The 72,089-nt window shown below is 36.2% G+C and overlaps 3 protein-coding genes, 1 non-coding gene and 1 pseudogene across 4 annotated transcripts; 2 read left to right on the top strand and 3 right to left on the bottom strand.

Moving 5' to 3' along the window:
* Positions 1-847: 847 nt before the first annotated feature.
* On the top strand, positions 848-1,432 carry LOC131633147 (secreted RxLR effector protein 161-like). Its single transcript, XM_058903868.1, has one exon. It carries the CDS (start codon positions 848-850, stop codon positions 1,430-1,432), a length of 585 nt encoding a protein of 194 aa, XP_058759851.1.
* An 8,226-nt stretch (positions 1,433-9,658) lies between these two features.
* On the top strand, positions 9,659-9,765 carry LOC131633161 (small nucleolar RNA R71). Its single transcript, XR_009293244.1, has one exon. It is a non-coding gene; the product is annotated as a small nucleolar RNA R71 (small nucleolar RNA).
* A 4,906-nt stretch (positions 9,766-14,671) lies between these two features.
* Positions 14,672-24,914, bottom strand: LOC131633148 (uncharacterized; annotated as a pseudogene).
* Positions 24,915-36,480: 11,566 nt separating this feature from the next.
* Positions 36,481-38,729, bottom strand: LOC131633150 (probable WRKY transcription factor 31). Its single transcript, XM_058903869.1, has 5 exons — positions 38,493-38,729; positions 38,245-38,349; positions 37,415-37,986; positions 36,887-36,920; positions 36,481-36,762 (listed from the first exon to the last, which is right to left on the bottom strand). The coding sequence occupies exons 1-5, from the start codon at positions 38,727-38,729 to the stop codon at positions 36,481-36,483; spliced, it is 1,230 nt and encodes a 409-aa protein (XP_058759852.1).
* A 26,599-nt stretch (positions 38,730-65,328) lies between these two features.
* LOC131633151 (probable WRKY transcription factor 31) lies at positions 65,329-67,543 on the bottom strand. Its single transcript, XM_058903871.1, has 5 exons — positions 67,343-67,543; positions 67,097-67,201; positions 66,319-66,891; positions 66,106-66,219; positions 65,329-65,610 (listed from the first exon to the last, which is right to left on the bottom strand). The coding sequence occupies exons 1-5, from the start codon at positions 67,541-67,543 to the stop codon at positions 65,329-65,331; spliced, it is 1,275 nt and encodes a 424-aa protein (XP_058759854.1).
* Between the last annotated feature and the right edge of the window lie 4,546 nt (positions 67,544-72,089).

Raw genomic sequence — 72,089 nt, forward strand, 5'->3', positions numbered from 1 at the left:
CCAAAAGGAAGTCGAACCATTAGTGTGAAGTGGGTGTTTAAGAAAAAGATGAATGCTCAAGGAAAAGTCGAAAGGTACAAGGCGCGACTTGTGGAAAAAGGATACAGGCAGAAGGAAGGAAGAGATTATGACGAAGTATTCGCACCAGTTGCAAGAATGGAGACAATTCGACTGCTGATTTCTCAAGCTGCTCAGCTCAAATGGCCAATATTTCAAATGGATGTCAAATCAGCATTTTTGAATGGTGTGCTCGAAGAAGAAGTCTATGTCGAACAACCACCAGGATACATGAAAGACGGAAGTGAAGGAAAAGTGCTAAGACTCAAGAAAGCACTTTATGGATTAAAGCAGGCATCTCGTGCATGGAATACACGTATTGATACATACTTCAAAAAGAATGGTTTCCAACAATGTCCTTATGAACATGCCCTATATGTAAAGAAGTATAAAGGAGATATACTGCTCGTTGCACTCTATGTCGACGACTTGATTTTCCTGGGCAACAGTGATCAAATGATTGAAGAATTTAAAGGTCGAATGACACGAGAATTTGAAATGACGGACTTAGGTCGAATGAGCTTCTTTCTTGGTCTGGAAGTTCGACAAGAAGAAACTGGAATTTTTGTCTCACAAGAAAAATATGCAAAGGACATTCTGAAGAGGTTCAAAATGGAAGGTTGCAATCCAATCTCGACATCAATGGAGCCAGGAGCCAAGCTTTCAAAATTTGATGGGGGGGGGGGAACGTGTCGAAGCAAACAAATTTCGAAGCTTGGTCGGAAGTCTTCGATATCTCACATGTACTAGACCAGATCTTTCTCTAAGTGTCGGAATCTTGAGTCGATTTATGGAAGAACCAGTTCACTCACACTGGAAAGCTTTGAAGAGAATTCTTCGTTATATCCAAGGAACTGTGTCACTTGGAATGTTTTACTCAAAAGCAGAAGATTACAAGCTAATAGGTTACTCCGACAGCGATTGGTGTGGAGATATAGACGATCGAAAAAGTACATCAGGATATGTATTCTTTATGGGAAACACTGCTTTCACATGGCTCTCAAGGAAGCAACCAATTGTAACACTGTCGACATGCGAAGCAGAATACGTGGCTGCATCATGGTGTGTATGCCATGCTATATGGCTTAGAAGATTGTTATGTGAGTTAGAGCAGAAGCAGGAAAATGCAACCATAGTGCAAGTCGACAACAAATCAGCAATCGAACTGGCGAAAAATCTAGTGAATCATGAAAGAAGTAAACACATCGACGTACGTTTTCATTTCATTCGAGAACATGTGAAAAATGGAAGCTTCGAACTGAAGCATGTGGCAAGCAAGGATCAAGCTGCAGATATTTTCACAAAACCATTGTCGAAGGAGATATTCGACAGAGGCAAGATAATGCTGGGATTAATTGATCGAAGGAGCATTTAATTTATGGGGGAGTTTTGTTGGATAAATTTAAATGCAGTCTTGGAAAGCCAAAAGATAGATTCTCTAGGGCATACAAACTTTCATAGGAAATAGTTAATCATTAACTGTTATGTCTATTTATGTTTCCCTGGTCTCTATATAAAGACCCTCTCTTTGTAACCTAATTTTTACTTTTGCAACAAATCCTTTGCAAGTCAATATATATCAGAAGAGAGTAGTTTGATCTGTTACCTTCAGTTTTACATGCTGAATTATATGTTGTATTAAAGTCACTTTTTGGTTCAAACAGAAGTTTCAAATGCATTCTATACGGATTATGATAAGTAACATTTCTTGTGGGCTTTTTTAGTTATAACATCTAACTGTTATGTGACCTTTGTTATGTGACCTTTGAATGTGAATGTTAAAAAAGAAATCTCAATTGAAATGGAGAGACTGAGTGAGGAATAAAGGCTTTGTTGTTACAAGAGAAAAAAATGACTTTCTTTTTAAAATTTTTCTAAGTGAATAATTGTGCTACTTTATTAATAAACAACCTCCGGCTCAAGCTAAAAGCTAAAATGTTCATTGCTAATCGACAAAGTATGTAAGGAAACGAGTTGGATCAAAAAACGAACTGTGCAATTGTAAGTTATTGTTGTTAAGTGTTAGTGTTGTGAATTATTGCTGATCGTGGTGGTTTAAAAATTACGATAGATCAAAAACATGTGTGCTTTGGTAATAGAACCTCACTTATGCTAGTTACATGGGAAAAAAATTAGTTGATGCATATTGGTTTTATAGAACTTGAAAACGTGTGCCCGTGATCTTGCTGGTTTTGCAGAACCTAAAAACATGTTGTGTTTCTTCTTATCTTGAGGGTTGCGACAATGTTTGCTGCAACTTCCTCTTCAGGAGGAAGATGGAAGAAGGTGGGGCGTAAGAGAGATAGGAGCAACAATCGGATGAGATGGGATTTTGAAGGGAATAACAAAAGAGACTGTAACAATGTCAGGGGAGTGTCTTCAACCTTCTTCTTTGCTGAGTTTGAAAATAAGTGGAGTGCTAGAGATCTTCATATGGAGTTCAAGGGAATTTGAGAAATTGACGAGGCTGTGATACCTCCGAAGAAGGACAAGAGAGCAAGACGCTATTTTTTCGTCTGTTTTTTTAATGTTAAAGATGAGAGGCTCCTAGCAACGAAACTGGATAATTTGTTCCTTGAAGGAATAAAGCTATACGCCAACATTCTGAGGTTTAAGAGGAGTGATATTCAGGGAAGTGTAGAAAATGTGTTGTTCAAAAAGGATGGTGGTAATAGATGTGGAGGAAAGATTAATTGGAGGAACTCCATAGTGGGTGGAGGTAGATCTTTCGCCGATGTGACTAGGAATCAGCTTAAGGCAAAACATGTTACTGAAGGTTTTAGTGAAGCCAACACTAGTGCAGAAATTACTTTTTACATCGGGCGAAAAGTACTTTTTACATCGGTCCTGGGCCCGATGTAAAGCCAGGCGATGTAATAAGTCTGAGATATTTTACATCTGGCCAAGGCCTGATGTGAAAATTATTATACCACATCGGTATAGTTCATAGGTCTGATGTGAAAAATAATGCAATTTTTTTAATAAAAAAAAATATACGCCACATTTTACATCGGTTTTTCAGCTTGGCCCGATGTAATAGATAGTGTTTACATCAGTTTGTACATCAATTTTCGGCTTAATTCGATGTAATAGAGCGTTTTTCACGTCGGTTTTCTCAAAGCCCGATGTAAAAAGTTTTTTTTTTTTAGCATATAATGGTTGTTTTTCCTATTTTTCCATTTTAACCTGTAATTCTTTTTGTACCTAATTTTCCATATAAGATTCAAATACCACATAGACCAAAGAGGTCGCTAGTATCATGTGGAAATACCTAATGGCGGGATTGTGGATTTCTGAAGAGAGTCGTAGATCATTATGGTTTCTACCAGATATGGTACTCCAAAAGTAGTCAACTATGTTATCAGGGAAGTACTCATCATCAACTTCCATTAAAGCATCTACGCTTTTAGGAAATCCTAGTAACTCGGCCAGCTGACGGGTCGTGAAACGGTAAGTGAATCCAAACAACCTGAATGAAACTCTTCCTCTGTTGAATCCTAATCCATGTCTAGGCTCATATCGGAGGGAACTCAGAAACTCTAAAGTCAGGCTACGGAAAGTGGGTGTACGGGTGGTAAGGATATCCTCCCATCCATTCTGATGAAGCATAAAGTGCACACTTTCCCGAATACCTAGAACGGTCAGAGTCGCATCATGCGAAAAAGTGGTGAGACCCATCTCACGCTGTGCCAGAATCTCATATCGTCTCTTCTGATCCTCACTCCCAAAAGTAACTACCATATCATCAGTAAAGTCCATCTCTAAGGTTAGAAAAGACGTTAGTACCCTGTAAGTTTTTAAAATCAGAATAAATTTTAAGTTAGTATCATTTAAAACAAATGGAGTTAGTATTTTGAAAAATAAAATCTAGAAAGAAAAGAAAATAATATTTTAATAAAACATTAAAATTAAAATAATTTAAAAGAAAGTTAAAGTTAAAAGGTGGGTTGTCTCCCACGAAAGCACTTTGTTTAACGTCACAAGCTCGACGAATCGACGGTTAGTTCTTTGACTCGACGATTGACTCTATGAGCTTAAGACTATCAGTGTAGTCTTTGTTTTCAACAATGTGATAATGTTTTAATCGCTTCCCGTTTAAAATGAAGCTATCGCTTGATTTCCCTTTAATTTCGACAGCACCACTCGGAAATACTTTGGTAACTTCGAATGGGCTAGACCATTTTGAACGAAGTTTTCCTGGAAAGAGCTTAAGTCGAGAATTGAACAATAGCACCACATATCCTTCATTAAATTCCTTCCTAGAGATGCGCTTATCGTGCCACTTCTTTGTTCTTTCTTTATAAATCCTAGCATTCTCGTAAGCATCTAATCTAATTTCCTCCAACTCGTTGATATCTAACAGCCTCTTTCGCCTGCGGCAGTGTAGCTTAAGTTTAAGGTTTTTATGGCCCAGTAGGCTTTGTGCTCTAGTTCTACCAGTAAATGGCATGATTTACCGTACACTAATTTGAAAGGCGTGGTTCCTATAGGTGTCTTGTAGGCGGTTCTGTTTGCCCACAATGCTTCGTGTAACTTAGTTGACCAATCCTTCCTAGATGTGGCAACAGTCCTTTCAAGTATTTGCTTAATTTGTCTATTCGAGACTTCAACTTGACCACTCGTTTGTGGGTGGTAAGGTTTTGTTACACGGTGTCGAACTCAATATTTTACTAAGAGTTTTTCAAAAATTCTGGATATGAAGTGGAATCCTCCATCGCTAATAACTAATCTTGGTACACCAAATCTCGAGAAAATTATATTTTTGAACAGCTTAATTACTACTTGTGCATCATTTGTAGGTGAGGCTACAACTTCTATCCATTTAGACACGTAATCGACTGCGACAAGTATATAGTTATTTCCAAAGGAAGACGAAAAAGGTCCCATAAAGTCGATTCCCCACACATCAAATATTTCTATTTCTAAAATACCCTTTTGAGGCATCTCATCTCGCCTAGATATGTTTCTAGTGCGCTAACAACGGTCACAATTTTTAACAGCGATGTGGACATCCTTCCACAGGTTGAGCCAAAAGAGACCGGCTTGTAAAATCTTTGCGCATGTCTTTGATGTGGTTTATGCCCACCATAGGGGGCATCATGGCAATGATGTATTATACTCTCTATTTCTTCTTCCGAAACACATCGGCGGAATATCCCATTGGCGCCTCTCTTAAACAGCAAAGGTTCATCCCAATAATATTGTTTTAGATTGTGGAAGAACTTCTTCTTTTGTTAATAAGTCATGTCACGAGGTAGCACTCTCGCCGCTAGGTAATTGACAAAATCAGCATACCATGGCAGTGTGGTTCCGGTGCTTAGCGTCTTAACGGCTTCGGTTTACGCTTTAGGTTGTTCCAATGTGTCGCTTTCGGATTCTAATTATGCTATTAAGCGTTCATAAGGGAAATCATCGTTGATTGGTGTTTCTTCAGGTTTAATACCTTCCATAGTCTAGGTTTTGCATCTTGTTTAGATAGTAGATACCTGATAATTGCATGGTCGGTATAAACTATTATCTTTGCTCCTATCAGATAGGAATGAAACTTATCTAACGCGAAGACCACGGCCAAGAGTTCCTTTTTGGTTGTGGCATAATTCATTTGCACAGGGTCTAAGGTCCTACTTGCATAGTATATTGCGTGGAGTTTCTTATCTTTTCTCTGGCCTAAGACTGCTCCTACGGCATAGTCGCTTGCATCACACATAATTTCAAACGGTACCCTCCAATTGGGTGGTTGCATTATGGGTGCAGATATAAGGGTTGTCTTTAGTACTTCAAAGGCTTCTAGACATTCATCGTTGAAATTAAACTCTACGTCTTTCATTAAGAGGCTAGTCAGAGGTTTAGAGATCTTAGAAAAGTCCTTTATAAATCTTCTGTAGAAACATGTGTGTCCTAAGAAGCTCCGTATTTCTGTAACTGTTTCTGGGGGATGGAGGTTCTCTATTACTTCGATATTTGCTTTATCGACTTCAATCCCTCTTTCGGAGACGACATGTCCAAGTACAATCCCTTGTTTAACCATCAAGTGACACTTTTCCCAGTTTAGGACGAGGTTAACTTGTACACATCTGTCCAATACTTTTTCTAGGTTTGAAAGGCATCCTTCGAAATCCTCCCCACACACAGAGAAGTCGTCCATAAAGACTTCCATGATGTTGTCTATGTAGTCAGCGAAAATTGACATCATGCATCTCTGAAATGTTGCTAGGGCGTTACATAATCCGAACGACATTCGTCTATAAGAGAATGTTCCATAAGGACACATGAAGGTTGTTTTCTCTAGGTCGTCAGGGTGAATTGGGATATGAAAGAACCCTGAGTATCCATCCAGGTAGCAGTAATAAGAGTGTTTTGCTAAGCGTTCAAGCATTTGGTCAATTAACACTACTAAAAAACTCGCTTTTAGTGACCGATTTAGTGACCGAAAAATTTTGGTCACTGTAGTGACCAAATTTGCCACCAAAATTTTATATTCATGAGCAAATTTTAAGAGGTCACTAAATCGGTCACTAAAATAAATCAGCCACCGATTTAGAGACCAATATTTTGTGACCGAAATTTTGGTCACTATAGTGACCGAATTAGTCACCAAAATTTAATATTCATGAGCCAATTTTAAGTGGTCACTAAATCGGTCACAAAAAATAATTTTATATACAGTTTAATTTTTATATATAAATTAGAGACCGAAATTTCGGTCACTAATATTTTTTATTTTCTTTTTGTATTTTTAATCCTCTTTATTATTTTACTATTTCCTTTCCAATTTTTTAAAGATTTTAATTCTCTTTCAAATTTAAATTTTTACTAAAATTTTCATATTTTTATTGTTTTAACATATAATATATTTATAAAAAAACTATATGTATATATGTTTAAATATAAAATATAACAATAGTTGTTAATTGGTGTAGTGGCAAGTTGTTATGAAAATACACGAAGGTCACAAGTTCGATTCCTAGGTATCACAATTTGTAATTTTATTTTATGAAAAAGAACACTAAAATCGGTCTCTAAAATAGGTCACTGAATTCAGTCACAAATTCGGTCTCTAAATTTCGGTCACTAAATTCGTCGCAAAAGCTTAGCGACTAGCACTTTTTCAACCGAAAAGTAATGGTCGCTAAATCGGTCTCTAAATGTTTTAGTCACCGATTTTTAAGCTTTTTCGGTCTCTAATTCGGTCACTAAAAGCGAATTTTCTAGTAGTGAAAGGGAAGAGGGAAATGGTCTTTCCTTGTGGCTTTGTTCAATTTACGATTGTCAATACACATCCTTGCTCCAGTCACCACTCTTTCAGCGATAGATTCGCGTGACTTATTTACGGTAACTATTATGCCTACTTTCTTTGGTACACAATGGACCGGACATACCCACTGACTATCAGAAACTGGATAAATAATTCCTGCATTTAGAAGTTTGGTGACTTCATCTTTAACTACTGTGCTCAGGATAGGGTTAATCCTCCTTTGATGTTCCCTAGAGGTTTTGAAATCTTCTTCCAACATGATGCGATGCATGCATATGGAAAGGCTTATTCCTTTTAGATCGACAATGTTGTATCCTAACGCATATGGGTATTTTCTTAACACTTATAGTAGTTTTTTCGGTCTCTGTGGCTCCTAACTCTATGTTGACTATTTCTGGTCTTTTGAGCTAATTGTCTACGTATTCATACCTAAGAGTATTAGGTAGTGGTTTAAGGTCCAAGGTTGGTTTCTTAGGGCAAGGCATAGGGTTGGGTGTTAAAGCTAAGCATTCTCTTAAGCTATCGTCTCGATATTCTGGGCGCCAATTGTCATCTTCAAGAATCAGGGGCATCAGAATCTTTATAACTTCAGAGTAATATTCTTCTGATAATCCTATCTCTCTTACACATTCATCAATAACGTCCACCAGATAGCATGTATCTTCTATAGTTGGGGCTTGAAGGAATTGTGTTAGAATAAATTCGACTTTCTCCTCACCTACTTCGAATGTCAGCTTGTCTTTCTTTACGTCTATAATAGCTCCAGTGGTAGCTATAAACGGTCTTCCTAAGATTATAGGGGTATTGACGTCTTCCTTTATGTCCATAATTATGAAATCCGTAGGGATGTAGAATTGTCCGATGCGGACGGATACGTTTTCAAGAACACCTACTGGATACTTAACAGAACGGTCTGCAAGTTGTACTGACATTTTGGTTAGTCATAGATCTCCCATGTTAAGTTTCTCGCAAATGGACAAAGGCATTAGGCTAATACTAGCTCCTAAGTCGCACAAAGCTTTGCCTATGACAAATTTTCCTATATTGCAAGGTATGGAGAAACTTCCTGGGTCTTTCAGCTTAGGTGGCATTTTTTTTTGAATTATCGCACTACATTCGGTAGTGAGTGTTACGGTCTCATTGTCTTCTATTTTTTTCTTATTCGATAGGATTTCTTTTAGGAACTTAGCATATGAGGACATTTGTGTAATAGCTTTTGTAAAAGGAATTGTAATGTTCACTTGTTTAAGAAGTTCTACAAATTTCTTAAACTGCCCTATGCTTTTAGATTTTTCGAATCTTTAAGGGTACGGGATAGGTGGTTTATAGAGTGGTGGAGGTACGTATGGCGCTTCTTTTTCCTCCGTCTCGCCTTCCTTGTCCTCTTTCTCTTTCGGGTTATTTGGTTTATCTTTGGGTCTACTTTCCTCCTCGGTTGTCTTACTAGGGCTTTGGAACATAGTAGGGTTTTTAAGTCGAGGGTCAGTTGGTTTGTCCATCTCTCTACCACTTCGCAGAATAATAGCATGAGCATGTCCTTTCGTGTTTGGTTGTGGCTGTCCAGGAAATGTCCCGGCAGGTGCGGCACTAGGTGCTTGTTGTTGTGCCACTTTAGAGATTTGTGTTTCAAGCATCTTGTTGTGAGTGGCCAACGCGTCTACTTTAGTGGCTAACTATTTAATTTGCTCATTGGTGTGCACGTTTTGGTTTAGGAAATCCTTATTAGTCTGAGTTTGAGTGGCTATGAAACTTTCCATCATTAATTCTAGGTTAGACTTCCTAGGGACGTTAGGAGCAGCTAAGGGTGCCTTTTGATATCCAGGTGGTATATTGGGTGCTTGGCCAGGCGCGTATAAGGCATTATTGTTCTTATACGAGAAATTAGGGTGATTTTTCCATCCTGAGTTATATGTGTTTGAGTAAGGGTTTCTTTGAGCATAGTTCACTGGTTCAGGGGAAACTCCTGCCAAAAGATGGCACTCGGGGGCAACATGTCCAGACGTCCAGCATATTTCGCAATTGGGGGAAACAGCAGCCACGGCGGCTACAGGTGCTACAGTGAGGTTTTCGATCTTCTGAGTTAGGGCATCGACTTTGGCGTTAACATAGTCGAGGCTACTTATCTCGTACATACCATTCTTCGTTGAAGATCTCTCTCCAGAAGTTCTCTCTGACTGAGCTCTCTCGCTTCCCCATTGATAATGATTCTAAGCCATACTCTCGATAAGTGCATAGGCATCAGCATACGCTTTATCCATCAGTGCGCCACCTGCGGCGGCGTCAATTGTAAGTCTCGTATTGTAGAGGAGACCATTATTGAAGGTATGGATAATTAACATTTCTTCTAATCCGTGGTGTGGACAGAGTCTCAGCATATCCTTGTATCTCTCCCATGCTTCGAATAAAGAATCGTTGTCTTTTTGTCTAAACCCATTGATCTGGGCTCTTAGCATGGCGGTCTTGCTAGGTGGAAAATATCATGCCAGGAAGACTTTCTTTAGTTCATTCCAGGTAGTGATAGAATTCGCGAGTAAAGACTGGAGCCAAGCTCTAGCTCTATCCCTCTGTGAAAAAGGAAAAAGGCACAGTCGGATCGCATCCGAACTGACATTATTCGCCTTCACAGTGTCTGCATATTGCAAGAACACTGACAAATGAAGATTAGGGTCTTCTGTCGGATTTCTAGAAAATTGATTTTGTTGCACTGCTGACAACAATATTGGCTTCAACTCGAAATTGTTCGCCTCAATAGCAGGAGCAGCAATGCTATTGTGTGGTTCAGCTTGCGAAGGAATGGCGTAAAACTTGAGAGGACGCGACTGTTCTCCCATGGTTGATTCTTCAACTGGTTCAGAAGTAGGATTAGGAACAAGAGTACGAGTTTGTCGTAATCGACGTGATACAGTGATAGAACGCTCCGGTTCGGGAATTGGCAGCACTAAGTCTTCACTTCGAGAGCGAGTACTTGGCATGCACAAAGGTAATTAAAGTAATTAAATTGCCTTAGTCTCTACAACGTAGCAGTTAATTACGATATCAACTAAATTAGTCCCCGGCAACGGCTCCAAAAACTTGATCGCGACAAAGTGGGTATGTATGTGATTATGACTGCAAGTGCACAGTCTATCGCGTAGTTTTAAAAGATATCGAACCCAAAGGACTAAGAATCGACCTAATGTAGTTAATCGTTACTACGTAAATCTAAGGCTATCGTTTGATTGATTGAGATTAGAGGGGGGAAAATAAAAAGAATAGAATTAAATTAAATCAAAGGATAATTATATCGGTATGTAATAGTCGGACGTCGGGGATCTAGTAAATTATCGACGCAGATCATAATTTTAAATTACTTTTCTGTAGAAATCATTAGTTTAAAAACCTTCCTCTCACACTCTCGTGTTTATTGATTATGATTTCACTATTAAACCTAAGTGGGCGCCCCGCTGTATCAATTAAAGTTTAAAATGATTTTTGAAAACAAATGAAGACTAATTAACCTTAAAGCGCTCTCGTTGTATTTAAGGTTAATGCTTAATTCCTACGGTCCAGTTAAAACCTCAAACTCTCGTTTTTATTGATCTAACTTCTATCGTTTTTAACTCTCGTTATAAAACAATTTAATTAAGCATTAGAAATTATAACCAGATAAGTAAATTTTCGTTAATAAATTACGTTGATAGCGTCACTAGATTCCCTCAGTTATATGACTTTACATACTGATAATGAATATTTAGCCGGACATTATTTTGATAGACGAATCAGAACAGATATAACAGGTATAAATTAATCCGGACATAATTTGATAAATTAACATGAACAGTAAACAATAATTAATGGAAATAAATAAACCTGAATTAAATTGCAGACTGAAAATTATAATCTTGCAACACTTGTTCTTGAATCTGGGACTTGAAATAAATGCTGAATTTAAATCTAATCCTAAAAACTAAAACTAAATCTGAAGCTTAAAAAGAAACTGAATTTGCAATAGTATTTCCGGTGTGGAAATCTATTGCAGGAAGTGGTTTGGAAGTAGTAGACTGAACTGGAAAATGAAATTGCAGAAAAAATAATGACGGCAATAGGGTAAAATTTCGTAACCCTTTCAATTGGTCTTGATGGGTATTTATAGAGCTGCTTCAAATTCTTGGATTTGAATTTGTTTCGTCTCAGTAGCAAGCTTTACGGAGGAGAAATTGGCGGAGAGAAACTGGGCTTTGACGAACGTATCTTCTGGGCGTGAGTGTATGACTCACGTCACACACTAAATAAATAGGGGGGTGCCGACCGGCAGGGAGGGGGCCGTGACGGACGGCGTGGCCCAGTGGGTTCCACTCGTCACATGCTCTCTTCTTGTTGCGTTGGGCTTTGGCTGCAGCATTGATGGTGGACCTCTTTCTTCTTATTTGCACCCCCATCAATGCAAGCGTCCTTTTAGCAATTTTCTCTTCATTTTGGCTCCTTTATTTGATCATTTCTTTTGCGAGCCCTGATTTAATAAATACCTGAAACAAACACAAAATACCGGCATAATACGAAACAGAGTAATAAAATCGAAATAAAATAAGACAATAATACATGTAAATTAAGCTAAATATACTATACGTTTTCGTGTTATCAAATAAGAAGTTAAATATTAAAATGAGAGAAGTCTATTAACTGGTAATGCTTTATATGATTATTTTTGCCTTGTGAAAACTTTGAGTTAGTCATATTTTCTTCAACATCTACACCATATTGGATTCTATTTAGATAAACCTGAATATGGAGTAAGTTCAACATTTATATGTACAAGAAAGGCTTTGGATCTCAATCTATATACAAATGGACAAAAAATAAATTATAATAGTTGTAAGTCCAACATTAAAATACATACAGAATGGATCATAACCAGACAAACCATAACGCATGTATAATTTGCAAATTTAATAATCCACATATCTTGAAGCTTCGCAACAGGTTGCTCTAACAGCTTATTCAACATAACCTATGTGCAATAGAATAAATTAATGAATCGAAAGTAAGGACATTATTGAAGCAAGACAATATATTGAAGAATTTTTTTTTTTAATAGGCAAAGAAATATATTGAACGAAGACGAAGCATAAGGGGTGCTCCTCCCGATACAAAAGACCACTCCCCACTACTCGAAACAAGTAAGCGGAGAAATGTGCCAAACATGGAAATTACAATTCTTTGCTATCTTACCGCTAGAAAATAACCACTTCCAAGAGCTAAACATAATTTCCGACATACAATCTAGGAAGTTAAATTTTTCATCCTTGAAAATTACCGCGTTGCGGATCAACCAAATATGCCAACGCGTAGCAAGCCAAATAGCTCCAATAATCTTCCTTTTAGCTATGGCATGCACATTATTAGAGATGAAAGGGAAAGTGATGAAATCAACCAACGAGAAATCCGTAATGCAACCTAACCATTCGAACACCTTCAACCAAATCGATTTCACCACAAGACAACCACCTAAAAGGTGAACTAAACGCTCCTCTTCCACCGAACAAAAGACACATTTAATCTCGAAAATGTCCAAAATTCCTTTCTTGAAAAGATGGTCTTTGGTTGCTAATCTATCATGGATGAGTCTCCAACCGAAGAAAAGAGATTTTGATGGAGCTTGAATCTTCCAAATAAATGCTGCAGCTTTTACTACACAAGCAAATATAGGAGGGCCAGACAACTTAGAAAAGAACCTGTGATAACATGAAGATACTGAAAAAACCTCCTTCACATTCAGCTTCCACCGAAACACATCCTCACTGCCAGCATACAGAGTGACACGATCCAAAAGAGCCAGGAACTGCTGCCGTCTTGGGCCTGAACTACTGCTGCTGCTATTGAAATTCTACAGCACACAGTCCAAACGCCACTACCAGCCACCTCCGGATGTCGTTTTGCCTGCCTCCTCTACTGTCATACCGTCCTCCGCTGCCTGCATGAACAGGTCAGGAAACAACCCCATCAAAGGCTTCTCGTCCGCCCAGCAACCGTACAAGAATGGTACGTTTCTGCCATTACCAATAACGCACGACACCGCACCTGAAAAATTGTGATTCAAAAGTAATTCATAATTGTCAGATTTTAAAAGATCTCGCCACCAAATTGAATCCGTATTCTCCACAACGGACTTGTCACCTATTAACACTTTCCTCCCCACGTTGCCGTATCTAGATTCAAGAATACGCCTCCAAACAACCTCTTCATCCGATAGAATTCTTCATTTCCACTTACTTAATAACGCCACGTTCATAACCTCCACATTCTTAACACCTAGCCCTCCTTCTTCACAGGATTTACAAACCGTGTCCCAACGAACCCAACAAATGGATCTTTTGAGGTCACACCCACCCCACAAGAATTTCCTTTGAATCGAGGTAATCTCATTTAGAACTTTCGATGGAGCCTTATAGAAAGAGAGAGAATAAATATGTATAGAATTCAACATGGAATTTATGAAACAAACTCTTCCCGCTAAATTTAAATGAGCTCCCTTCCAAACGGCCAATCTATGCTTCAAAGCACAGATCAAATCTCGCGACATGGAAATTTTCCTCCGACTATCTCCCACCTTGACACCAAGAAATTTAAACGGAAGTCTATCTACTTTACACGAAAGAAAAGAAGATGCCGCCTCGAGATACCAATTCCCCACGTTGATTCCATAGATGTTGCTCTTTTTAAAGTTGATCCTCAATCCCAACATAACCTCGAATCCCCTTAAAACCACTTTCATACTCCACAAATTAGAAGTATCACCTTCCCCAATTATTAATGTGTCATCCGCGAATTATAACATACTAATCTCCCCTTCTTGATTAATTTTGAAAGCGTGGAAATCTCCATTAAGGATAGCCTTCCTCATCAAAGCCGATGAAACTTCCGTAACCAAAACGAACAAAAAAGGAGATAAAGGGTCGCCTTGACGCAGCCCCTTCTCCACTTTAAACTCCTTTGTGGTGCTTCCGTTAATGAGAACGGACATGTCGCTATAGAAAATAGTACATTCCATCCACCTTAACCACTTTTCCCCGAAATCCATTTTTCTCAAAACATACTTCAAGAAAGACCAACTTACCCTGTCATAAGCTTTTTCGAAATCCACCTTAAAAACCACACAACTCCTTTTGTCTCTTTTAGCTAGGTCAAAAACCTCATTCACAACTAAAACTCCATCCGTTATATTTCTACCCGGAACAAAATCCGTTTGGTTACAAGAGACTAACTTCCCCACCACATTCCTCATCCTTTTTGCCAAAAGCTTTGCAATTATCTTATACAAACAACCCACCAAGCAAATAGGCCTAAACTTGGATAAGGATGGCGGGTTTTTAACTTTAGGAATTAAAGCTTAAAACGACGATGTGCATCCTTGGTGAGTCTCCACTTAGTACAGAAATCGCGAACGAATCTAGCCACGTCTTCCTTGAGAGTATCCCAACAAACTTGGAAAAATTCGAGAGAGTAGCCGTCCGGACCCGGACTTTTGTTGCCATCGCAATCCCAAACCGCCTCTTTTATTTCTTCATCCGTAGGCTCCCTTTCCAACCACTCTCTATCTTCACTCCTTAAAGATTTAAGGTTCAAACCCTCCGGAACCGGCCTAGCACAATCTTCTTCTTTGAAAAAGTTCTCAAAATGTCTTTTTCCTAAAGAAATTTTACCCAAAAATTAAGTGTTATTTTCATTACCCGAAAATGCAAAAGCCATAAAAATTGATACCACGTATCTCTGCATGTGTGTTCCTAAATATATAACTTGTTTTCTTTTTCAAAGATGTTATATTTTTTTTGAAAAATAAATAAAATCTCACAACATAATTTCTAGTGGCTTCTTAAATGGTGACCAAAATAATAACTTCTAAGGGATAGAAGCTTGAAATGCATCAATGCTTCTAATATGCTCAGGTCCATTTAAGCACCTTACAATCCAATGTTCAATGATCCTTAAACCATTCTTTAAGACTTGTATTTTCTTTTCTAAATCACAACTGAAATCAAATGCTAATGATGTTAGGAGCTTAAAATGTTTTTGCTGTACTTCTGCAAATGGTCGGAAATGAATGTTAAAAGACCTAGTTATGTAACACTCTAATTTTCCACGCATAATTTAAGGACTAAATTGTTAAATAAACACTTAAACACATGAGGTGTCACACTTACACAAACAAACACCTGCTCATTTGTAAGATTTTAAAACTGAAATAGTTAACACCTGACCTGTCATCGCATGTTCAGCTTCGCTTAGATAACATCGTAGTGAAAATTATCAATAAAAGTGCAATATAAACTCATATATGCCTCAAATCAATTACTTCAATAAACTGAATGACAGATAAGATAAAGCCTCTACAAAATAAAAAAGCATTTAATATCAAGAGTATAATATATTAATATCCAACTATGTAAATAACATCAACAAACGAAAATATAAACGAAATCGGCTCTGAGAGAAACCAGAACGAGAACAAGAATGGTTTCAAAACAAGAAGAAGAGTAATTTTGGCTTTAAGAGAAATTGATTTCGATTCTTGACTTCAAAACATGAATAGATGGATTTCACCCGAGAGAAATTGATTTCGATTTGTGACTTTGAAACATGAACAAGAAGGATTTCAACTTTAAGAGAAATCAATTCCAATTCAAAGAAAAATCAAATTTTAGTTTCTCTTAGTGGAAAACAAATTTTGAATTTAGAGAAACTAATTTTGATTAAGGAAATATATATATATATATATATATATATATATATATATATATATATATATAATTCACATGTTTTTTAAGAGAAAAGAGAGAAATAATAAACAGGTAAAATTTATATGTCACAAATCTGCAGCAAGCTTGCATATAATCAAGGAAAAAATAGAGTACGATGAAAAAAAATATATCTTGTTTTCTAATTGATGCCATAAAAATAAGTAGTTAAGTTTATTTCATTAAGACTAGCGTTCAGACGGGCACTCTCGTGCTTGTCTGGCCACTTTTTTAATGTGCACAGCAGAGAAAAAAAATATTTGTACATCTTTTAAGGAGGTATTTCTGTTGTACGACACATTTAAAAAAATTAATAGTTAGACACAACATAAATGGCTTCGTTTAAAATTGTGTTATGAGCCCTATCTTTTTCCTACATGACCTTAGGACACTAATTCAATAACACATATGGCTCTTCCTAAGTTTGAGTTATACGTCCTGCTAAAAATAATTCATATATAGATAGTATTAGTAGAAGTAAACAAATTTAAGATACCATTGAATGTATGATCTCTAAACATGCTAATAATATTATCACACTTTGAAAATGGGAAACAAACACATGCATTAAATTGTATTCAAAGACCGGTGCATACATTGCACAATTTATCGTGTGTAATCAATGACGCTCTTTATGAGGAAGGCTGAACATGAAATCTTTGTGGGAAGAATTATCTTTTTCCCTGCAATTGATTTCCACAGTAATGAGTAAAAATGTAAGACTTTCACATTATAATCTTTTAGAGAAAAAGATAGTGTAGTATTAATAGTAATTAGTGTAATATAATGTTTTTCATACTTTGAAAATAGTCGAATCAATTCTTCATACACCCCTTTATCAACGAAGTCTTGAGTTTTAAAAAACTACAAATACATCACGAAATATATGATCAACAAACAAATACATTTAAAACATGTTACTCGTAAAGTATAATTTGGTATAGTATAAAATATAAATAATGTAATACCTGAAGAATAGAGATAGATTGTTTTAGTGTAGATTTGGTAGAACAACAACTCTTTTCTATGCTTGAATTACATGGATTCATGCTAAAAAAATTAAACAATTAACTTAAATAATATACATGGTTTTATATCCAGAGATGAACCAATAAATAAACATTAAATCAATGCCTCCAAAAATATGTTAGGGCTAAAAAGTTGTAAATGAATAATATAAAAACCTCTCTATCCTTTGAGATAATATTTCTCTTTTCACCATTTTCCAAAGTTGTGTTTTATCTGTTATCATGATGGAGCTCCAACCGAGAGAGTAAATTTGCAAACGTTTTACCTGTTTTAATAAGGATGATAAAAGTATTAATGAAATGGTGATGAAAAATGCAACATACAGTTTTTTCACATTTACTCTGCATAAACATGTAAATACACCTTATTGTCGGGTTTGTCGATGGAAGAAATAGTTTGTTCGTCCTTCCATGTGTTCCATTTATATTTAAAGTGTCCCATCTAAAATTGATTGCACAATAATAGTGTGAGGAGCAATGACCCAATTGACATAATACAATGACATTAGAAAAATATTTCGGTATAACACACTTTTGTATTGTAGTGAGGTTCAACATTCTTCAGTCTCAACTCCTTACATAATTGGAAGATTTCACTGTATTTTAGCTTGCCTGTATAGTAAATCAAAGGATAATTTTAGAGTTAGTCATTAGCAAAAAATACAAAATATTCAATCGTATTTACTATAACAAATATACAAATTAATGTGTAATGAATTTTTATATTGTAGTTAGTGAATACTTGCGGATGCGATAAAAGAATTTGTTTAAAGACTACAATTTTTGTATATTCACCATCTTCTCCCTGTAATTTTCCCTCCCTGATCAAAACTCTTTTCGTAGCCTGTGAGACACCTCTGGATAAAGTCACATATAATTGTCCATGACTGAAAACATGTCGTGGAAGATATATTCCAACATTTGGAATGGTTAGTCCTTGTGCTTTATTTATTGTAATTGCAAAACTTAGTCGCACAGGAAACTGCTTTCTACTTAGTACAAAAGGCAACCCATCACTTGTAGATGTTTTTATTTTAATTCTTGGCAAGAAAGCTCGTTTTCCCATGTTGCTTCCTGTCAAGATTTCCACATTCAACATATTCATAAATAAACTACGGCATGATAACCGCGTCCCATTACACAGTCCATATCTAGGATCTAGATTTCGCAACAACATCAATGGTGCACCCTTTTTAATCCTTAGAATACGTGGTGGCAAACTACCATGTGCAATTGAGTTTAAAAATTCTTGCTGGTATAAACTATGAGTATCCCCTTCAACCTCGTCAAACGACAACAACTCACGTTCTTCTCCTGGAAACTGATCGATGATTATATCATTCAATTTTTGAACCTCGTCATTTGTTCGTGTCAAAATAGCTCTCCGTACCAAATAAGGGGCATCCCATCCATGCAATTCTAATTCAGGGAAAATATGTTCGATAAACACTTGTATAGAATGTTCACCCTCCCACGGGATTGCAATTTGTGAAGGTAATCTAACCATGTCATCTGGTTTGGTAGGTTAAACACCACCACCATTGCGAGTAAGAAATTCTGCAAACTCTTGGTCGTGGAGTGACCGCATATTTTGACGCAACCGCAAAATCTTGGTATGAGCCCATAAATGAGACTGAACAATACACGCCGAAATCATTTGTGCCTTAGTACCTTTCTTTACAACAGGAAGAACTTGACGAAAATCTCCCTCCATGATCATAACCTTTCCACCAAATGGAGCATTGTTGCTACAAATATCTTGCAATGATCGATTCAAGGCTTCTAAACAATTTTTGTTTATCATTGGGGCCTCATCTCAAATTATTGCAGCTGCCACTCTAATGAGGTTTGCAAGATCTTTTTGCTTTTCAATACCACAGATGGAACCCGGTTGTATCTCGATAGTGTCATACCCTAATTTTGATCCCCCTGAGATGTCACATCTCCAGAATTTTCATCAAATTCAAAACAGATACTCAGAGCAGTCACTTATTCATATGGTATTCAATCGAGGATGATTCAAGGACAAAAGAGCACAGACAAAGGATCAATCAATAAAAGGAATAGTCTCCAATACAATCATAGGACTCAAAAGCTTCATTCTATTCACCTATGATTGATTAGACACCAGTCATCAAGACTCAGGTTTGCTCAATTCACCAGACTAGGGTTTTTCCCCAGTAAGTCCTTCACCTTCAAGTAGCCACAACCTTGGGCTTTGTACAAGGCATATAAACCATATTCCCTGTGTCAAAAGATTTCTAACCTTTAGGATCTTTTCCCCATAGAGTCATCCATATTTAGTTTCTTTAAGAGTCCGCCACAACCTTGGGCTTTGTACAATGCAGAAAATAGTGTCTTTCCTAGTAAGAGTGAGCCACAACCTTGGGCTTCATACAAGGCAGCAAAAATAAATAATATATTCCCCAATAAAAAGTCAGCCTCAATTCTGGGCTTTGTACAGAACACAAATCTCTTCAGTTAATTTCCAGTAAAGTCATTTTCTAGAGTCATTAAAAATCAATCAAAAGCCTCAAGCTTGGGCCTCATACAAGCCAGCTAAAAAATCAAATCTTTCAAACAGTAGATAAACATAGTTAATCTCTATAGAGAGATATTTCTCCTATCTCACCACATTCAAACAAACAAACATTTCAATTTCAATTTCAAACATTCTCCCATTTAGGAGTTTGAAAGGCATGCTCTGAGGAAAACAAACCCAGACTTGTACACTTTCCCTAATTTGGATGAGAATCCTTCTTTCATTCAAGAGACACGTGACTGGCATACTTGCAAACACACAAGTAAGGTCCCTCTCTTTAATGAAATGAATTCACCTTTTCTGTCACTCTTTTAAAATGTTTGTGGTGGAATAGTAGAAATACCTCTCTGTAAAGATGATTTCATGTCTCTTTACTGTAAACAGAGATTTAATTCAAGCTTCAACCTTGAGCCTCAAGCAAGGCACCAAAAATCATTAATTTCCCTAATTAGTTCTCCGAACTACAAAAAGCTCTGACTTCCATTCGGGATATGTAGGCATGAGGTTCACAAGGAATCTCAGCGAGCTAATAAAAAACCAAAAATAGTCAATCTGTCTTTCTTTTAATTCAATTCAATTCCTTCTCCTAAAACAAAGGAGAAACTTTCCCAATCAATCAGCAACAAACACAAACACATAGACACAGAGAAGGTTCTCGTAGAGTACTACGAATATGTAAGGTGCTTAAAACCTTCCCTATGCATAATCGACCTCCCGGACTCCAGAATTTCTAGTCTAGGTGAATCCCCACACTTAGCAAAATCCTAGGGTTTATTTGAGATCTTTTTCCCCTTTCCTCCTCGTAGGATAATTAAAAAGTTCGTGTGATATCGTAGGAAGAATTGAAACAAAATTCATCCCGCCACGGACGCATTCTCCTTCCAAATTCCACGTGAAGGGTCTAGCGTGCAGTCCTCCCAAGTGTAACGGGGAGGTAAAAAAACGACACCACAGATAGGTATCTTAAATCGAGAGTGTGCAGTCTTACCACCGGGTAACAGTGTTGCAGCCATGCCAGATGATGCAGTTGCCAAGACAATTTCTCCTCTATTTCGTAAAGTTGCCATTAATGTTCAATAAAGGAATTTTTTACCTGTTCTGCCTGGGCCATCTACAAAAAATACCCCACTGTATTTTTGATCAATGACATTCATAATGGTTTTGAATGCAATCATCTGGTCATTATTTAATTTAGCAACAGATTCAATATCTTCATTTGGGATATCAACCACTAACTCCTCTTGTATGACACTTGGGTTTAAATTCTCCTTTATTGTATCACGAGATAATGATGGGAGATCATAATCTTCAATTTTTTGCCATGTTGGCCTAAGAGTTCATTCAAATCCTTCAAAAACATATTAGTCAAGACTAATTCCACACCATTGTTCATTGCTTGATAATCCTCTGTCATATGTGTAAAAAACTCATTCCAAAGACTTCTAACATCAGTAGGTTCACAAAATATTAGAATCGTCACGAACACCCTTCTCAAAGCATATGGCATTTGGAGACCCGCGGCCTCAACCAAACAATCACGAATACTATGATCAGTCTCCAAAAATCCTCGGTCCTCAACTGACTTTTTAAACGTATTAAATGGAATGCCATTATTTGTAAGAAGATATTCCCAACTAGTTGGACCTCTGACATGAGATAAAAATAATCGCAAGTAGAACTTATCCCCCTCCGAAGGTGATACTATATAGATTCTTCCAATAACTTTTCTCGTTGATCGCCTGCGATGCCATTCCTTGCCCATATTGTTCCAACAATAGTGCTCTGGTATCTCTCTATACAGATAATTCCTTGCCTCCGGATCTCTTTGATTTAGCGCAGAGAATTCTGTGATCATTGTTTTGGAGTTGTGTTCATTATTTAAGATGTCTGCAATTCTTTGGTGTTCATAAAAGCGCACTTGATGGCGGTCTGGCAAGTGAATCTGTAGTCTTTCAACAGAAGTATATAATCGGTAAAGAGTGAATCGGAAAGTTCTCCATATTGCCTCGGGAGCACAAATCCATCTCGCATCAACATATTGCTGGACTTCGTCCATGTATGATCCTTTGTGAACCTCCATAGACACACGATCGGGGCCCTTGCACACATAGTTGTATAGATACTTGATACTTTTAATACTATTGGAAACCTCTACATTTATATGACAGTCATATTTTAACAGTAACCAAGGGTTATAATGAACCACCCATCTATTATCAGTAGACCTATCTCTACCTATAGTTATAGGTTCGTCAAACTTTCTCCTATACTATGGATATGTGTCAGTGCCTTGACGCGTTTCATCGCAAAATTATTTGGGTACCTTTTTTTACATTGGCCATCTTTCATACATGGAGATCTTTGATTGAGTACGCCGCAAGGTCCGTCGATCATATGTTTTACAACTGCTTCATGCAACTGTGGTTCGCATTCTAATTTAGGTATTTCAGCTCTAACCACACTATCGTAATCTTTAGGGTCACGCAACTTGTCGTTACTTTCCAAGACCAACAACATATGCACATGCGACAATCCTCGTTTTTGAAATTCAGTGACATACATGTAACTTTTAACCTTTCCTAAGAGTCCTTTGTTAATGACATCATCCTTCAGTTGCTCGAATTTAGAACGAAATATTCTCGTTAGTAAATCTGGGCGATCTTGTGGTGTTTGAAAAGGTAGAAGTTCTGATGTTATCTCACACCAAGAAGGATTGCACGTCATGGTCAAAAAAATATCTGGTTTACCGCTATTAAGAACAATAGCCATGCCATCTTCGTAACATTGTGTCATGTCTCGACGACCTCCAATAAATGATGATGGTAATATTGTTCTTTTTCCAATATTTTCTACGATGGTTAATGTAATGCGTTAGATTTAGGATATATGATTGGTTGTGATTAAACAAACAAAGAGTTATTAATCTAAAACTAAATACTAATGCATACCTGCATTAGTTTCACCAACATGCAAAGCATCTTGTAAACCTTGGTACACTTCAGCATGTATATTTTCCTGGTGTTCTTGAATCCACCTTAACCTCCCGGATTCAATTTTGACATGATTTTCTACGACATATTGTTGTAATAGTCGACCCGCATTTAACAACATTGATTGATCACTTGGACGAATCTACGGTGGATAAAAAAACATGTCGATAGTAAACCAACTATTTTTCAAATTATATTTATGCAATTCTAATATATACTAAAAAATAACTTAAATGTACCTGAAGCATGTAGCTGTAATACGCTCGACATGACACTTTTCGTCCATTACAATTTATCGTGTTAACATCCCAACCATGTGTCCCAAATGGAAACAATATAGGATACTACAAGGGATCATAATATCCTTTTGTTTCTTGTACTTTCTTTAGATTTCCATCATGGCAAATGACATTAATATCCATTCCATATGCCATAGATTCAGTATCACCTCCAACAATAATTGCAGCGACTTGTTCTGCAGATGGAAGATTATATTGAGTGTGATTACTTGGACGCTCTTTGAGTATGAGGCTACAGTCACTGATATTTGGAAGTAATGACAGTTGTCTAAACCTAATTACAAACGGATTATACTGATGGAGCAATTGTTGTAGTTTTTGAACCACAGTCTGGTGTAGTCGTGGATTTTCCTGCATTCTATTATGTAGCTCGTTATCTGTGTCATAGATGTATAACTGTACGAAGCGCAGCCTGTCACCCTCATTTGGATAGAAACCGCCGATGTTATGGTAAAAAGCTCCTTGAGCACGAAATGTATATATACCACGACCAGACGCAAGAATATTTTCATCGACGTGAACACCAATCGAAGTGAAAGAGAGGACATGGTTGTAACTTCGAATTTGCTGCCTAAAATGTTTTCCTTCTGCTGAACCATCCGAAAATAGTTCTTGCAATTCTGTAGGAGCATCAACCCTTGGAAATGATACCTTCCCACCAGAGCAACATGTGTCACGTGATTCGTGGTGAAATAGTCGTGCGTTGCAACGTCTACGGGTAGTTGGATTAGGCAACCGAGATTTTGCCATCATCATGTTATTGTTGAAATTTCGAGCAATATTGTATCTTGCTCGAAAAGGATGTCGTGAGGCTACATGCAGCGGATAGATATTGATTACTGAATATTATCTAAAATCTAAAATACAAATAAGAACTCATCATATCGAATGGTGCATTTATAACTTTCTATAACTATATATTAAGTGTATACGTAGATTTTAGGGCTGGCCTATTTTCTTTTCATTGTTACCCATATAAAACATCAATACATGGTACATGTAGACAGTTTACATATGTTGCATGCATGTTTGTTGTGTGCTATGTAGAGTTAAACCCGTTTCGTTAACTTTCATATTGTAGTTTGTATTTCAGTTTACAAACACACAAACCAAAACAAAAAGAAGTAGAGTGCAACTTCATTTTGCAATTGGAACAGTAAAGGTGAAAAAAATTATTGAGAGGCACGTAAGAGCGAAAGATTATAATAAGTAATTAGAAAAGGAGGGATTCATGGGATCTATGAATTTAAGAAAAAATGGGTTATTTACATAAGATGGAGATGATTTCCTAAACTCTTTATGTGAGAGAGGTAAGTTGTTTATCTTGAAAATTATGGTATGTCACATTTTTTTTTATATTAATAGTTTTTGTGGTGTAATTTTTAGTCTAGATTAAATTTGATTATGATTAATATAGTTTTTATTTTGCTCAAAAAGCATGTTGTGATTCTACATGTAGGAGGTTAATATTAATTACTGAATATTATCTAAAATCTAAAATCTAAAATACAAATAAAAACTCAACGTATGGTGGATAAATTATAAGATTTAACAATGTATAATTTGCAATTTCATATATCTTTGGATATAAGCTACATTTTTTTTAGGGAGAAAGTTAATGAACATACCTTGAGGATGACGTGATGATGCGTTATTATCTCTACCTTCCATATCAACATATGATATTACTACATCCTCCAAAGATCCATTAACATGCATATCACCTGATACAACAATAATAATTATGCTCATATAAAAATACATATATATATATATATATATATATATATATATATATATATATATATATATATATATATATATATATGTGTGTGTGTGTGTGTGTGGGTGTGTGTTAAAATAGTTATCGTATACTTAAAACAATAACCCTTATACCTGTACCAGATTGGCTGTTGTTGATAGTTTGATTGGGTGATGCGAAAGTATGACCTGCGAGGTTAAATACATACATTAAACGTCAAACTAATATTATTATACAATGTATGATATAATTTCTATATTTATCACCACTAACCAAGTGCGACATCATTAACATGTTAGTTCAAAGAAGGAATCGGAGATTGTGAGTTTAATTGACGCTATGGAGCTGAGGGATAAGGAGGGTGTTAGTGGGATGAAGGTGAAAAATAGTTCTGGCCCATGAATCTTTTATCATGCAATATAAGGGGAGGAGGTTTGTCTTCTAAAAGGAAGAGAGTTAGTTTTATTATTCATTCTAATAACATAGATGTTTGTTTTCTTCAAGAAACAAAAATACCGGTTTTTTCTGATGCTTTTGCCCGAGACTTCTGGGGCTCTACTGATGTTGAGTGGACTGCGAGCAACTCGGTTGGTGATTTTGTGGAGGAGAGGTTCTTTATCCCTAAATTATAGTTTTGTGGGAAAAGGTTACGTAGGTATTAATATAAATTGGGAAGGAGCAGTCTATAATCTTATTAATGTGTATGCGGCGTGTAATAGAGCGGAGAGAAGTATTACTTGGAGTTCTCTTTTATCTAAGAAGTCTAGTAGAGGGGGAGAGGAATGGTGTGTCGTTGGAGATTTTAACGAAGTGTTGAGGAAGGAAGAACGTAGAGGGGAGGGGGTGCCGCGTTTCTCTAAAGGTATGGAGGAGTTTAGGAATTTTGTGGGCAATATGGAGCTAATTGATTTAAATTGTGTTGGAGGGAAGTTTACTTGGTTCAAGGACAATGGCAAAGCTTTTAGTAGAATTCATAGATTCCTACTTTCCAAAAAGCTCATTGAGGTTTGGGCGGTTTGTGACCAAAGGATTGAGAAAAGCGACTTCTCGGATCATGCACCTATCCGATTAGGAAAGGGCAAACTTGATTGGGGTCATAAACCCTTTAGGTTTATTAATTCGTGGTTTAAACATGAAGGTTTCAAGGAGTTTGTGGAGCTTGAATGGAAGAAGATGCTTGTTAAAGGTAGGGTGACTTTGTGCTCTATGAGAAATTGAAAAGTTTTAAGGAGAAGCTTAAAGGGTGGAATAAGGAGGTCTTTGGTTGGATTGATCTAAAGATGGAGGAGGCAAGGGATGAAATTAATATGAAGGATAAAGAGTTAGTGGATTGCTTTGGAGGTCATATAGATGAAGTGGCTCAAGATAGAAAGATGACTTACCGTGATCATCGGAACAATATGGAAATAAAGGAGAGCATGCTTAGGCTAAAATCCCGTAATCTTTGGTTGAAAGAGGGAGATAGGAATTCAAGATTCTATCATAATTCCCTTAAGGAAAGGCAAAGACGTAATGGGATTACTTCCATTGAAGGAGAGCAAGGGAGGGTAGAAGTTGTGGAAAAGGTCAAAGAAGAAATTCGTAATTACTTTCACAATTTTTTCAAGGAAGAGGATTTGTGTAGGCCGGTCCCGGAGGGTCTTTTTCTTAATAGTTTGACCGAAAGTGATGTGCTATGGTTGGAGAGAGATTTTTCGGAAGAAGAAATCAAGGAGGCGGTTTGGTCTTGTGACGGTAACAAAAGCCCCGGTCCGGATGGGTATTCTTTGGATTTCTTTAAGTTGAATTAGAGGGTGTTGAAGGAGGATGTCTTAAAGTGTTGTAAGGGCTTCCATGATAAAGGTGTTTTAACCAAAGCTTGCACTTCTTCTTTTATTACTCTTGTTCCAAAAGTAAAGAATCCTCAATCTTTAAAGGAGTTTCGCCCCATTTGCTTGGTAGGAAGCTTGTACAAAATTGTAGCTAAGTTGTTGTCGGCTAGACTTAGATGTGTGGTGGGTAAACTAGTTTCGAAGAATCAAACGGAGTTTATTCCTGTCATACCCTAATTTTTGACCCCCCTGAGATGACATATCTTCAGGATTTTTCATCAAGTCGAGGCAAGTATCCAGAACAGCATAACATTCAATCGAGGGTGCTCAAAGACAAGAAAGCTCAGGCAAAGGATCAATCAATACAAGGATTAGTCCCTAATACAACCATGGGGCTCAAGGACTTCATTATTACACCTATGATTGATTAAGACACCCAGTCATCTAAGTACAGGATTACTCAGATCAACAGACTAGGGTTTGGAGCCTATCAAGGACTAAAATCAGGGATCACCTTTGGGAAATCCTAAAAAGCCCTAAGGGACCATTCAAAGACATCAATCATCTTCAAACAACTCATATAACAAGATCCACTGGACATTACACCTCAGTTCAAAGTCTACAGTCATTATTTTCACATGGTCGACAAATTAGGGTTTTGACCTAATTCACCAAGATAGTGGACTTTTAATCAGGGCATGAATCCAAAACTCAAGACATGATTCAAGAATCTCTACTACCTCAATATAATCCATTTACATCATTCATTTGAGGAGAAGATCTTGTTTCTACACAAAAGCCCAAAAATTCACTTTGTTAGAGAAAAGTCAACTGTGAAGGATCATCATTGACTTTTAAGGTTTTTGGTCAAATAATGATTTTCAAGGATCAATATCATCAATATATGGATGTCAAAGTCATTTGACCAAAGAAATTCAAAGAAATTCATCAAGGAGCAAAAAGTCGGGAATTAGGGTTTTTGAAGGCATGGTGAGAACTCAAAATTTCACCTACACAACTCAAAAAACTTCCAACATGAAAGTTGTAGATCTTGCAAAATAAAACAACATCTTACAAAGGAACTTTTTTCAAAAGATCAACCATTTATGAAGTTTTGGAAATTTTGAAGTTTAGGTCATAAACACTTAGAAATTTTTCTAAGTGTTTTAACCTAGTTTTCATCCAACTTTGGGCTCATTTTTCACAAATTTCCCAAATGATTCTGAAGAAGACATAAACTAATGATTTGAAGTAGATGTTTAGGGCTTTCCAAATTATGTTCAACCTTCTCCAAATTCAATTTGAGCTAGGAGTTATGCTTGTTCAAAGTTGGCCTCATGAAGTAAAATTATAGGTCATGTGCAAATTGGAACTTTGCAATTTTGTGCATTTTGCTTCACTAATGGATGCTACACGACCCATAACACATCTGAAAACATGCCATGCATTCATTTTCACCATGCCATGATAATTGAAGAAGATTCCTAAAACAAGAACATGTGATTATGTAATGATTACTTTTGTGAATTTATGGCAAATTGATGAATCACCCAAGGAATCTTCTCATCAACCAATTGGAGCTCACTTTGCATCTGAATTGTCCCCTAAGATCAGATAGAATCAATGGATAGGGGAGGTGGCTCGAAAATGCAATGATCACACTTGGATATTCTTTGAAATTTCTTCATGGCTAAGAAACCAAACTTGCTTCACTAAGCAAGCTCACTCTCTCACTCAGTACTGAGACATTTGCCTATAAATAGGAGAGCACAATTCAGTAGAAAAATACACCAAAGCAACCATATTCCTTGCTTTCTCTTTCTCTTCTCATGTTCATTGTTTTTCAAAGTTCTTTGGCAAGAAGAATCGATTTCTTCAAACCAGAGCTCATCTTTGGGAAGTGAACATTCTAACATCTCAAGGGAGGTGATTTGAGGTGATCCAAGCACCTGGATCACTTCTGTAAGTGGAGGAACACCATTGTTGCTCTCACTTTGGAGCATTTGCAGTTGGAGGTCCATGGAGTGATTCAGGAGGTTCTGAGCCAAGCCAATCATCCAGGCACACTCCTCAGGTTATAGTGAAGCTAACCAGATGGCTGCAGCTCATCTGTAACTCCAAATTCAACAACCTCCATGTTCACTTGAAGCTGAAATCGAGGGAGGTCCATAGAGCAATTCAGGAGGATTCAAGCTCCAATAAGCATTCAATTAGCATCATTGAGTCTCAGGGAAGCTATTGAGATCATTCATTCAAGCCCAGGTGCTCTCAATCATCCTCACGACCTCCATTTTCAGAGGTAAGTTTCTGAACTTCACCTCTTTAATTTAAGCACTCACTGAGTTAAAGCTCGATTCTATCTTGTTTAGCATCATCAGAGGATTGAAAACCCTCTATCATCTTGCATTTATTCATCTTGTTTGTCATTTAATTTCAAATTTAGGGTTTATATGTTCTTAGAGTTTTCTGAGAAATTAGGTAGCTGTAGTTCATATAAATAAATGTTAGTTACATATCTGGATTCGTGAGGAAATTTAGAACAAGATTGATGTTTACATCATGTCATTTAGTTGAGAAACCAGAGAGTTAGGATTTTGAAAATCTTTGAGCTCGAGGAAGAAGATGACTATGGCCATGGCGCGCAAAATTTGAATCTGGGGCCAAAGTTTATTTTATTTTGAATGGTATGCGTTCCTTAAACGACTGAACAAACTTGCCCTAGTGGCCTCCCATACGCCCTTAGTCTCATCATGCCTCAAGTCTGGGGTTCGAATCCCCCTCGCCCCAGACTTTTTGATTCTTTTATTCTTCAATGATTTATTAGTTGCTTTGAAACATAACCAAATGAATGCAAGTTACTATCACCACACGCGCGTTGGCTCAGTGGTGTTTGTTTTGAGTGTGTGACCTAGAGGGCGTGGGTTCAAACCCTCCAAGGGCCAAAACTATTTTTTTAACACACAATTTCTTTCATTTTCTCACAAACTTCACATATTTATTTAACCTATCAAATTAATTTATTTTCACTTCATTTTTCACACACTTATCATTTAATATACCTATTTTGTGAATAATAAAAAAAATCATAAAAATATTATTTATTTCATATATTTTTATTAGGTTTAAAATAGTATATTTTAAGTGTTTTCTAAAATACTTTAAATATATATATTCACTTTGTTTTAACCTAATCATTTTGTAAATAAAGTTTATGATAAAACCCTAATTGTTTAGGTCTTAATTAAGTAAAAATCTTTATTTTTACTTTGATTAAGTTGACTTTTGTCAATATTCAAAACTGTTTTCAATCTCTGATTAAACGGATGATTAAGGTTTTCAAACAACAAAACCTTGTATCATTCAAAATCATTTTCAAATTGCTCTCATCACCAGTACTGTAAAGTACTGGGCCTCTAATAGAGTGTAAGTCCCAAACACCTTCTCTTCTTAGCTTGTTTTCAAAACTGTATTTTCAAAATCTTCTTTCTGTTTTCAAAACATTCTTCTGGTATTTGAAGGGCATTATTCCCGGTGAAACTCTTCAGATACCTATGTGACCTTTGTCCATCTTCACTTCTTCTGTTTTCAAAAACCATTAACTGTTTATAATAAATATTCAACTGTTATCAACAAAACAACAAAAATTACTGTTGAGGCTCTGCACATACTTCTTCAATGGCCTCCACTCCATCCAGGTTAGGCTTTACAAGCTTTCAATTTACAGTCTTTATTTAAATTACTGTCAAATATAAATTGTGCATATATTAGTTTAGAACTACGTTTGAGTATAAACCTTAGGACAGTTAAACTATATATATATTATAGGAATATGGCCTAGGATTGAGAATGTCTTCCCGGTGAAGGCTCTTTCCTAATTAGAGATCTGTAGTTCAAACCCCCAAGATGAATTATTCCCGGTGAAACATCTTGGTAAAAACCTTAGAATCCAAATAAATAGGACACATCCACCCAAAGAGGAATTATTCCCGGTGAAACCTCTTACCCATTTGCTTAGAGCCAAAATAAGTTCAAAACTACATAGCTTTCTCTTGTGCTATAACAAGGACCCTCGATTAGCCTCCTCTTGGGCTTTGTACAAGGACCCACAGGCTTCTTAAAAGCATTTCCAGCTTCCTCTTGAGCTTGTATACAAGGACCCATCAGGTTTCTTATAAACATAGGAACAGGTCTTTAGTCACCTTTTAGCCTACCCTGGTGAGTTTCTTCCAATTTAAACCAGACTGTAAACAAGCTAAGTTTGTCTCAATTTTGCATTGAGTACATTTTTGGAATGAGAGACATGGACAGTCTCTGTCACCCTTATCTTCATCAATCTTCCTTAGCAGAGTCTAGGATCCATGCTTTGGGTCATCCTCAGCATTGAGTCAGCCTTCATCTTGGGCTTTAAACAAGAAGTCTCCATTAGATAATCTTTCTGCCATTCATTTTCAATAAAATTCCCTGGAAAGGGTTAGCCTCCAAAGTCAATTAAAATCAATCAATCATTTCAATAAAATTCCCTGGAAAGGGTTAGCCTCCAAAGTCAATTAAAATCAATCAGTCTTTCAATAAAATCCCCTGGAAAGGGTTAGCCTCCAATGTCAATTAATAAAAATGTCAAAAAAAAAAGAATAAAGATTCATTTCTCTTAGGAGATAATTTCCCCAAAAGAGTCAAAACCCCTGGAAAGGGTCAGCCTCCAAAAAACATGATAAAGTCAGTCTTTTAACAGACAAATTCACCAGCTGAGTCAAAATCCCTGGAAAGGGTTAGCTTCCAAAGAAAAACAGTCTTTCAATAAATAAAACCTCCTCAGTAGAGTCAAAACCAACAAAAACAGTTAGCCTCAACCTTGGGCTTCATACAAGGCACCCAAACAATAAAACTCCCCTGTCAAGAGTCAGCCTCAACCTTGGGCATTGTACAAGGCAAATAATAGAGTCTCCCCAGTGAGTTCTTCATCATTCAGTAGCCACAACCTTGGGCTTTGTACAAGGCAGATAAACCATACTTTCATGTGTCAAAGATTCCTAACACCTAGGATCCTTTCCCCATAGAGTCATCCATACTCAGTTTATTTAAGAGTCCGCCACAACCTTGGGCTTTGTACAAGGCAGAAAATAATGTTTTCCCTAGCTAGAGTCAGCCACAACCTTGGGCTTTGTACAAGGCATATAAAATAGAGTCATTCATTCAATTATCCTCAACAGTTAGCCACAACCTTGGGCTTTGTACAAGGCACATAAATAGAGTCTCCCTAAGTAGAGTCAGCCTCAATTCTGGGCTTTGTACAGAACACTAAAATACCCTGTAATTAATCCCCAGTGGAGTCATCTCCCAGAGTCAATAATAGTAATTAATCAATCAAAAAGCCTCAAGCTTGGGCCTCATACAAGCCAGCTAAATTCAAATCTTTTATACAGTAGATAGACATAGCTTATCTCTATAGAGAGATATTTTTACTACTCTACCACATTCAAACAAACAAACATTTCAATTTCAATTTCATTCAAAGTCTCCCATTTAGGACTCTGAAAGACATGCTCTGGCACATCCCCTGACTTGTACACTTTCCCTAATTTGGACGAGCATCTTTCTTTCATTTTAGAGGCACGATGGCTGTCATACTTGATCAACCAAGTAGACTCCCCTCTTAATGAAACATCATTTTTTTTAGCTTTTCTGTCACTTTTAAATGTTTGTGGTAGAATAGTACTAATACCTCTCTGTAAAGATGATTTCATGTCTCTTTACTGTAAACAGAGATTTAATTCCAAGCTTCAACCTTGAGCTTCAAGCAAGGCACCAAAAACAATTAATTTCCCTAGTTAGTTCCCCGAACTACATTAAGCTCTGACTTCCACTAGGGATATGTAGGCATGAGGTTCACAAGGAATCTCAGCGAGCTAATAAAATACCAAAAATAGTCAGTCTGTCTATCTGTCTGTCTTTTCTTTAATCAAATCAATTCCTTCTCCTAACACAAAGGAGAAACTTTCCCAATCATTAGCAGCAAACACAATCACAAATGACACAGAGAAGGTTCCTGTAGAGTACTACAGATATGTAGGGTGTTTAAACACTTCCCTATGTATAACCGACCTCCCGGACTCCAGAATTTCTAGTCTAGGTGAAATCCCCACACTTAGCAAACTCCTAGGGTTTAGTTGAGATCTTTTTTCCCCTTTCCTACTCGTAGGACAAATAAGAAAGTTCGTGTGATATCGTAGGAAGAACTGAAATAAAATTCATCCCACCACTAGCGCATTCTCCTTCCAAATTTCGCGTGAAGGGTTTAGCGTGCCGTCCTCCCAAGTGAAACGGGGAGGTAAAAGAAAACGACACCATAATTCCGGGTAGAAATATTTCGGACAGAGTCCTTCTAGCTAATTAGGTTCTTGATTTAGCTAAAAGGGAACGGAGGAGTTGTATGGTTTTGAAGGTTGACTTTGAGAAGGCTTATGATAGAGTGAGTTGGAACTTTGCTAGATATGTCTTCAAACGTATGGGTTTTGGAAATAGATGGTTGAAGTGGATAGATAGTAGCATCTTTACTAATACGCTTTCGGTGCTTGTCAATGGAAGTGCGACTAAAGATTTTGTGGTGGAGAAAGGTCTCCGTCAAGGTGATCCTTTGTCCCCTTTTGTGTTTGTTCTTGTGATGGAAGTACTCACGGCATTGATGTATAGAAGCAAGGCTTTGGGAGATTTCCGTGGCTTTAAAATTAATGAAAACAAGGAGGTGGATTTGTTACAATTCGCGGATGATACTTTGATTTTTGCAGAGTGCGATTTGGCAAATTTGTGGAGCTTAAAAGTAATATTTAGAGGCTTTGAGATGATGTCCGGTTTACGGATTAATTTTCATAAGAGTAATTTGTTTGGAGTTAATGTGGGTAATTGGTTTATGGATGCTGCGGCTTTCTTCCTTTCTTGTAAAGTCGGGTCCTTACCTTTTAAGTTTCTAGGAGTGAGGGTTGGAGATAATCCTAGGAAACTTTCTATGTGGAAGGATTTCATTTTGACGTTTAAGAAGAGATTATCGTCTTCGAAAGGTATAAATCTTAGTATGGCGGGGAGGGTGGTTCTCATCAATTCGGTCATTAATGCTTTACCGATTTATACTCTTTCTTTTTACAAGGGTCCTAAAAAGATTTTAAATGAGGTGTGCTCTATTCAACGTAAATTTCTTTGGGGACGAGGTGAGCTAAAGCGTTCCGTTAATTGGATATGTTGGGACACGGTATGCAAAAGTCGAGAAGAGGGAGGTTTGGGTGTCAAAAATATGGAGATTTTGAACGTGGCTTTACTTAGCAAATGGAAATGGCGTATTCTTACGAATAAAGATGCGGTTTGGCGGGATCTTTTAGAAGCGCGTTACGGTAATGTGAAACTTAAGGTTTTGGTAGGAGATGTCTCGTTGGTGGACAAAAATGATTCAATGTGGTGGAGAGATCTTATTTTGTCGGATAACTATGAAAATCTTCTTGTGGATAATTTCTCTAGTGTCATCCGAGTCAAAGTGGGATGTGGGGATTCTACTCCTATGTGGTATGCGGATTGGATCGGGAAGCAATCCTTAATGAAAAACTTTCCTACTCTTTTTTCCTTGGCCGCTAACCACTTGCAACAGGTGTCCGCTGCTGGTTCTTTCTTGGATGGGCGCTGGAAGTGGAATTTCCGATCCATTTTCACTGCAGAAGGTGTTGTTCCGGCACTGCTCAGGGAGGTTTCGGATCTGCAGCTTGCTGCTGCTGTCCGTGGTTCTGCTGGTGCTGATTTCCCTGCTGGGCAGTCCCAGGTTCAACCATCAATGACAGCAACTGACCCGGCCAATGCAGCTTTATTCATTGCTCTTCAAGCGCTTCGTTCCGACATGGATAGTTACAGTTTAAAGAAGGATGAAGATGATACGTTTAGTTGGAGGCTTAATACGGAAGGAGTTTTCACGGTTAAATCTTGTTACGACTTTTTCAAAGGAAAGATTTCGGGTCTGCCGTTGGCCGAAGAGAAGGTTAGGGCATATGTTCATCTTTGGAATTTATAAGTGCCTTCGAGAATTCAATTTTTTGTTGGAGATTTTTCCATAATAGAATTGCAACAAAAGACAACTTAGTGAGCCGTGGAATTTTGAATGAAGGGGGAGATTCTATTTGTGTTTTATGTTCAAAGGAGGAGGAAAATATTGTGCATCTCTTTTCAAATTGTGAAGTGACTATCGGAATTTGGCGTAGAGCCTTTATGTGGCTTGGAGGCGGGGATTTTTTGTCTTTAAAAGATTTCATAGACTTCTTCTACAATTGTGCCAAGATTAAGTGCCCGTCTATAAGAGTCATAATGGCGGTGGTTTGGATAGCAACGATTTGGACCTTATGGTTAAAGCGTAATGCTATTTTATTTAGAAATGAGTCCTTTAGCTTCATAGAGTGCATGTCGGAGATAATTTTTGTTTCATGGAGTTGGCTAAATTCTTTTTATAAGAAATTGCCTTGTTGTAATTTTTATAGTTGGAATACTCAACCTCTTTTGTGTTTTGTTGAGTAACTTTCTTTGTATTGGGGTGGAGCAACCCTTTTGCTCCCTTTAATTCCATTGCTTATTAAAAAAAAATGCTGTATAATAGGACATATGCTTACAACCATAGAGAGTGTGTAAATTTTTACCTATAAAGTGTATCATATGCTCATTAAAAATCATCCTAGGAGTTCCATGATAATCCATCCTGTTGTTATTTTTATCGCCCAATTGCCCAATGAATTCGTTTGTGGAAATTTACTTAATATCGAAACAATGTTAACAATTAGTTTATCATTAAAATTACTCTACTTTGGAGAGTTAATAACAAATCTAGGCATGTTTGCTACGTACCACTCTACCTTGATAAACAATATTTGGTAGTTAGGTGTTTACATAGTTTTTATAATTTTGCCAATTCTATTCATTATTCAAGTTTTCGAGAAAGCTTAATTCATGTTTGGAATTATGTCACAGGGTTTTTTAATACTATGTAACACTACTGGGGTGGACTATTTTAGCATAGCAGACTGGGTACTCCTACGTTTACTTTGTTAATATACTTCAAAGCCATTGTTACTCTTGGATCAATTTGACCAACAATGTAAAAATTGAAGTGAAACAATATAGTCTCCACTGTTACTTGAAACATTCTTTTCTTTAATATCAGTAAAAAAGTTGAGAATAGATGAAATTTAAGAGTAATAAAAGATTGTAACAGTGAACTAACCGAATATAATATGGAGCCACACACTTGAGACAGGGAGGAGAAAATATAAACAAAGTGAAATTGGTAAAAAAAAAGAATCTAAATTTTTTTGAGATGCAAGTTAGTTCGAAATTACAAAATAGAGATATAGAATATGAAGTTATAAAAAATTAGTGTCAAAATAATTAGAGGTCTTATACAATGCATACAAGTTGAAATTAGTGACAATTTAAAAACACATTGTATACATGTTGTATGGAGCGGTTTTGAATTAAAAGAACGTGAAAGATTCAGTGTCATAAGAGAAAGAATAAGGTATATGCAAGAGATGATGTAGTTACCATTATTTTCTTCTATTTTTTCCTGGTAACTTAATTTTCTCTACATGTAATGACGTGGTTAGGCAGTTAGATTTCTTTTAAAAGAATGCACCATTTTATAAGCAACTTATTTTTTAAAATAAAATAAATTGTATTTTAAAGGGTAAAATGGGAATAAAAATAGGCCAGCCCAAAATCTCGTATCCTCTTTATATATAGTTATAGATTAAATGAATCTAATTGTTCTCTCATTATTCATCGATCTTAATGATTTTTCCTTGTGTTTGTGTTGATTATAACTTGATCTTTAATTTCAAGATTGATTGAAAAATACTCTTTAATCTCAATTTACGATAAGTTATATATTGAATGTTATTTTGTAGAATAGGATAAGTTATTTGTTGAGGCAAATGAACTTGTAACTATTTTTGAGGCATTTGGAGTTGTAGAGGATTTGGAGTTTGTGTAAAGTCAAGTGTTATTGACCGAAATGGTGCAGAAGTTGAGATAGTTGCGAGACTTGTAGAACCAGGAATAGTTGCATTTGTTGTTTCATCTTTGCTTGAAGTTGATTCTAAAAGAAGCATTCTTGCCGCTGCTGCAGTTATTTGTGCCATTTCCATTGCTGCTGGAGGTAAAGTATGGTTATGATAGCCTTCATATGTTGTGATTACCACTTTTTTGTCTTTAGCACACTTTTGTACCTGTAAATTTTGAACTCTATATAAAAAATTTATTTTCAATGCATAACAAACTTTTGTATACACATGCTTAAAAGTGTATCCACCAATAAATTTCTTATCCTGACATATGAACTCACGATCTTACGAGATATGAGTCAACTTTATATGGAAGCAATATACTTGAAAGATGAAACACATATCGAGTTAATATTACTATTAGTCATATTGAACCTAGTGAAATGCATGTCATGTCAATAATTGATGTTATTCATTGTGTATGTAGTCTTAAATTACAGTTAATTGAGCACATATATATGAAGTTAATGACATAATACAAAATTTTAATTAATACTATCTAACAATTTAGGCAACAATTAGAAATTTTAATGTCTATGCGACTGCTATGGAATTGGGGTTCTGATGCATTAATTATGTTTAAATCTTAAAGGAGAAAGCCTACCTGTTTTCTAACTGGGCAACCCCTAACCATGCTGCACCTATAATAAGCACGAGGACTCGGGTCTCCTTTCACTATTTTCTGTCCATACTTCCTCCACTTGCATCCATCAGAAACCTAATAAATAACAATAATTTCTCGTTACAAAATTGTATAGATTAAAAAGTATTGCTACTTGCAATTTAAAACTATGTTACACATTTCTGACATATTTACCATGATTCCATCTTATCTAGCTCTAATAGAAACTCTATAGCTCTCATCAAGATTGCAGCAACATCAGTTGAATCATCATTAACAAAGTTTGGAGCATAGTTTAGAGGACTCGGGTTTTGAAATCTCTCAGCATGACCAACATGATTATCCTCTCCTTTAGTTCCTTTACCATAGTCATTCTTTTCTTCATCACTAACTTTCCCATTCTTAGTTAGGACTAACTCTTTGGAGGCAACTTCAATGTTGTTCTCAGGCGTGGATCCCAATCCATCATAATTTCTTGTTCTTGAAGAAGAGGGTTCACGATCCACCCCAATATCTGCATTAATAGCCAATCCAGACTCCAAAAAATCTCTTGAAACTGATACTCCATCGTTCTCAAATTTCCTTTTATTTCCAAGTTTTCTATCAAACCCTTCTTGTTGTTCAACTTTCTCGGCCTTCTTGTCCTGCTTCATTTTCTCAAAACGTATTTGCAAGGTATCATACTGTGTTTGAAGCTGATCAAGCATGAAACTCGATCGACAATTTTCCATTTTCATTCGAGCAAGTTTGCCTCGAAGAACAGCCATCTAAAAAAACAGTTCATAGATTTCAAATATCATCACATAAAAAAACACTCAATTGTGTCTCTTAAACCATAATTGCACCCTCAATGTAACCACATCAAAACTACTATTGAAACGTCATCGCTGACATTTTACGCAATACAATGATTTACAGCATAACCACAGCACAACAAAAATTTAAAATCATGACTCAGAATAAAAGAAAAACATTGTTAAATTTCATTAAATTAAACTATGTATTAATATAATCATAAACTTTACCTCATTCTTAGTGTTTTCGTGATCGAATTTAGATGAAATGTCATTATCATCTTGATCACTAGCATCATTGGTAGCGAGATGATTTTGATCGAGACCACTGCCAATCTATTAATTAAAAATAATTACAAATTAAAGTGATCTTAAAATAATTGAGATAATAAATCAAAAGATTCAAAACTTACCAACAATTTATTGCGATAAACAAAAAAACCACAATAAAAGGACTACTTGAATTATGAATCACTCACGCTTAGTTTGAAATCCAACAAAGACGGCATGTTGGTATGATCAATGTCAAGGACAGAGACAGCAGCGGTAGAGGCAGATAGAGAGACATCAACCTTATTGCGATCATTGTCGTTGTAATTCTTAAAGTAATCAACCTCAGTTAATGTTTGAAAATATTTTTGGGAGGGAGTAAGGTTGACTTGGAAAGGGATGACAGTGTGTGAAAGTGAAGAAAAATCAATTTTCTTGTTAGTCATAGTATTTTCTTGAGAACAATAGGGTTGTTGTTGCTGTACAAAATTTTCAAAGGGAGAGATTGTGGCTAAGGAGATAGGAAGAAGAAGAGGGTGAGAGAGAGAGAGAGAAAGGGGTTTCAAAGTATGGAATTCATTCGGGTATAAAACGGAGGAGTTTTACGCTTGAGAGTGAGAAGATTATAAAAAAAAAATGTGTTTGTTTATCTCTCATTTCAATATACAGGAGAAAAGCATAGTCATCATTTAGAATAGGAAAGCACTGGTAAAATATTAGTAACGGTGACTAGTCAAAGATTAGTCAAATGTTGACTCCTATAAAATAAAAGAATAATGTTTTAATATGGTAATTTAAAATATAAATTAATTAATTCCTTCTATGGACATTTTCTTTGGTCAACTAAAAAACCAACATTTGTTTTATTAAATAAATAATATTAAACATATTTTGTTTATTTAATTTTTTCCCTTTTGAATTCGGAGATACATATCCGAATGCATCACATTCTAATTTTTTAGGGGCGTTTTTGAAGATGCATCTCCGAAACATCTTTTTGTTAAGATCACGGTGTTTCGAAGATGTATCCCCGAATACACCCACGGTTTTTAACGTGTGGGCTTTTTCGAAGATTCATATGTGAATTAGGGCTTAACATTAAACCCACGACAACATCCCCTCATTCTCTTTTGTTCTCAAATTCAAACACTAAAGAACCTGCATAAAAGCAAAGGCGTTTCGATGAAGTTGGGAAGGCGCTAGGTTAAGATTAGCGAGCACAACGATTTGAAAGCTAGTGAAGGGAAGTCGAAATCCTATCTCCTTGAAAACATATTCATACATGGCGAATCGATCACCGCTAAACCTGGAGCATATCCTCTTGGTCACAGACAGGCAACTGACATCCCAATTCCTTGGACTACTGGGGGCCCTATCTTCAACCGCCCGGAAAGCTGCGACTAGAGAATTAGCATAGCGCGAGGCTATCCCCGCGGTTCCTCGGAAACCCAATCCAAACCAGGATCTGTCACGGAGTCGAACAACATGGGTTCTTCCTCGGATTCAGACGAAAGAAGTACTTCCTCCTAGGCGGCCATATCACCTGCATGTAGAGGAAAATAAGTGAATTTGACATTATACCAAATCCATCCTTCCACTTCAAGACAAGTGAAAGGGTGGAGTGGGGGGCACCAGAGGCCCCCGACCGAACCCTTATCCAGCTCCTCGAGCGATGTTCGAACAAGGATACTTTAGACTTAACTCGGGCGTATTCATGAATACAAAGAGCAAGCGGTCGAATGTGACAAGCACGGGATGCGCCTCCCGAGGGCAAGGTAAATTCAACCGAGATAAAACATCAATGTCCCGGCCTGTGGGATACGTTTCCCGAAAGCGAGACATAATCTACTAGGGAAAAACATGAATTTTTCGGGGAATAACACGAATAGCCCGAGGAAAATCATAAACCCCCTGAGGATAACTAGCCATTCTATGTTCCTTTCCACAGAAAAAACATGAATCCTATCAATCTGTCGAGGAAGTGGATTCCTCGCGCGGAATCTCCTACAAATCCCCTAAAACCCATTAAACCTAGTGTTCTTGATCACATCTAAAAAGGATGAAGACGCCGAGGACAGACTCGCCCAAAACACAGAAGCGTCCTAGGATCGAAATCTAACTAAAGAGAGATTAGAATAGCATACCTGAGGATTGCATGTTGGAAATAGGTGAACGATCGCGTTATCAGCAATATCCATTGGAAGCGGTGATTTAATAGAGAACAGAGAAAATTTGAGAGAGTTTTAGGAGCGTAAAACCCTAAATGATCGGGTTTTACTCCTTTTTATAGACTCTGCACGGAAGGTGAAACACCACGTCGGATGACACGCCTCATCCCAATCGCCGCCATCATTATGACCCTAGTCCCTAGGCCATCATTACACTCTTAATGCGTTGCCACGTCACCAAATGTCTGCCACACGCTACCGTTTCCCTTTCCCCGCGAAAGTTTTCCACCTGGCGGGGAATTTTCCTCCCGACTGTCACTAATGAGAGGAATTCCCCGACATACGCCACATAAAGCATTGTCGAGAAAATACAAAGTCACAGCTCTGTGCCCGAAAACTATAACTGGGGGGGCTTCTGTTTTAGACTGGGTCGGCTCCTGGCCATATCATAGCGAAAGGCCCAAACCCTTCTTTGCCCAAGGAAAGGTCTGGCCTCACTCCTCGTCTCGAGGGGACTTCCCCCTTGCCCGTCTGACGGGCGTAAGTGACAATACATCTAACTTAACAAAACAACTAATCCTCAGTCAGGCAGGATTCGCCCGAGCAAGGCTTCCTGCCCCCGAATAAAGTAGAGTCCACACACTCCCTACAAGACCGCGTCTCCCATTAACATTCAGAGTGGTTGACCTAGGATAAAGACCACGTACTGGTCTCCACTACACATGTAGAATCCTGGCAATCTCCGAATTGGGCATAGGTATCCGGTCCATTGGTGAGATCTTGGCCTAACGCTGGGGGCTATAAATACCCTCTTTCACTAGAGTGTCACGTAACTTCATTCATTCTCACTCTTATCTTGTACTTGCACTCTGATTGCTCTCTCTTTTCACTTTGGCATCGGAGTACCTTGCAGGTACACCCCTCAAGTTTACCAAAACCCAGTCATATGCAGATCACGAAGATCCGTCTAATTAGGTATGATCAATTCGTATATTTTTAACAAATTATTGAATAAATCTATATAATAATTATAAAATAGTAAATTTTACCAATTCTCCGTAGATATTTCTTTCGAAACATTATAAGTATATCTTTAAGATATTAATTAATTAGTTTTTATAATATTTAACAATTATTAAATTTTATAATAATTCCATAAACTTTTTCTTCAATAGACCATTTTTTGTTTTAAAAATAGTTAATTCTATAATGATTCCATATACGAGTTTTATGTTGAAAATGATAATGAGATTAAAAGAGGAAATAGAAGAATGGTAATTAATTATAAACAAATAAATGATGCTATGGAAGGAGATGCGTATTTTCTTCCCAGAAAGGATTTAATTATTGAAAGAGTTTGAAATATGAACTGGTTTAGTACTTTTGATTGTAAAACTGGATTTTATCAAATAAGATTATCAGAAGAATCTAAAGCTTTAACAGCATTTAGTTGTCCTCAAGGTCAATATGAATGAAATGTTCTTCCAATGGGAATGAAACAATCACCATGTATTTTCCAACGCAAGATAGATTCTATCCTTAAAGAATTCAAAGATTTTTGTCTTATTGATATTGATGATATATTAGTTTTTTCAAATAAGGATCTAGATGATCACTTTAAAAAAGTAGAATTAGTACTTAGGTGTTTAGAACATGGAGTAGTATTAAGTAAGAAAAAAGCTATAGTAGCTCAAAATAAAATCAATTATTTAGGATTAGAAATTGAAAAGGGGAAAATAATAATGCAAAAACATGTATTAGAAAAACTTCAAAATTTTCCCACTAAACTAAAAGACAAAAAGGAATTACAAAGATTTCTTGGATTACTAACATATATTTCAAATGAAGGTTTTATTAAAAATCTTGCAGCTGAAAGAAAATTACTTTAACAAAAACTTAAGAAGGATGCTATTTGGTCATGGACCGAAGAAGACGAAATACTTATTACTAAATTAAAAAATTTATGTCAAGATCTTCCTGAATTATATCATCCATCAGATGATGATCTAATTATTATTAAAACTGACGCATCAAATGAATGTTGGGGAGGTGTTATGAAGGCTAAGCCCCCTGGCCAAAAGAAAGAATTACTATGCAGATATATGTCTGGAACCTTTTCAAACAGTGAAATTAATTATCCTACTCATGAAAAAGAAACATTAGCATTAATTCGGATGTTAGAAAAACATCGAATTTATGTTCTTGATAAAGAATTTATTGTTAGAACCGATTCTACTTATGTTGCAGGTTTCAAAAATATTAATCATAAAGGAACTTACAAGCAAGGCAGGCTTATAAGATGGCAGATGAAACTAGCTGAATATAATTACGCAATTACTCACATTAAAGGCAAAAAGAATGTACTTGGAGATATACTTTCTAGAGAATGGAACGAATCTCAGAAGAAATTTTGAAACAACAATTGGAGTTAAAAGAAGCACTAAGAATTCACAAAATAATAGAGCAAGAACTAATTGGAAAGGAAGTATAATTAATCGATAAGGAAATAGAAATTATAAAATCTCAACTTAGAATGAAGAATCCACTTGAAGAGATTAAATTAAAAGAACCTAAGAAATGGTATGCAGTATTTAACAGACCATTTCCAAGAATTTATGATGAATGGTACAAAGCAGCCCCTCACTGTACAAAAATCTCAGGAGTTACTTATAAAGGGTATGCCACCAAAGAAGAAGCTAAAAAAGCAATGAATGATCATAGAGATTCAGAAAAATCAAGAAAAGAGATTTATCTTGGCCCAAGAACTTTTTCAGAAACAACAAAGAATAATGCACCAGAAAGAACATCCATGAAAATCTTAGGAAGAATTCCTTCTTCCAGGGATAATTTGCCAATTATGTCTCAAAAAGAGCATGAAAATCAGGTTAAATTCTCTGAAGAAAAATTTAAGGAGAATTTAAAAAGACTTACTTACTGGACCGAGAAAGAAAATATTAATTGTTTCTATATGGTGGATAGAAAGCTTTTTGGAGTAAAAGCTATAATTACACCAGGAGCATCCCAGTTACTAACATTTAATATGTTCCAATTTGGACTTATTGGATGCCTTTATTTAAGTAAAAATCTGGAAGAAATTAATCTTTTCCCATATAATTTTAAAGAATCAGTCCAGAATTTTAAAAAGAATATTGCTAGAGAAAGAAATATTTATTTAAAATTTTATTCAGCCTATCCGGATTTTACAACGAATCAACCAGCCAAGCACTTTGTCTTCATTGGAGTAAGCAATAATCAATTTCCTTTAAGAGATGACTCAAAAGAAGAAATGTATGATGATGATCACTTACTAAACAAGTAGAAAGGTACTAAAGGATAGAGATATCCATCTATTCACATCTTTTGAGCTACCATTCTACGCATTTGATAAGGAGACAATGAATTATAATCCATGTGTACTTAAGGAGTTATGTTCAAATATAAAAGAGTGAAAATCATGCATGTGAAAGATGTTTTCAAGAAAAAGATGCCATGGAAGTGACTAAGTGTCTAGAAAAGTCCATGTGTCTTAAGGATGAGGACAAGGATGAAGCAATAATAGAGTCATAAAGATGAGGATAAAGGAAAGCAATAATAGAGTCATGAAGATGAGGATAATGGGAAGTAATAATAGAGTCATGAAGTAGATAAAAAGTAAAGTCATTTGTCATGTAATGTTTAAGTGTCTTAAATAAGTAGTACTATAGATGAATAGTACTATGCATTATTGTGAATAGAAAATAATATTATAATGTGTGTTTAGGGCTATAAATAAGTGCTTGTACAATGGGAAGAGGAAAGTTGTAGAAAACAACCTTTGTGTAAGTTTCTCTTTAGAAACATATGCTAATCCTTTTAGGATTTAGCTTGGCACCTTTTGTGTGCATTGTTGTAACATAAACTTATATCAATAAAACCATGTTTCTACTTATTCAAGAATCATTCAATTAAATTACACAACATATATATCTATTAATCAACTATCTCACATAAACTTACGGAAGCAGCGGTGGACCAAAATTTCAGAAGAAATCATGATCATGTATAATTTCTTTACTTACTTACTTTTATTAAGTGTTATAATTTTCTTATATGTCTAGCATAACAAAAACGGAAAAAGAAATAATAAATAATATAGAGCATTTACATATTACTGAAGAAGATGGAAATTACGAAGGAAATATTTTAATAGATCCATCCTTATTTCAAAAAATATAAAAGGAATACTTAGATTTATCTAAGGATGCAAATATGAAGAGAAATGATAGAATTGGAGGAATAATGAAAAGATTTAACCAAAAGGATAATATTATATATTATGGTAAAATAATTAATGAAACCCCAACAGATATAGCAGATGCCCAAGGACATACCTATATACAATTATTAAATAAAAAGAAACTTGTGGAACTCAAGAAAAAAATAAAGAAAGATGAACATAGAAATAAAATAGGATATATTCATATAGGAGCAGTGCAAGTATTAATCAAAGCAACTTTTCAAGAAGGAATAAATTCTCCCATAGAACTAATAATAAAAGATGATAGAATTACAGACCCAGTAGATAAAATACTTGGAGTAGTAGAAGGAAATTTAGCTTATGGTAAACTAAAATTTGAAATACATCCAAATATTGGAATACCTTTAAATACTCAAAGATTAGAGCAAACTTTAACTCTTGAACACAAATTCCTTAGAGGAAATTTAATGAGATCAGGAGATAAAATATTTTCAATCACTTATTGTGTTAATTATGCATTAACTAATTCTCACCATAGTATTACCTTTAGATATAATAATAGAATTGATATTCCAAATCTTTTTGAAGATATAGGAAAAATTTATTATCCAAAGAAAAATGAAATAACCGATGTGGGACTAAGTTTCTATCACTTCTACAAACTCTTTTCAATTCATAAGCATTTTCTCCATTCTTTGGATTATCCTGTCAACTACTCGATGTGGGACACTAGTTCTGTCACTAAGTGGATATATGAGGGCAGCAAGTGGAGTGAGGGAAATATTCATGTTCATCATTTTTATTGAATAATATACAACACTTTCTTAGAACAATAAACTACATATGTGACTCTTTTTTCATCGTGCATAGATAATTTTTCTAAAGATTATCAGCTTTCACTACAAACATGTGCCATGCAGAACTGTGAGCTTTATAAGCTTTTGCTATCCCATAGTTTGTTTAGGATTAAACTCCATAAGCAATATTAGTAAACCTCATATCTGGTATATTTTCCAAAATGTGATCAAAATATCATCTCTCACGAACAAAAATAATGTAATAATATTTCAAGAACAAAATTAATGTAATGAAATTCTCGAGAGATAAAACATAGATTTAGTTGTTCAAAATTCTCAAACTCACAGATTTTTACATTCAGCAAAAAATGAAGGGGCGATAACTTTCATTCAATACTCATGAAACATACCTTCCACTTTAACTTCCACCTTAACTCCATCATTGTTTTGACTCTTATTGGAAGCTTTCTTAATAGCTTTAAAACTTTAAAGGTGGAGCATACAAGTTTTTATATGCCTGTGACATGCTAAACCGAAGATAACACCAACGTATGCATTACTCTTGTCTCACAATGTGGTGTTTCAAATCTATGTAGAGAGAGGAGCACATTTAAGAGATAAGTAATTGTGATTTTTTTAGAAGATTCAATCACAAGCTACTTGTTCAACTCCATCCAGATTTTCACGTCAAACTCTCCAAGCTACTTGTTCAACTCCATCAAAAATTTCAAGACAACAACAACAACATACTCTCTGACACGGACAGCCGGTGTAAGGCCTTGTGGCTCCATCCACTCGACACCCTTCTCAACATCATCATACTCTTCGACAACAACATACCATCCTATTTTGAATCTACTCTCTGTTTGCAGCATCATGCAATTTTGATAATATTATTGTTTAGTCTTGATAATATACTTATATCTAGTGCAGTTTTCCTCCCCTAGCTCTTTAGATGAAAAATGGATAGTTGAATTGGCATCATCAATGTCAGTAGGTCTCTGAAGATAAAGTACCCCTTGCATGGGGGAGCCTCAAATAATAATATAGCCTAGTAGTGGTGCAATGTATACTATTAATTAATAAAAAAATATTCCTCAATCAAGTTAGTAGTGTTGAATGTATAGTACCGTTCGTTGAGTTACCTTTTAGAAGAGGCACTGATGAGCTTGACTGTGGAACCAGTACTCATGGAGAGTGATAGTGTCTGCACACGTGCTGCTCCATTTTCATTGTTGTTGGTGGTGTTGTTTTCTGGGGGTGGTTGGTTTCTCAGCCATGTTATTATCATGGATAAACCTATGGAGTTATTGTTGTTGTTATTTGTGCTATCATCGTGATGGGTTAAAACCAAAAAGAGAAGGCACCACCGTTTGATCTTGAGTAGAAGATGTGTGTTGTGGTTGATGATCAGGTGGTGGTGGTTTGGGTGCAACCATTTGAAATGCAATTTTGTGTTGCTTCAGTACACTTTTAGTCCCACATCGTTTGAAAACAAAACACAACACTACAACACGGAAGGCCTACGAAAGCGCTTATTTTGGGCTTTAAAAGCGCTGTGAAAGCCAGCGCTGGTGTAGGTAACAAAAGCGCTTCTGAAAGCGCTCTGGTAGACCCCCCCTATAAGAGCGCTTTTCTGGAAAAAGCGCTCTGGTAGACCCCCCTATAAGAGCGCTTTTCTGGAAAAAGCGCTCTGGTAGTTCCCTTATAAGAGCGCTTTTCCAGAAAAGCGCTATGGTATCCCCCCCTTTGAGAGCGCTTTTTCTAGAAAAAACGCTCTGGTAGCCCCCCCTATAAGAGCGCTTTTCCAAAATCGCTTTCGTAGGTTGCGTTTTTTTATTTTTATGTTTTTTTTTTTAATCTTTGGCAGCGCTTTTACTAAAAAGCGCTTTCGTAGGTGGACCTTTAAGAGCGCTTTTTAAAAGTGTTGTCTTTGCTAAATGAGGTATTTTAATGTGCAGCCTGTAATTTAAGCCTCCCAGTCGACCTGTAATATTTTCGACCTGTAATATGTTTTAAACCTGTAATATTTTCGACCTGTAATATATTTTCGACGATATATTTTCAACCATAGGTAGGACAATATATATATATATACTAATATAACACCATTATAATATCCAAAATTATATATATACATCATTATAAACCAAATCAGTAACATCAACAATATTATACTTCAAATCGACACAAATCCTACATGAAAAGTTGCTGAATATAAAATTGACACAAATCCTCTTTGATTTCTTCCAACTTAAGTCTCGGGTACGAAGCAGCACAGAATTCGTCAAAGTACTACAAAACAAAAACATAAAATGAATGATTTAGTTAAATGTAATAAATTATATGAAATTATCTTAAGTTATAAATTCATACCGTGAGCGGAATATCTAATTGATTCGCCTGAAGGATTTCTTTCATAAACCTCAAAACAAAGTATCCGCAATCTGAACTGTTTCGCTGTTGCGGACACTACATAGAAAAACCAATAAGATTTAATAGTTGTCTTGTTTTATCAAGTAGCATAAATATTATAAGCAAAATTGTGAAAAATATTGTACCTGCACTTTGATCCAAGTAATGTTGTTTGATTTAGTCCGGGATACCTGTGCGTCCCGTTGACTTCGGAACACTTGTATTGATCTAACAAATATATAAAAGCATGTGTTTAGATCAATCTCACAAATAATTAAATATATAAATATAAACGAATATTTAGAACGATCCCACTTACAAATCAATGATTTCCTTCATAGCCGGATAATTGGTCCAGTCACCATTTACCGAATTCAAATAATACACCACTTCCCTTATAGGGTTGATGGAAAGCAACAACTAGTGTGCTCTATAAATTAAAACAATAGGTTATATGAAAATTTTGCTATACACAAAAGAAACAGAGATTAGATGAACCAAGAATGAGAAACTAACCCTACTGGTCGGGTATTATACGCCCAAAGATGCAGACTTTCTGTATTGCTGGTGGACATGAATCTATCGACTAAGCGTCGTCTAACTGATTCCGGTTCCGAAGCAATTGTCATTCCGCTGCAATGGGCGGAAGACACGAAACGGAATCTGTTTGACAATGCAGTCCCGCGCAACACTCTGTCATACAACAACCTTAAATAACCACACATAATAAACATTAGATTATTTTCATTGAAATGTGAAAAGAATATATCGGATGAGTGATTATTACCGGATGTATGAGTGCATATTAGCGACGCCTAGTTGTTCATGCGTAAAAATTTCTTCCAAGTCATCTATTGCAATAATTGACATGAATTCAACACCAAAGATACCTTCATCCATATTGATATTACGGAGAGCTCCATCCTTCATATCGGACATATCAAAAATTGTTCCGAGCGTCGTCCGGTATTGAGGCACAAAAGCACCGCCTTTTTTTGCCGCTGGCTTCGGAGGACCAGTGTGGGTGGTACGCTACGAACTGGCTGCATCACTTGTTGTGACTCCCGAGAAGATGCCTAAAAATCATATAAGTTAGGTAAAATATAAAATCATGCAGTTTTAGATTCAGATTATATATTAACACTTTAAATGTACCTCTTTTATTGATGCAACAGACTCCTCCTCCTATAAAATCCCTTTACCCTTAATTGCGGGTTTTGTAGGAGCAGTCTAAAATTAAAATGTAAAAAATAATTAATAAATGATGCAGAATTGACATTCGAAAACTAAATGATTCATAATCATTTTTAATATACCTCATCACTAATGGTAATGAGCTCCGAGGGCCGTGCAACAAATGATCCAATTGCATCTCGCAGCAATGTCGTCTTTGAGACAATGTCAGGTACCGGTAGCATCGCATCATGATCTAATACAACATCCACCGATACTTTCAAGTGTCCATCCGGGAGCGGTCTATGGTGAAGTAAATCTCCCAAAGTGTTGTTCACTTTTCCCTTGCCAACTAGGCGATAATTCGGTGACAATAAGTATAGTTGGCAAGATGAAATGCCCTAAACCAATAGTAAATATAAAGTCATTATCATTAATAAAATAGAACAATTTGTAAGGAAAAAAATTTATAATTACCTCAGGAAATTTCCTTTGACAGTTGATACTAGCCTTATCACTAGTTTCTTTCACCGATGAAGTGTTGCACTTTTCTCTCATATATGTATCTTTATCTCTTTGCAATTCAGAGACTTGTGCTTGCAATTCCTGTAATTTTTGCAACACTTCTTCATTGGTAGGATTTGATCTTCTCCTAGGATGCTTGTAAAAAAAGGTTGGAGTCACACCATGACCTTTACCCCTCACCCGACCGGGATACTCAGGAGCATCTAGTGCTCTACTAAGTACGCTCCTATCATCCTGGTCCTCACCGGTGGATACCGATTGCGACAAGGTCTCCTGTAATTCATTTACATTTCAATAATTATTAGTGGAGATAAAAAATCATTTATATATTAAAAAACATTTGACTTAATTAAAGACACAGTGTTATACTTACACATTCAGCATAAACTCTTTGAACATCGGGATCGATAGCTTGATTCTTGCCCACACGAGCTTCCTTCCACAACACATGTACTGGAAGTGAGGTTTCCTCACTTTTCGTCTCCTCTAACTATGCATTGACACAAATAAAATCGTCAAATAAAACACATTTAGACAATTAATTAAAACGCATTTCTATTTACATACAATTTTTTCCTCTAAGCGTGCATATCCCAAACGCCCTTTTTTGTATGGATACACGGCTTTTGATGCTCTCGCACTATTTGTGACACTTCTTTTCCGAAAAGATTCATCTCTTTGCTCTACAAACTTAGCCCAATCATTCTCATAAATGAACATCTCATACTTTTTTGGACGTCCTGGGGCCTCTTCAAGAAAGTGTCCTTCTTTATCCTTAAGATAGTTGTTTGTTAGATAAGCTTTCCACCCTCTATATCTTTTTCCGGCCAAACTAAGAATGAAGCGTTTACCCTCATCTGGTATGGTAAAAGACCTCTGCAAACAAACATACGCATAGAGTGTGTTAGTATAAGTAATTTAATCAAATTTTCGTCAAGATAATAACAACAACCATATATGATACCTTAAGCTCGTCCCAAATCATGTCTTTTTTCTCGTCCAACTCTTTTGCTTTTCAGATTCCATTTAGCTACGGAGACTGGAATATGCAAACGGACAAGTGTACCAATATAGCTTGTCAACTTTGCAGAATTAGGACCAATTGGTTGGTTATCAGAATTCCATTCCAAATTATATATCAATCCTTGGTCTCTATGTCGAATGATTCCCTTCATAAGGGACACACCTCGTGCAACTTCTTTTGATGATGTATCCGGAGCATCTATATCTTGTGAGTTTTCTTGTGGGTTCTCTTGTGGGTTCTCTTGTGGGTTTTCTTGTGGGTTCTCCTGTGGGTTTTCTTGATTACTAGCCATTGAACCTGTATAAAACAAATTAAAGCACATTAGTACACTATTAATAAGCTAACAATCTATACAAGTCAAATGGAAGTCAAACCATGTATGTACAAGTAAATCGGAATCGAAATCGGTGAAATCAGAATAAGCGACAAAAAAAGAAAGTTGTCGGAGTTGAACGAAATTTACATGGCTATGGTAAAACGTCCTCACGGACTCAAAAATGAAGTCGGTTTTCTGAAATTCAGACCCTAAGCCCAACTTTTGATCACGGGCAGAACCAAAACCGATAAAATAACAGTCCCGAAATGTAAAGATAAGTGAATGAGCAGCTCCGAAATTGTCAAAATAGTATAGTTACATGTAAAGAAGTCGACAAACGGATGCATGGTTCAAAAGTTATGTACAAAACGAAAATATACACCAAAATTGAATAAGTATTGTAACAATCGGAATACAAATTGAAAAAACTATACAAATTGAATATATAACATTAGTCGGAATATGTATACTATTACCTTTTTCACTAACGTCTCTTTCTTTTCTTGGTAGGATTGTGTGCTACGCGTCTCTTAACAACGCAGACGGTTGGATTGATCCAAATACCCTCATTATGATCATTTCTAGTACAAGATTCGTTCTCATCTTGATCGTTTCTTGTACAAGATTCAATGCCAACACCAATATCACCTTGATCTCCAATGTTTTCATCAACTATTTTGTTTGATAAAAGCACTATAGACCATTTCGTACTTGTCGGATCATTGACATAGAACACTTGTTTAGCTTGAGAGGCTAGAATGAAAGGCTCATCTTTGTACCCCACCCTGTTGAGATCCACTTGAAAAAATCCTGACTTATCCATTCGTATGCCACTATTATTTTCAACCCACTTGCAACCAAATACAAGAATTTGAAACTTTGCGTAATCAAACACCAAAATGCGCTCGATAACCCCAAAATATGACAAATTTGCAAATTTCGGATTTAAGTCATTCGCACTTGATATGTGCATTGCTTCAGCTACCAAGGTAACACCACTATTTTGCATAGTACTTTTATCATCCTGTTCTTTGGTATAAAATGTGTATCCATTAATTGCGTATGCGCTATAAGGAAACACAATTATACTTGGACCATAGGCTAAACATCTCAACCTTTCTGTTACCGAAGCATGATCTGAACGATACTTTGAATAAATATGTTCCCTAAACCACGGTATGAAACTTCGATTGTGCTCTCGTACTATCCAGTTCTCATTTCTATTCGGATTTAAATCTCGGAGAACAACCTTGTGCATTTCAACATACGGCTCAACCTCAATCTCATTGTGCAGAACATACAAGTGCGCTTGATCCCGTTCGACCATTGATATTGTCACAACTTTATTTCCAATTAGCCCTTTTCCTTCTTTTTTTTCGACAATATGAGATTTGGGGAGTCCAATTGATTGAACATTTGACAGATATTCAGTACAAAACTCAACCGCTTCTTCAACAACGTATCGTTCGGCAATACAACCCTCCGGTCGACTTCTGTTTTTCACGTACCCTTTTAATATTTTCATATAACGTTCAGCAGGGTACATCCATCTCATATAAGCTGGTCCGCACAATTGTGTCTCTTTCACAAGATGAACGACTAGATGAACCATTATGTCAAAAAACGAGGGAGGAAAATACATTTCAAGATCACATAAAGTAACAACTATCTCTTTTTGCAATGTTGGTAAGATCGCGGGATCGACCACCTTACTGCAAATTGACCTGAAGAAGAAACACAGCTTAGTTATTACGCTTCTTACTTTTTCTGGCAGAATAGAACGTATACCTATTGGTAAAAAGTGTTCCATTATAACATGGCAATCATGCGTCTTCAAACTCTTTAACTTGAGGTCTTTCATGGACACAAGTCTTCTAATATCTGAAGAGTAGCCTTCTGGAACTTTAACTTCACTGAGGAACTTACACAATGTTTTCTTCTCCTTTCTAGATAGAGTGTAAACAGCAGGTGGCAGATATGTTCGTTTTCCTTTTGTCACGGGTCCCAATTCAGTTCTCAATCCTATGATTACCATGTCCTTCCTTATGTTAAGGCCATCCTTAGACTTTCCTTGTATATTGAGTAACGTACCTATGATGCTGTCAAATACATTTTTTTCAATATGTATAACATCCAGGAAATGTCTTACGTACAACGACTTCCAATTTGGAAGTTCAAAAAAATTTGACTTCTTCTTCCACCCACCCTTGACAAGTAAATGTGCAAAAGGCTTGCCAAACTGAGTGCTCACATCTTTCACCTTTTCAAAAATTTGATCACCTAACAAAAAAGGCGGGGCTGTACGATGTTCGGCCTTTCCATTGAATGCTTTTCTCCACCCACGGTAGTGATTATTAGAATTTAAGAATCTACGATGGCCGAGAAAGACATTCTTCTGACAAAGCTCCAATCGTGTCGTATCGGTTTCATCTTCACAAACAGGACACGCCTTTTGACCTTTATTGCTATACCTGGATAGATTTCCGTATGCTGGAAAATCATTAATTGTTCCAAACAACATCGCCCTCAAGTTGAAACTTTCTTTCCTATACCCATCGTAAACCTCCACACCGTTCTCCCACAAAAACTTTAAATCTTCGATTAACGGTGCCAAGTATACGTCTATGTCATTCCCTGGTTGTTTAGGCCCAGATATTAGCATAGATAACATCATGTACTTACGCTTCATACATAGCCACGGAGGCAGGTTATAAATCATAAGAATCACAAGCCATGTGCTATACGAGATACTTTGAATACCATGCGGGTTCATTCCATCAGTAGACAATGACAAGCGAAGGTTTCTTGCTTCTTTTCCAAATTCAGGATAATCAGTATCAACTTTCATCCATTATGGTGAGTCTGCTGGATGTCGCAACTTTCCATCAGTAATTCTTTCATCTGCATGCCAAGTCAAGTGTCTTGAATCGGTTTCACTACGATACATGCGTCTAAATCTCGGAATTATAGGAAAATACCATAAGACTTTGGCCGGAGACAACTTTTTCTTATATCGAGGGGCACCACATTTAGGACAATCATTCAACGCTGCATACTCGTTTCGAAACAAAACGCAATCGTTTGGACATGCATGTATCTTATCATAGCTCATGCCAATAGAGGACAACATCTTTTTGGCCTCATACGTTCGATTGGGAAGAACATTATCATCTGGTAGCATATCTTTCATAAGGGCTAATAACTCTGTGAAACTTTTATCCGACCATCCATTGTCCGCCTTTAAGTTGTACAACTTTAACACCGCAGACAATCTTGTGAATTTTGTACAACCCTCATACAACGGTTTCTCTGCATCGCTTACCAACCTCTCGAACATTTTGGGACAATCCTCAAGATCTTCTTCTAGCGCTTCTGCAATCTCTTCGACTCGATCATAATCATATGTGTCTGTGCAATCGTCGTTTGAAGCATACTTCGTATTACACCTCGACTCAACATTCCCGTTACTTTTCTCACCATGCATTGTCCAACATGTATAACTTCTATCAATTCCAAACCGTAGTAAATGCGATGCCAACTTATTCCCGTCAACCTTACCCCCATAACAGCAACCCAAGCAAGGACACGGAATTCGAATCGGGTCTTTGGAGTGCGCAACCGCAAACTTAACGAATTCCCATACCCCTTTCTCGTACTCTTTCGACAATCAGTTTGAACTCATCCATGTTTTATCCATGTCTTAATTAAGCTAAACAAATGCTTTTTCTTCCTGGTTTCTCTATCAAGTACTAAGGAATTCTCTCAAGATAAGAAATAGCTATCATCATTATGTCTTGATCAGAATACCTAATGAAATCCTCTAAAGTGTGAATAATAGAAATAAATCTTGTCAAACCACTCAAGTCTTGAAATATAATGTAACTGCTATGAATAAGCAACACTTAAGCAATACCTAATGAGATCCTATAGCTTTCATATTGGTTAAGTTGGTAGTTAGCTAAAGATAGGAAGTTACAGTTGTCTCGATTGTTTGAGTCTCTAAAAGAAGACAGTACCTTATTTCAGCCTACCCCCGATTTCTTAAAGAAGACATTCCCTTATTTCAAGGTAATATAAGTCCACAAGCCAAAAAAATGGTTGAGAGACACTAAATTGAAATTAAATAGAACCATAAACAATAAACTATAAGCAGAAAACAACAGACTATAAGCAAGAAGAAAGGACTAGTAACCTGAGTTGGACTTGATGTGGGAGACGGGTAGGTTTGAATCGGCGTTTTGTACAAGTAGAAACCAGAGCCTTCAAAGTAACTGTAAAATTAAATAAAAATATACCAAAACAAATCAATAGACCTCCAGTAGAATAATAATATGATTAGTATTGTCTCCATAGAGATTATACTTAGAGGAATCTGATATATCCAAACATAGGCTCAAATTAGCACAAATTTAAAACAAATATGGAAAACCGAAAATCTGAAGACATTTTATCAAACTTTCACGAACTATCTTATATCAATGACTATTATAAGCACTATTCAATTTTCTTTACCCTCTATGTGAAATTATGGTTGTGCTTTCATTTTGCAGGATGGGCGAATTAATTATCAAGAGTTTGTAGCTATGATGAAAAAGGGGAGCCTGGATAATGATGAGAGAGAGAAACCATGATAATTTTGTGATGTACTTCTAAGAAAAAAAACATTGTGTTTTCTGGTTTTTATTGCTGCATTCTGGTTTTTCTACAGGAGGTTGAGTCCCTCTTGAATTTGTCAATGTGTGTACTATTACTTGTGTAAAATTATATGGCACTCAAAATGCAAAACACTGTACAGTGATATGATAAATTAGCTACATGATGTACCAAAAGAATATGAATAAAATTATAAAGTCCAAGACATAATTATGCTACAAATAATAGTTCCTTGTTTTCCTTTTGACAGTTAAGGTCATTTACATTCCTTTTACATGAAATTCTGAAGTTCATGTTACTAGTTTTCTTCTTTTATTAACAAAAATAGTCGCTTAGAATTATTGAATTCAAATGATTTGGAATAGACCATTTTATAATTAACCTACTTCTAAAAAAGAAATTAAAAAGTTGAAAAGAGAGTTGGACAGATCAAAATCCTAACTCAACCTCCTCTGCAGCAGCTGTTGTACTATAGTTGATACTTACAATGTGCAAAGCAAAATAGATTCGAAGACAATAGGGATTTTACTAAAACTGTTTTAGCAAGCAATTCAAAATCCTAACACAACCAAACTCACTACAATAATAGTTACACAACACCGACACATTAATAATTGAAATGAAAATGGTCTTCTTCCCCTCAAAGCTATGTCAAATCTCGTCGTCGACACAACACCGACACATTAATAACAACACAAATCCGGATGCATGTCAACATGTCAAACTCACACACAAAGTAGCAAGCAAAGGGAATAAGATCATGGGAGATACATGTAGTGTTTGTGTTTCTATAAATCACTAGATTTTGTTGCACATATCATTTGTTAGAGCTTCTATTTCTAAGCCAAACATTAGTATCCTGAATTAAAAAAAGTATGTATGAAATGATCTAAAGATTAAGTCAAGGTTTCTAGAAGCATTACAGTCTCAGGCACAAAGAAAAAACTCATATTCCAGATCCCATATGAGGCAAGAAGCAGAGGTTATCGTGTTTTTGTGATGAAACAAAGGTTATCTTATTTAATTTATCCTAATTCCATTATATAACAATGAGAAATGAAATATATATATTAAACTACAAAACAATGTGATAAAAATAAGGCAGGAACCGTGAAAGAAGACGGCGGCGCTTTTTTGCGGTTTGAAACGGCGAGGGGAGTGCAGGAAGAAGACGGTGGCTTCAGCTTCAATATCTCCTTCGTCTTCTCTCGGATTCTTCTTTGCGTGAGTTGTGGATTATCAGTTTCGTGAATGAGCTTGAAATCGTGAATGAGGGAAATGTTAGTAGAAAGTTTGAGTTTTCTGGGCTTTCTAGGCAGAGAATGAAAGAGGAATTAGGAATTAGGGATTCTGAAATGATGAAATGCGCGTTAGAATAATTTTGTTTTTAAAAATTTTAATTTTAAAAAGGCTATGACAGCGCTTCTGAAAAGCGCCTTCGTAGCCAGACCTTTACCAACGCTTTTTGGGGCAAAAGCGCTCTTGTAGTCCACCCCCTATAGCAGCGCTTCTGAAAGCGCTTTCATAACCCCCACTATAAGAGCGCTTCTGAAAAGCGCTTTCGTAACCCCCCCTATACCAGCGCTTTAAGGAAGCGCTTTCGTATTTCCCCTATACCAGCGCTTTTGGAAAGCGCCTTCGTAACCCCCCCCTATAAGAGCGCTTTTTTAGCGTGTTTTTTAATTTTATTTTTAGCGAAGCCTATACCAGCGTTTTTTCCTAAAAGCGCTTTCGTAGGGGTGCTGCTAAAAGACAAATTTGGTATAGTGCAAGTAGTCTTTATATACCAATCAAACTTACAAACTTATGAATTAAAAACAGTGTGAGAGTAAGTGGATATAAGGCAGCTATTAAAATGAAAATGGGCTTAGGCCCATATACAATATTTTGATAATTTAAAAATATAATTTCTAAAAAAATTAATAAAAATAATTGAAGAAAACGTAAAAAAATTAATAAATAAAAAATTAATAGGAAAAAATAATTTCTAAAATAAATAATAAAATTAATTTAAGAAAACGTAAAAAAAATTAACAGAAAAAATTAAATAAAATCCACGTGGCTCTTATAAATTAAATAAAAAATAAATAAAAATCCAACTAGGACTGCCAAGTCATTGAACCACTTAGATTTTATGAATCTGAAAAAATTGAAGAAAGTGATATTGATAAACTTTCAAACCAAGTAAAAGACTTAACAACATATTTAAAAACTAGATTATAAACAAAATGAGTATTGTTGAATTTAGTATAAAGGAAAAAGAAAAAGAAATAGTTAAAAAATAAAAGAAATAGATATAACTTATTTTGATAATATTGAAAATAAAGAGAAAGATTTTTATGAAAAACTAAGATGTATTTGGAAATTTACTTTACCAAATGACTTAAAAATAAAAATATGTAAAGAATATGGGAAATTATGTGCACAAGCTATACTTTTTGAAAATGAAATAGATTATGCACTAGAAAGTGACGTAAATTATTTTTTATTAGTTGAAACTTTTTATGATGATGAATTTATTTTTTTAATACGAAACAACCGATACAACCACACCAATCTACCTCTTTATACAGTTTAGAGGTAAATGTTCCAGACATGAAAATTACAGGACATAGAAGAAATATTAACTGCTCTAAACCACTTCCAAGAGGATAGCACAATCGCACTGACACATTCGTCAAAACTAAACATGCCGCCCCTAAACACTATGGAATTCCGCATAATCCAAAAGTTCCACACAACCGCCATCCAAATAATCCCTACAGTTAATCTTTCGTCTAAAACCTTAATTTTGTCGAAGAAAGCGAGATAATTTCTTAACTCAAGGTTTGATAACGACAAAGACGTACCTATCCAAGCTCCAATTTTCTCCCACACTTTCTCCAAAACAGGGCCCCCAACAAACAAATGATTGGAGTCCTCTTCTGCATTGAAACAAAACACACAGCAGCATTCTGATGGGGAGTCCAAAATTCCTTTCTTCTTCAGTTGTTGACGCGTCGGGTTTCTATCCAAAATTAATCTCCAAACAAAAATTTTCACCTTGGATGGAACCTCTATTTTCCACATAAATTTGAGTTTTGTTGCTAGCACAGGATCCACTCCCTGCTCACTCCCTCGTTTCTGGATTTCTTTCGCGCACGACCTGACCGTAAAACTGTCATCCATGTTTGGTTCCCACACGAACGAGTGGTCTTCGTTCTGCACCAAAGATGCGTGAACCAAAAGACCCAGCAGCGACTGAACAAGATAATTCTCCTCCTCCTCTTCTTCTCCACTAAACCAGTCTTGAGCGTCCCAAAACCACTCCCCATCCTGCCAATGACCCGCTTCCGAAACAGACATAAACGGCTTAGCTGCATTAACATAAAGTTCAGGAAAAGCCTCCACTATAGGCTGATCTCCCATCCATCTACTGAACCAAAAAGCTGTTTTTTCACCATTTTTCACATTGCAAGAAACAGCATCCGAAACTGACATCCCTCTAGAACCGGTACAGTCATTAATCGCCATAAGATCTCGCCACCATATCGAATCCCTCTTATGAATCAAGCTACTGTCATTAACGAACATTTTCAGTTCCGGAATGGCATACCTATGCTTCAACAAAGCACTCCAAACCGCATTATTTTCGACAAGGATCCTCCACTTCCACTTCATCAAAAGAGAAATATTCATATTCTCTATATCCCTAATACCAAACCCTCCTTCTTCTTTAGTCTTGCAAATTTGTTTCCAACTAACCCAGCTAATGCCTCTTTCTCCTTCCACTCCCCTCCACAGAAACTTCCTTTGAATCCCTATTAGCTCCTTAATCACCTTTCTAGGTGCCCTGTAGAATGAAATCGAATACAGCGGTATCGCATTCAGCACCGAATTAATCAGAACCACCCTTTCACCAATAGATAAGAACCTCCCTCGCCATTTGTCAAGTCTTTTTCTCACATTCTTCACAACCTCCTTCCACATTCCAATCTTTCGGGGACTCTCTCCCACCATAATCCCTAAGAACTTGAAGGGAAAAGCCCCTATTCCACAAGCCAAGAAAGACGAAGCCATCTGCATATTAGCCTCTTCAATGTTTAAACCGAATACGTTGCTTTTACAGAAGTTTACTTTGAGGCCAGACATTAACTCAAACCCACGTAAAATCGCTTTCAAAGACCATAAGTTATGGTTCACTCCTTCACCAATAACAATAGTGTCATCTGCGAACTGTAGAATATCTACTTCACAATCGATGCCACACTGGAATCCCTTGTATTCTCCCATCTCTACCGCTTTTTCCATTAGACGCGTCAGACCCTCCATCACTATCACAAACAGAAGAGGTGATAAAGGATCACCCTGGTGCAAACCACGTTCCACCTTAAAGTCTCTCGTGCAGTTACCATTGACCACAACCGCCATGCTACTCTGGAATACAGTTGCTTCAATCCATTTCAGCCACAGATCTCCAAAGCCCATTTTTCTCAACACATACCTTAAATAGTCCTAGTTGACACAATCATAAGCTTTCTCATAATCTACTTTTAAAATCAAGCAGCTCCTCTTTTCCTTCTTTGCCATATCAATAATCTCGTTGACTACCAATACGCCATCAAGAATATTTCTATTTCTAATGAACGCCGACTGTTTTTGGGAAATCAGCCCCTCTACTACTTCTTTAAGTCTTCCAGCCAGGATTTTCGAAAGAATTTTGTGCATGCTTCCAACGAGACAGATAGGTCTATACTCTTTCAGAGATTGCGGATTAGTTACTTTCGGGACCAGGGTTAAAAAGGAGGCAGTGATGGCTTTAATCAGAGTTTGGTTCGAATGGAAATCAGACACGAACTTCATGACATCTTCCTTGATCAATTCCCAAAAAGATTTGAAAAATTCCAGCGTAAATCCGTCCGGCCCCGGTGTCTTACTTCCCTCACAGCTCCACACCGCAGCTTTAACTTCCTCAATCGTAAATGGTCGTTCAAGATTAGCCGCAGCTCCTTCTGCCAATGATTTGAAAAGCAGACCACCAGGAACATGTCTATTCCCACAAGGCTCCTTGAAGAAATCTAAGAAATGTTGCCTAGTTTTCAGTTTCACCTCTGCCGCACTTTGCATCAAACCATCTTCCTCCCTTACAAAACTAATAAAATTCCTCTTCCTTCTGCTCTTTAAAGATCTATTAAAGAATCTAGTATTTTGATCACCTTCTTTAAGCCAAGATTGACCTGATTTCAGACGCAACATGCTCTCCTTCAGAAGGAGATGCTTCCATATTTGCTCACAGTTCTGTCGTCTCTCTTCTACTGTGGATTCAACATCAATACCATCCATAGTTATAAAGCTTTGATCCAGGGCATTTTGTTCATCAATGTTTTCCTCAACCTTTAAGTCAATCCATCCGAATGTTTCTTTATTCCAAACCTTCAGCTTTGATTTAAGACGCTTTAACTTTTTGTACAAACAAAAGTCTCCCCTACCATTTATACTTAAAAGACTCCACTCCTTGTTGACAAAGCTTACGAAATCGGCATGCTTGAACCAACTATTGTTGAATCGAAAGGGTTTAGGGCCCCAATCGACCTCCCCCCCTCTCACCCAAACAGGGCAGTGATCAGACAACACTCTTTTCCCCACAAATTGATTGACTAACTTCCAATCCAAGATAAGCTTATCAGTTAACAACCATCTGTCCAATCTGCTCATTGCTTTTCCATTACCGCTGAACCAAGTGAATCTGTTCCCAACACAAGGTAGATCAATTAACTCCATCTCTTCCATAAAATTGCAAAACTCTGCCATGTCTCTTGTCTTTACACCTTTGCTTTTTCCCATCCTTTCCTCCTCATTTGCCACTGTGTTGAAGTCACCTCCTATACGCCATTCCTCCCCTGCAGAATTGTTCCTCCTACATTTGATTCCTCTCCACATTTCTCTTCTGTCTTCTGAGTTGCACGAGGCGTAAATGTTGATAAAGTTGATGCACAGACCTTTGTAGACAGCTTTAATGCCCACATACCCGCTTCCTTTGTAACTCAAAACAGGTTCCATCATATTCTTCCTCCAAAGTATGACTGAACCGCCTGAGGCATCCACCGAGTCCAAATGCGTCCATTCCACATCTGCAGCTCCCCAGAACTCCTCCGCCAACTTCGAATTAAAATGAGAAAGTTTAGTTTCCTGAAGGAAACAAACATCAACATTGCCAGACTGATTCATAAAACCTATTCCTTTTCTCTTCACCACACTTCCCCCTCCTCTTATATTATGGGTGACAATAATCATTTCAACTTATTTGATTCCACCTTCCTAGAAATAAACCCTTCTTTGTCTCTGTTCTCCATATCTTCAATTTGTTTCTGCATGTTGTCACCTTCTCCTTCATAAACCAGACCTAATCTGATGATCGAATTCTTCAAAATTTTTCCCACATTAGATTCATTGCATAACCTGGCATTACTTTGAGCAATATCAGAGTCGGACATCGATTCGCAGCACAGAATGGCACCTCCAGAATAAGAGTCTTCTTCGCTTCACTTCTTCTTCCGGTTATCGCCCCTTGAAGAGAAATCCTCAGTCACCGATTTTTTTATCGTCTTTCCAGAGCCACACTGAGTAACCTTAGGTAAACATTTTGGGTTAAGGCACGCAAAATAAGAGTTACTTACTTCCACCTTTTCCCCCAAGTCCTTCACCGGTTTAGATTTTCTTGGTTTGGGCCTGACTTGTTTGGATTTTAAGCATTCTTCATCAAAAGACAACAAAATCTGAATTGGGCCCGAAATAAGGTCTGGCCCAACTTGGGGATTCAGTTTGTCACAAGCTCCCAAAAAAGAGCCTTTTCCCAAACTAGGTTCAAACCTAGTACTGACAAAAAAGCCCTTTTCCTGCTTCTTCCCCACATAACACGGTTCCAAAATAGCTTTTTGGTTAGCCACTATCAAACCTTTCATGTTCTCTACCGCCACTCCTGGGTTTCCTAGGGAAGAGTTGTTCTCGATACTGTCGTCATTACTGGCTCCCCCCGTTTCCTCCCTATTCGCCGGAGACCCTCCTCCCTCAGGCGTACCCCGGTTAGACTCCGGAACAAACTCATTAACACTATCTTCATCCTCCTCCGAGTCATTAACAGATTCATCAGAAGAATGGTCAAAGCTCCTTTCGGGTAATCGATTGGATCTACCAAACGCAGAGATGCCCCCACCCTGAGCGTCTTCCACCATGAGAATGGAGAAAACGTTGTTATCAATCTGGACCTTGAACTCTTCTTTGATTAACGAGGGCTTATGCGTACGAATCAACAGTCTGGCAACATCCATTCTATCCTTATTAGCTGTTATTACATCCTCGCGAATGAGGGTTCCAACTGACTCTGTAATGACCTCAAAAAAATCCTTACACCATGCTTGACATGGCACCCCGAACACCTTAATCCATGACAATCTCTCACTATCTACGTCCAATAGACACCATCTTCTTATATCCTTGAACCATTTTTCCAACCATATTTTTTCTTCCTTCACCAGGTTATCCAAGACCCCCTCCATAGTATCCTCAAGCAAACACAAGTTTACTCCCAGAGTTGTAACTTTCACAGAAAAGAAACCTTCCGCAAAAAACGTGTCTTTAAGTGTGTACATAGACCCGGGTGATACAACTTTCCCCACATATGATTTCTTCAACCTCTGAAGTTGGATATCTTCTGCTGTATAATCTAAGCATTTACATGATGCTTCTCCTTTCGTCACCTCAGCAAAAGTGGCTCCCCAAACTTGCCCCTTGCCGTAATCTTTCTTCGCCTTACCGACCGCTACGCCTTCTCTGGTCCCATCGGTGGCAACTTCTGAAGACCTGTTCCCTCCATTAACACGTGCTATCCTACCGCCGCCTCTGGAATGGATTGCGCCTCTCCCAAACTTAGGTATATTCGCAAATATTTTCTTGCCATCGAGGAAGACATTATCAAGCTTTGTCTCCAGCAACTTCTCGTCAGTAACATCGAAGTATCTAACGAAACCATATCTTTTTCCCATGAATTTATAATAGACTTAGCTTTAATAGAAAATGATGAAATTTGGGACTATTTTGATGATGATTAAGCTAATAAAAATAAATTATAAAATTATTTCAATAAATAATGAGGTATCATTTTTGGTATCAGAGCACTAAGATTCAAATTAATTAAATTAAAAAAAATATATTAAAACTAGAAAATCAGTATAGTGTATGAAGGATTACGAATTATAAAACTTAATAGTTTAATTAAAAGAACAAGAGGTCACATAAAAATATTATATGATAAATTAGATTATTATTTAAAAATAGGAGTTGATTTTGAAATTGAAAGAATTACAAAACACCTTTTAGAATATGAAAATAAATTAGATTTTTACAAAGCAAGGTTAAAAGAATTAAATGAATATAAAAATATCCGTCACTGAGATTTGCGACCAAGGAATTAGAGATCAAAGTAAAAATTCGGTAAGTAAAAACCGTCACTATCATGACTTATTTTAGCTGTGGTTATCTGCAAGGAAAAGTCTGCAGGTGGAATTTGGGGAGCTTCTTGTTGGGCTACATGGAAACAAAGAAATAATATTATTTTTAACAATGCAGTTGAGGATTTTGATGAAATTTTTCATGATACAAAGTTATTCAGTTGGCAGGCGTTAGGAACAAAGGAAAACAGAATTTGTGCATTCTATGGTTGGTATCATCATCCTAATGATTTGCTAGCTATGTAAAATTATTGGGGCTGTTGTAAGAATAGGTCTGTGGTGCATTGTGTTATGTTATTTGAAAATCAACTTTGTATTCTTTGTAATTTGTCTCTATGAAATGAAGCTTTATTTGAGCTTCTTATGGAATATAATAGTTTGCTTATAAAAAAAATACTTTAATAAACTGAACGACATATAAGATAAAGCCTCTACAAAATAAAAAAGCATTAAATATTGAGAGTATAATATCCAACTCTGTAAATAACTTCAACAAATGAAAATATAAACGAAATCGACTCTGAGAGAAACCAGAACGAGAACGAGAATGGTTTCAAAACAAGAAGAAGAGTAATTTTGGCTTTCAGAGAAATTGATTTCGATTCTTGACTTCAAAACATGAACATATGGATTTCACCTGAGAGAAATCGATTTCGATTTGTGACTTTGAAACATGAACAAGAACGATTTCAACTTTAAGAGAAATCAATTCCAATTCAAAGAAAAATCAAATTTTAGTTTCTCATGGTGGAAAACAAATTTTGAATTTAGAGAAACCAATTTTGATTAGGGAAATATATATATATATATATATATATATATATATATATATATATATATATATATATATATATATATATATATATATATATATATATATATATATATATAATTCACATGGTTTTTAAGAGAAAAGAGAGAAATAATAAACAGGTAAAATTTATATGTCACAAATCTGCAGCAAGCTTGCATATAATCAAGGAAAAATTAGAGTATGGTGGAAAAAAACATATCTTATTTTATTAAGATTAAATGAAGCTAATTGTTGTTCAAAAAAAAAAATGAAGCTAATTGTTCTCTCATTATTCATCGATCTTAATGATTTTTTCTTGTGTTTGTGTTTATCTTAATGATCTTTAATTTCAAGATTGATTGAAAAATACTCTTTAATCTCAATTTAGGATAAGTTATATATTGAATGTTATTTTGTAGAATAGGATAAATTATTTGTTTAGGCAAAGGAACTTGTAACTATTTTTGAGGCATTTGGAGTTGTAGAGGATTTGGAGTTTGTGTAAAGTCAAGTGTTATTGACCGAAATGGTGCAGAAGTTGAGATAGTTGCGAGACTTGTAGAACCAGGAATAGTTGCATTTGTTGTTTCATCTTTACTTGAAGTTGATGCTAAAAGAAGCATTCTTACAGCAGCAGCAGTTGTTTGTGCCATTCCCATGGCTTCTGGTGGTAAAGTATGGTTATGATAGCCTTCATATGTTGTGATTACCACTTTTTTGTCTTTAGCACACATTTGTACCTGTAAATGTTATTTACAATGCATAAAAAACTTTTGTATACACATGCTTAAAAGTTTATCCACCAATAAGTTTTTTATACTGACATCTCAACTCACGATCTTACGAGATATGAGTCATCTTTATACGAAAATTTTATTAACTTTGGTTGCTAGTTTATAAAGATTTTAATAATCAACCTAACTAGCTACTACATTCGAGCATGGAAGCAATATCCTTGAAAGATGAAACACATATCCATTTAATACTACTCTTAGTCATATTGAACCTAGTGAAATGCATGTCATGTCAATAATTGATGTTATTCATTGTGTATGTAGTCTTAAATTACAGTTAATTGAGCACATATATATGAAGATAATGACTAAATACAAAATTTTAATAAATACTATCTAACAATTTAGGCAACAATTAAAAATTTTAATGTCTATGCAACTGCTATGGAATTGGGGTTCCGATGCATTAATTATGTTTGAATCTTAAAGGAGAAAGCCTACCTGTTTTCTAACTGGGCAACCCCTAACCATGCTGCACCTATAATAAGCACGAGGACTCGGGTCTCCTTTCACTATTTTCTGTCCATACTTCCTCCACTTGCATCCATCAGAAACCTAATAAATAACAATAATTTCTCGTTACAAAATTGTATAGATTAAAAAGTATTGCTACTTGCAATTTAAAACTATGTTACAAATTTTTGACATATTTACCATGATTCCATCTGATCTAGCTCTAATAGAAACTCTTGCTCTCGTCAAGATTGCAGCAACATCAGTTGAATCATCATTAACAAAGTTTGGAGCATAGTTTAGAGGACTCGGGTTTTGAAATCTCTCAGCATGACCAACATGATTATCCTCTCCTTTAGTCCCTTTACCATAGTCATCATTCTTTTCTTCATCACTAACTTTCCCATTCTTAGTTAGGACTAATTCTTTGGAGGCAACTTCAATGTTGTTCTCAGGCGGGGATTCCAATCGATCAGAATTTCTTGTTCTTGAAGAAGAGGGTTTAGGATCCATCTCAGTATCAGCATTAATAGTCGATCTAGACTCCAAAAAATCTCTTGAAACCGATGCTCCACCGTTCTCAAATTTCCTTTTCTTTTCAAGTTTTCTTTCAAACCCTCCTTGTTGTTCAACTTTCTCGGCCTTCTTGTCCTGCTTCAATTTCTCAAAACGCATTTGCAAGGTATCATAATCAGCTTGAAGCTGATCAAGCATAAAACTCAATCGACGATTCTCCATTTTCATTCGAGAAAGTTTGCCGCGAAGAATAGCCATCTAAAAAACAGTTCATAGAATTCAAACATCATCACATAAAAACAATCAACTGTGTCTCTTAAACCATAACTGCACCCTCAATGTAACCACATTAAAAGTACTATTGCAGCGTCATCGATGACATTTTACGCAATATAATTATTAACAAGATAACTACAACACAACAACAATTTAAACTATGCATTAATATAATCATAAACTTTACCTCATTCTTAGTGTTTTTGTCATTGGATTTAGATGTCAAATCATCATCATCTTGGTCACTAGAATCATTGGTAGCGGCAAGATTCTGATCAAGACCACTGCCAATCTATTAAATAAAAATAATTGCAAATTAACGTGATGTTAAAATTATTGAGATAATAAATCAAAAAGCTTTAAAACTTACTAACAATTTATTACGATAAACAAATAATTACAAAAATGGACTATTGAATTATGAATCGCTCACGTTAAGTTTGAAATCCAGCAAAGACGGTATCTTGATATTATCAATGTCAAGGACAGAGGGAGCAGCGGTAGAGGCAGATGAAGAGACAACAACCTTATTATGATTATTGTTGTTGTAAATCTTAAAGAAATCAAGCTCAGTTAATGTTTGATGATTATTTTGGAAAGGGGTGATAGTGTGTGAAAGTGAAGAAGAATCCATGTTGTTGTTTGTAGAAATATGTTTCAACATAGGATTATTCATATCTTCAGTGAAAGAGTTGAGTGGGAGAGAGAGAAGGGTTTCAAAGTATAAAACGGGGGAGTTTTAGGCTTGAGAGTGAGAAAATGTCATTCAGCAAGTCATACTCGTTATCTAGAATAGGAAAGCACTCGTAAATAATAGTAAAGTAATTAGGAATATGAATGAATTGATCTGATGTAGAATATCCATTTATTTTTTAATGGTAGTCAAAGATTAGTCAAGTGTTGACTCATATACAATAAAGAATAATGTTTATAATAAGGTAATTTAAAATACAAATAAATTAATTGTTTTTATGGACATTTTCTTTGGTCAATTAAAATGTCAATATATATTTTTATTAAATAAATTAATTTAACATTTTTTTGTTTATTTAAATTTTTTATGAATATTATTTTTTATAAGAAACTCAATTTCATTAGTAATAATGTTCTAATGGGCATTGGCCCAATATCTATGCAATACATGTCCCCATCTCGAGAATTTAAGATGCCACCCTATAAGTTATATCGGGTGTATTCTAAATTCAATGAAAAGATTATTACAACTGTATTTTTACAATTTTTACAAAATCACGTTTCAAACCATAAATTTGAAATTTTTTTGACGATATCGGAAATTTGGGTAGTATACTGTCGGAATCCAAAATGTGGGTAGTTTGGTAATAACTTTTGTGGTATTTCGATAATTCTTTTCCTTATTTTTGATTCAATTATTTTTATAATCGTGTAAATAAATAAAATCGAGTTTTGATAGTAAATATGTAATTTACTAGTTTTTCTTCTTTGTTTTGAAGGTTATTTTGCATTTTGGGAAAGCTTTGGATGAAAGTTATGAAAGATATCACTTTGGAGCAAGTTTGGAGCCATTTTGGATAAGTTTTGTTCAGCAAGTTCCGCTAAGCGGCTGTCTAGCGCGCTTTCCAGTGGCGAACCAAGTTTCCTGTTCCGCTAAGCGGCCTTCCAGCGAGCTTTCCAGTGGTGAACCAAGTTTTCTGTTCCGCTTAGCGGACCCTTCGTGATTCAAGATATTTTTTCTAGTCCGCTTATCGGCCCTCTGTGCGCTAAGCGGGACTACTTTTTTAGAGATACTACTTTTAGGCACTTGGAGATATTTTTATGTATCATCCTTATCTTTTTCTCATTCTACCAACCAACCACATTCTAGGGCAAGAGAAGAAGAGAAAAACTCATAATTATTCAAGATTTCTCAAGCATATTTCTTCATCATTTTTGGATTCTTATGCTAGAAAATCTTGTTTTGATGTTTGTTGTTGAAGCTATGGAGAGCTAAACTTCTCATGTGTCAAGATTAGAGCTAGTTAGCTTGTAAAGTATGTATTTTGCTCAATCTTTTGTGTATGAACCTTGTTGATCACTAATATATGGTGAATATCTTTGTTATTCATGTTTATATGTTGTTTTGATGCACTATTAAGAGATATGTTTCAAATCTTGATCAAAAGATATTCATCTATCAATAATCAAACTCTAGAGATAGATTTGTGAGTTGATAATCACTTGTATTGAGCTTTTAAAGATTATCATGTTGATTGTTGGCATGAGAGATCATCTAACGGTCAATATGATAATATTCACGATATTGCTTTAGAGATAAACGATATCGAGAGGATACGTGGTTGTATTAATCATTAACATGTTCATATGCGTGATTAGCCAAATATATACAAAGCAAGTTAACGAAAGCTAATCTTGACACAGTTTTCTCAAATCGTTTTCAAACTCTATTTTATTGTCTTTATTTTACTTTTCATGCTCTTTACATCTAATGTTACCAAACTGTTACTCAACCTTAACTCAAAATACACTAAATTGTTGAATGGCGGAAGTATCGCATCAATCCCGGAATAAACGATAAAGGAAATACTTACCCTTTTAACAAACGGGCGCCGTTGTCGGGGATTGACGTTTAGATATTACAAGCATTGCAATAGTTTTTTGTGTTTTGAGTATAATAATAATTATTATTAAATTTAAAAATTATTACCTAGTCTTGGCTCACTTGTTTGGTTAGTGTTTCAGCTTTTGTTTATGCGAGGAAGTGTACCTGTAGACCAACTTCTTTTTGATCTAGAGATTGAAAGGACTGCACGTAGACTGAATAGCAAAACAAGGAGAAGGAGGAAACTAGCTAAAGAACGAAGGTTATGACAAGAAGCAACTACCTCATCAACTTCTCAAGTTATTGAAGAAGACATGACAGGAGTAGGTGATCCACCACCACCACCACAACCAAATTCGAGACCACCGTGTGCAAATAGTCCGAGAAGAGCAGCTCAATTTGCAAGAAATGACAACAATGCGAGAAACTCAGAGATGAAGACTGGCATTCTTCAGTTGTTATATGCTAGTCCTTTTTCAGGCCTCGATCATGAGGATCCATACACTCACTTGACAATGTTCTATGAGATTGCTGGTGCGATCGGAGCTCCTGAAAGAGAGGAAGAGCAGGTGTTTAAGAGATTGTTCCCTCATTCGTTGATTGACAAAGCTAGGGATTGGTATCTTGACCAACCCCCTCAAACTATGACAAATTGGAATGAGTTGGAAAAAAGTTTCTTGACAAGTTTTTCCCTCAATCAAGGTTGCTCGAGGTGAAGACGGCTATTTCAGTGTTCTCTCAAGGTGTCAATGAAACTCTCAATGAAGCATGGGAAAGGTATAAGTCGATGTTGAGAAAGTGTCCTAGTCATGCACTACAACACGGAACAGCTTTCACAGCGCTTTTTTTGGCCTTTAACAGCGCTTTAAAGCGCTGCCATAGCCAGCGCTGGCGTAGGCTACGAAAGCGCTTTCAAAAGCGCTCTGGTAGACCCCCCCTTTAAGAGCGCTTTCCTGGAAAAAGCGCTCTGGTAGGACCCCCTATTAGAGCGCTTTCCTGGAAAAAGCGCTCTGGTAGACCCCCCTTTAAGAGCGCTTCTTAGTAAAAGCGCTGGCAAAGACCAGTAAAAAAGCAAAAAAAATTAAAAAATTACGCAGCATACAAAAGCGCTTTTGGAAAGCGCTCTGGTAGGCCCCCCTATGAGAGCGCTTTTTCCAGAAAAAGCGCTCTCATAGGGGGGCCTACCAGAGCGCTTTCCAAAAGCGCTTTTGTATGCTGCGTAATTTTTTAATTTTTTTTGCTTTTTTACTGGTCTTTGCCAGCGCTTTTACTAAGAAGCGCTCTAGTATGTGGACCTTTAAGAGCGCTTTTTAGAAGCGCTGTAGTTGCTAAATGAGGTATTTTTATGTGCAGCCTATAATTTAATCCTCCCAGTCGACCTGTAATGTTTTCGACCTGTAATATTTTCGACCTGTAATATATTTTCGACCTGTAATATATTTTCGACTATATTATTTCAGCCATCAGTAAGACAATATATATACTAATATATACCATTATAATATCCAAAATTATATATATACATCATTACAAAATTATATATATACATCATTACAAAATCAACAATATTATAGTTCAAATCTGCATGAAAAATAGCTTAATATAAAATTGACACAATTCCTCTTTGATTTCTTCTAACTTTAGCTTCGAGTACCCAGCAGCACGGAATTCGTCAAGGTACTATAAAACAAAAACATAATATGAATAATATATTTAGGTAAATGTAATAAATTATATGAAATTATCTTAAGTTATAACTTTATACCGTGGGAGGAATCTCTAATTGATTCGCCTGAATGATTTCTTTCATAAACCTCAATACAAAGTATCCGCAGTCTGAACTGTTACGCTGTAGCGGACACTACATAGAAAAACAAATAAGATTCTATATAAGTTGTCTTGTTTTACCAAGTAGCATAAATATTATAAGCAAATTTGTGAAAAGTAATGTACCTGCACTTCGATCCAGGTGATGTTGTTTGATTTAGTCCGGGATACCTGTGCGTCCCGTTGACTACGGAATACTTGTATTGATCTAATTAACAAATATATAAAAGCATATGTTTAGATCAATCCCACAAATAAGTAAATATATAAATATACACGAATATATATTTAGAACGATCCTACTTACAAATCAACGATTTCCTTCATGGCCGGATAATTGGTCCATTCACCCTTTACCGAATTCAGATAATACACGACTTCCCTTATCGGGTTGATAGCAAGCAGCAACCAGTGTGCTCTATAAATTAAAACAATAGGTTATATGAAAATATTGCTATACACTAAAGAAACAGAGATTAGATGAATAAAGAATGAGAAACTAACCCTACTGGTCGGGTATTATACGCCCAAAGATGCAGACATTCTGTATTGCCGGTGGACATGAATCTATCGACTAAGCGCTGTCTAACAGATTCCGGATCCGAAACAATTTCCATTCCGCTGCAATGGGCGGAAGACACGAACCGGAATCTGTTAGACAATGCAGTCCCGCGCAACACTCTGTCATACAACAACCTTAAATAAAAACATAATAAACATTAGATTCTTTTCATTGAAAAGTGTAAATAAATTATATTGTGGGACTAATTAAATA

This window comes from Vicia villosa, unplaced genomic scaffold (assembly GCF_029867415.1).
Source record: "Vicia villosa cultivar HV-30 ecotype Madison, WI unplaced genomic scaffold, Vvil1.0 ctg.001080F_1_1_3, whole genome shotgun sequence".
NCBI lineage: Eukaryota > Viridiplantae > Streptophyta > Magnoliopsida > Fabales > Fabaceae > Vicia > Vicia villosa.

What these genes read in the sequence shown, in the direction of transcription:
- LOC131633147 (XM_058903868.1), top strand. Translation starts at nt 848, where the DNA reads ATGGAAGAACCAGTTCACTCACACTGGAAAGCTTTGAAGAGAATTCTT.
- LOC131633150 (XM_058903869.1), bottom strand. Translation starts at nt 38,729, where the DNA reads ATGACTAACAAGAAAATTGATTTTTCTTCACTTTCACACACTGTCATC. An exon ending in CTAGATAAGATGGAATCATG is followed by an intron (nt 36,921 to 37,414) that starts GTAAATATGTCA and finishes TCATCTTTCAAG; the next exon opens with TATATTGCTTCCATATAAAG. An exon ending in ATAAAGTTGACTCATATCTC is followed by an intron (nt 36,763 to 36,886) that starts GTAAGATCGTGA and finishes CAAAATTTACAG; the next exon opens with GTACAAAAGTGTGCTAAAGA.
- LOC131633151 (XM_058903871.1), bottom strand. Translation starts at nt 67,543, where the DNA reads ATGGATTCTTCTTCACTTTCACACACTATCACCCCTTTCCAAAATAAT. An exon ending in TGCTGGATTTCAAACTTAAC is followed by an intron (nt 67,202 to 67,342) that starts GTGAGCGATTCA and finishes TTTATTTAATAG; the next exon opens with ATTGGCAGTGGTCTTGATCA. An exon ending in ACAAAAACACTAAGAATGAG is followed by an intron (nt 66,892 to 67,096) that starts GTAAAGTTTATG and finishes ACTGTTTTTTAG; the next exon opens with ATGGCTATTCTTCGCGGCAA.